The 72,089-nt window shown below is 37.8% G+C and overlaps 1 long non-coding RNA gene across 1 annotated transcript; it reads left to right on the forward strand.

Annotated features, from left to right (window-relative positions):
* Positions 1-28,673: 28,673 nt before the first annotated feature.
* On the forward strand, positions 28,674-58,415 carry LOC128133106 (uncharacterized). Its single transcript, XR_008231293.1, has 3 exons — positions 28,674-28,878; positions 51,793-52,162; positions 58,270-58,415. It is a non-coding gene; the product is annotated as an uncharacterized LOC128133106 (long non-coding RNA).
* Positions 58,416-72,089: the final 13,674 nt, after the last annotated feature.

The raw sequence follows: 72,089 nt of genomic DNA on the forward strand, positions 1-72,089 counted from the left end.
TAAGTGTAATTCTGAATTGATTGAAAAAGTTTAAATCAATAGCAGAATGAATAAAAAGAATCAAGTAGGCAGAAAGATAAAAGTTTCTCCATTCTAAGAAGAAGGGAGAGTACCTTTTATGGTTTATGATAGGTCTTAATGATTAAGAAACATATCTCAATTGATCATCTAAGTGACTCTTAGTACAATTGTATGTTTAAGAAGAGGAATCGAGGATTGAAGAAATGGTTAAATCAAGAAGTCAATCATACTTTGTTCCAAAACAAGTCTTAGAGTTAAGATTGTGACATTGAGTGAAAAAGTATTAAAAAGGTTTGTAACATTCATCAAATCTGGAAAGTTATGATGTCTTGGATAAGACAAAGACCAACTAGGACCAATTTATGAAGAGTTTTGATAAAAGCTACACTAACTCTTGAATATTTGTTTGTCAAGAAATGTTTTGACAAGAAAATATTATATGTCAAGGAGTAAGTGGGAGTCTTAATGGTCTTGAAAGGTTTCAAGAACAAATCAAATAAACCTTATCGATCATCACTAGCATACGAGTTGAGGTTTACAACCTATCATGTTGACATTATTTTGTGTCTGTGCTAATCCAATCGAGTTAATTATGCATGTGAGTCCTATGAGTTCTCATTTGAATGCATAAAAGGCAAGGACCTTGATCAATGGAAAGTACATTGATAAGAAAAGGTGAGCTGCTTAACTACTTGGAAGACATGGTGGGCAGCTGTGCTACCATAAAGGCAAGAAATCGAGATCAAGAAAGTTCGATCCATATGAGTTTGAATTTGTCATAAACTTTGGTTTTAAAAAATTCACATGGATAGGAACACATACACCATTTAAATCTAAGTGTCACAAGATTTCCTCCTTCATGAAAATGATTGTGAGGAAATGCTTTCACTAAGAAAGACTTTAAGAAGATAGTGATTGTAAAATTGCATTCTCGAATTCGATTATGGTTACGGTATCCCTTTCCATAATTTGAATTGTGAGGTTTGGCAATTGTTTAGACACATATGAACTATCTAAGGCAAAGGTGTATAAATTCAAGAAGCCTTGATAAAAGATTAACAAAGCACTAAGTATTAGAAACATGAACTTAAGAAATTCAATAAGTATTGTTTTTTCTGGAAGTTAAGCTGTTTCTGAATACATGTCGAAGCTAGTGGGAGCATAAGTGTTATGTTTATAACAATCATCATGATAGTGGGAGCATAAATGTTATGATTGTATGATTATTAAGGCACGTATTGCAAGTTGGAAATATTAATTATAGAAAACAAGAGTTATACCTTGCAAAGTCATAAGGTTTGTAAAGGTGTTTTGCTATAATTAAGGGAGAGAATATTATGCTTCATTTCAAATCTAAAGGATTAGGTTGAGAAATGTTAATAAATTTAGCCAAAGGTACAAAGTGTGTTCTTAAAATTTCGATTATGATTACGGCATTCCTCTTCACAATTCGAATTTTGAGAACATAGCAAATAAAACATTATGCGTCGTGTCCCATACGCTTCGGGTATAGGATCAATTGCAAATGCTTTAATGTTTGACCATTCTAAAATTTTCCAAATGTCGAGCGCATTTAGAGGGAAAAGGGACTAGAATTTGTTTTGACTAAAATAATTAAACAACTATCAAAGGACAATCCAAAGTTTGACGAGGATTGGTCGCTTGTGAGTAGTTGGAAGCATGGTATTGGATGGACCATATTGACATTATTATGAATAGAAAAGACTCTATTAAGAATGAGTTGTCATATGGAAATTGTGGAAATGTTTCATATTGGATGAACCATATCGACATCATTACGAATAGATAAGATTCTATTAAGAATGAGTTTTCATATGGAAAATATGGAAGCGTGTCCATATTGGGAATTGAATATTGAAAATCTATGTCTAGATTAGAAACTTTTATGCAAAAGGATGTTCAAAGGAATGTACTTTGAGTGAGAGACATCATATCTAAGGAATTGTCTTGTAACAATCTCCGATAGAGAACTTTGTAATATCATTGGCAATAGTCTTTGTGACTTTGGTGCAGTTACATTATGAAAGGATCATTGCATAGAATGTTAGAATCTAGCATATTCTATAAGTAGCAAGAATTTGATATTCTTTCACTTATGAAAAAGGATTTGGAGTTGTGAAATGAGAATGATTGGAAATGTGCTCAATTTGATCTATTTCACAAAGTAAGAACCATAGGTAAACATTGTGTGCATGCTAAGAGCATGGGAAAAGTGTAATAATTCAAGTAAGAAGTTGATTACCCGAAACGACAAATAATGAGTAATCGATATGGTGATAAATAAAAGGAGTTTTATTTATACTCAAAGGTTTGAGGCCATATGGGATTAGTATTATTCTTGTGTTTCACATTTGCATGTTTTGACTTCCTGAATAATTTAATTGGTTAACAACAGTTAAATTATTCAAACGGGCCATAGTCGTTCATATGTTGGAAGTAGGTATGAATGAAGACTGTCGTGAATTGGTGTGTGGATTGTCTAAAAGAGTATTAGACATAAGCAAATGTTTGCTACAACGTTCATGAGTGCTTATGAATATGATTTGAGCATTGGATTAAACCCACGCTCACTTGGATCACTCCATGAATTGTATCATGAGTGATTGGTGAGACGATAACATCTTATATTCTTGAAACCAAGATGTGTGAGTTGTATCTTGCAAATCGGTTGCACATTGATAATATGTAAACGCACTAGTAACTTGGTGTTATAAAACATATTGTTGTGTGTGATTTGATTAGTGAGTGCAAGCAAGCATTGTATCAAAGTTTATCCGTTCCTTTTATCCAAAGTAGGATAAAAGCGATATCTTTTGGGCCCCTCGATGATTTTGTGATGACAAACGTAAATGCTCGGCCAGGCTAGGGCTAATTTGATTTGTTCAATTAGTCAGTCGTCATAAATCAGGAATCGAGATATAGTACAAAGAGAATGATTTGAAATCATATCTTATATGATATCTAGAATGGAGGAATATATGATCCCTTATCTAAGGACACGCGTATCTGATATGATCAGAGTTGACAGCGGCTTTGGAAAGCTACGATTGCAGATCAGGATCTGAAGTCATACGCAGAATAGTTATTAGACTTATCCAAGTGGGAGACTGTTGGATTAGTGTCTCAGTCCATAACTATTTTGGTATGTACTTGACTCGATGGTGCATGGTCCTTTTGGGTTGCCTTCACCAAAGCAACTTGATAGGATGAATTATGGAGAGAAAGGATTAAATATGATTTATTAATATATTATGAGAATAATATATTAAAGGAGAAATCATATTGTTTAATTAATATTAGTCAATAATTAATTGATAATTAGTTTTGTGACTAAAAGAGATTAATTAAACTTAAGGGACTGGAATTGTAATTATAAGATAATTGCAATTTGGGCCATGGATTGCCTTTTATTATAAGGTGGACGAATTCTATGCGGGAAGCCCATATGAAACCATCCAAGGCCTTATGGAAAGGGCTCCATGGGTTGCTTAGGGATTAAGCATCCAAATTAGGGTTTCCAGGTTAGATAACCCTAATTGCCTCACTATATATAGATCCCTTAAGGACCAAAAACGTGTCTAAGCTTCTTGCTAGGGTTTTCACACGGTTTTGGTAGCCTCTATCCTCTCTCCTCTTCATCCTCTTGCTTATGGTGTTTGTGAGGCATTAGAGGAGTGACACTTGTGACTCTAAGCCTTCCAAAGTCAATTCAAGGAGGAATTGGGATTGTTATTACTACATAACAATCAAGGTAACATCTTAAACCTAATTATATGTTAATATCGATTTCCATATGCTAGAATTAGGGTTTATAGTCTTGGATAATTTGCATGTACAATAGAGAAACCTAGATCCAAGCATTAGGGTTTGTATGAGCACATAGGATGTTCTTAGGACCAAAACCCATCACTTCTAGGGTTCAATGTGCAACAAACTAAACCCTAAACCTAAAATGTGGTGTTTGGGTGTTCTAATCATAATGCATTCAAGAAACAACACTAGTGTTCTTGAGCCTTAAACACCCTAACAAGCTTCTATATTGTAAGTACTCTTACCTTAGCTTGTGTTAATGCTTGAACCACTTAGTTTACCCCTTGAATTCATCAAAAACTCAAGAACACATGGTGTTTACAGCCAAGGCAATCTCCTTGGGATGTAAACACTCATAAGTGGTGCATTTGTGCCACCACTCCTTCCTATGGCTTAGAACTGAACTTAGAACACTTCATTTTGACTTGTAAGACCTTGAAACACAAAATAGTACAAGTTACCATGAGTTTACGGCCGTAAACTCATTGGGCCATAAGCCCATGGGCCGTAAACTCATGTGGTAATTACCATGGGTCGCGAACTCCAAGGTGAAGCCCTACAACCCTTAGATGAAACCCTTTTGTACTTATAACACTTGAATCAAAGTGTGTTCCATGTCCTAGGGTGTCTTCACTTGCTTAATTAGTTGTTAAATCACTAATTAGATACATATATGTGCCATTATATGTTAAATAGGATCCGTGTGTGTGTGTGTGTGTTCAAGTCTTCACTTGGCACCTAGCATCCTATTCAGAAGTTTCATCCAAACCACTCACTATAGGTAAGTTCATACCCCTTAATCAACCTTTTAAATGTTTTTAAATGCTTTTATGGGGGAAATACAAGTTAAATCATAATAGTTATAATATCAATCACATGTGATTTATAACTATTAAACAAAGGGATTTACTATACTTTTAACTGTTTTGTCAACAAACTACTTCAAAATGATTATCAAACTCTTTTACATGTTAAACTATTTATAAAACTTGTTCTTAATTACCAAACCTTCACTTTCAATTCTTTAAACTTATATATTGACAAAAGTATGTCCAATACATATATAGTTATATAAGTAAGGTTTGAAGGACTTAGGACTGATAACTCGCTTTAATTCCTATTCCTTGTTTGGTTGTGGACTTAGAGTACTCTGTTGTTTGTCCGAGTGTCGTTTGATCCTTAGTTATATATTATGTATATATGTATGGATATAAAGCTTTTACTTCAGTTCCAACACCTTCGGGTAGCAAAGGTTTATAAACTTGCTAAGTCATTCAAACAACAGTTCTAGTAAACTATAATAGGTATAGTGAGTTATACTACTTACAAATTTCTAGTGCAATGAAACGTACAAAGAGTCACTTCATACATGAGTCAATACATACTATGATGAGAATCAGAGAGAACATACTATACACTATACAGAGAGAACATACACTAGTACATACAATACATACACACTATATACTATACAAAAGAACATACTATGATGAGGATCAAGGAGAACATACACTACACTAGTACATACAATACATACACACTATAACATAAATGTGAGGCACTACTTCGGGGCATGGCATCTCTGTCATGGCTCGTCTTGTAACCAGAGTCTTCTGAAGGGAGAGCGTGAATTCGTGTATCGATCTATACTGGACTGACCGTCCTACACCTTGCTACTAGCTACAGTGGGACCTGCAGGTCTTCAGGTGATGAATGTCATACCATCTCGACGTCTTCGAGCGTCGTGTTTTACTAGGTCGATCAAGTATGGTTACAATTATATCACATTATACCTTAATTAACAATTGGTTTAAGGTAGTTAGTATAGCAGTAGTTACTATAACATAAAACTACAGTATTTCAATATTTTCCTCATTACATTTACTTTGTGATCTTCACATAAATAATAATGTACAAACTATATTTGATTAATGATAGTCACCTTTGGGAGGAATACTCACTCTTACAATGAACAAACACACAACACACTTGATGCCTTGGTAGAAATCTACTTTTAGTAGAAAATATAGGATTTTCTAGGAGATACAAATAATTACTACACACATTTACAAACTCATACATGCAAACACTTACAAACATTCTCATACAAACAATGACACTAAAATGCTTATGGATTCACCAGCTTTAAAGCTGATAAACTCTTTCAAAATAACTTGTATTCTCAGGTCATCAGTAGACAGGTACCGAGGCCAGCTTTTGAGAAGATGGAGCACTTTCAAGACTCATCTTTTATTTTGATTCATATTTTGGTGTCTTATAAACTATACAGAACACACTTGTATTAAAATACCTTATTAATGCATTGGATGATGTCATTTGCTTGTTTACTATTATTCTGTGTTGTGATACATTACATGACGTCCCCCCCCCCCAGAACGTTTCCGCCGTTCCGGTTTTGGGGTGTGACACCTTTCAAATCAGATATGTATATAAAATCATTGATTAACAGCTTAAATACTATATTCACAATTTAATAAACTAATTAATTCACTTATTCAAAGTTTAAATCAAAAAAGTTATAAAAACTAATACATTCTTATATATTTATACAACACAAAAAATACATATATTCACAAAATTTATACATAAATCATTCATATTTTAACATAAAATTCATAAAAAAATTCACATCTTAATATAGTCAATTCATAATTCACTAATTCAGCATACAAAATTCACAGCTTAATATTACAAATTCATAGTTTAATGCACAAAAATTATATATTCACATATTCTTAACTTAAAACTTACATTTGTATTTTTAGATCTATATGGTAGTGTTTCTTTCAAATGAATTTACATAAATATTCACAATTTAAATTTTACATACTTTATTTAAAATTAGATAAAATCATATTTGTGTATAATATTTCTTTAATCTTATATTCCAGAAGCAAACAAAAAATTTATAAAAAAAAAAATCACAGCTTATTACTAGTCAATTCACAGCTTAATACAGTCAATTCACAGTTTAAACAGAAAACTCACATCTTGATGCAGTAAAAAAAATTATAAAAAAAAATGATAGGTTAATATCAACCAATTCACAGCTTAATACAGTTAACTCACAATTTAAAACAAAAAAATCACAACTTAATATAGACAATTCACAGTTTAAACAGAAAATTTACATCTTAATTTAGTCAATTCACATCTTAATAAAGTTAATTCACAATTTAATAAAAAAATCATAGCTTAATATAAGAAATTCATAGTTTAAACAGAAAATTTACATCTTAATGCAGTCAAGTCACTGTTTAAAACACAAAAATAACAACTTAATACATAAAATTTAAATTTTAATACATAAAAATATGCATTCACAGCTATATTATCATGTGGGGTTGTCAATAATATAATACAAGAAAAATATAATATTAGCTTCACCACGAAAGATCAAACATAATTAAAATAAATTAGTAAATTCTTTGTAATTATCTAAGAATAAGAGTTCTTATATTTTGAAAACATCTTTAAATACATAGTTATTGAACTAAATTAAATAACAAATAAATAATAGAGATAATTTTAAATTCTTTGATTATAAATATACTTATCAGATTGAGACAATTTTAAATATATATATATATATATATATATATATATATATATATATATATATATATATATGATTTCTACAACTAAGGTTATCTCTCCAATGCATTGAACTCTTAAGAGTTGAATGGATTGTCACATCAACATTCCATTAACTATACCTTTTTATCTATTAAGCTCTTAAGATTTCAATGGATTTCCACATCAGCATTTTATTATATTTTTTTTTTAAATAATATTAATAAATATGTCTAGAATTTTACATTAATTAGAAATTAAAAGATACAATTACAAAATATAAATTAAAGATTATAATTAGGAATTAAAAATTACGACTAATATATTAAATAAAAAGTAAATTATTGAATATAAAATAAAATAAATTATAAATCAGAAAAATTATGATATATAGTTTGTTTATGAAAAAAAATCAAATGTTAAGTTCTATATAAATTGTTATATATTAAAATACAATAAAAGAAAAAAAAAAGGAAAATCTCATTACACCGTTGAATGGGGATTAAACCCCCATTCATTAAACTCCTCCTACAATGCCAAATTTAACCATTGAACGCCACATCACCTTACTTTTGCTTATTAAACTCGTCATTGAGTTCCCATTAGGGATAGTCTAACAATAGTTGGTGAATTACATTTTCCTGTGTAAAAGTAATGATATATTACATCTACTTTTCAGACTAGACTAATAAGTTTCGACTTTATAATTATAATCTCTTTATTTTGAGTATTTGTACACACACCATGAACATCAAGAGAGAAATATATACCTTAAAGATAAAGAATATCAGTCACCGGTGAAAATAAAGAATGTTATGAAGTTATGATATTATTTTATTAGATTACAATAAAGTCATAATTTAATTAAAAAATATTCAACATCCACAACTTAACAATAGTTTAAACTAATATTAACAAAAGTAGACGACAAATGAGAGATTACAACATCAAATTCAAAGCTTAACACACACACACACACACACACACACAAAAAAAAAAAAAAAAAAAAAAAAAAAAAAAAACTGCATAAGAGATAATGATGCACAATCAATTCATAGAAATCACACACCTCAACACAATTAGAAAAAGGCTATTATTTACTAAAGGTATATACTGATATTTAAAACCACTGGTAAAGCAAAATCATAACTCTATGTTCAAAATCTACATCAGAACATAAAAATTTCAAGCACAAAAGCAAATATGAAGTCATATTACGTTGATTTGAGTGAAACTCCACTGGATTTACAAAATTCTCATCATGAAGGACATAATTTAAGATCTGGAGAAGTAGAGAGCATGAGCATTGATGAAGACAATAGGAAATGCATCGATCTGAGCATAAGTTGCGACGTATGAAGGCCCTTGGTCGTCGGAGAAGAACAAGATAGTTGGAGGTGGCCGAAGACAAAGGAGATCTGGAGGAATCCGAGACAAATCATATATAGAGGGAGGCGGTTTTGGTAAATCCTCATCGCTTGTCGAAGTTGTAGAGCTGGAAAAAGGAGGACGTTGATGTAAGAGCATCATAGAAGAAAAAGAATGATGAAAGACGACATTTTCTGGTGTTTTGGCTAGGTCCAAGGTCAAAAACAAAGTACACATCACAGATCTAAAGGAGTAGAAAGTCAGATTCGGTGTTTCGGTGGTGATAGTTGTTGTTCGAGGTATATAACAACAGTTGGCAACAATGGTTACAGATCTGGTGGTTGTTTGGTGTAGATTTGGACACGAACACTTCAGATCTGCAGTAGGAATCGTAGATCTAGAGGCAAATATTGTAGATCAGATCTGGAAATCACAGATCTGGTGGGAGGAGATGCCGACGGTAAACCGGAGATGCAACGAAGAAGAGGTAACGATGGTTCAAGATCTGAAATTTGTCGTCAACAGTGATAACGCTGGTGAGTTTGTTGTCGGCAATGGTGAGGTCGTCGTCGACGGTGGTGGCTGTAATGGTTTTCATCAGAGGAGGTTGAAGGAGATGAAAGAGTTTGTTTTTTGTTCTTAGCTATTATGAAAGAATGTTATCCGATCAAACTCAAAAGTAATAGAATAGATTTTACACAAAGACCATTATGTCCTTATTGTGTTTTTTTATTTATAAAAAACTTAAGAAAAATCAAAATATAAAAAAAACCCTTAATTATAAGTTAAAAATGAATGGTTCTTAGGTTTTTAACATTTATTGGTTCTCATTTGATCTTTGAGAGAGAGAGAGAGAGGAAAAAAGAAAAGCAAAATATATTACTCATTTCATATATGTATGTAAACAAGCAGACCAAGAAGCAGATTTGGAGACTGGAAAGGAAGAAGAGAGGAAGGTGTAGCTTCGTTGGAAGAGGAGTGGTGTTCACCGGAATGTTGATGGGGAAGATGATTCAGGATGTGAGGAATGTTAAAAGAGCAACCCATGGGCTTCTATGTTATTGTAACATTTGTTCCACTGTCCTCCGTGGTTTTGAGTTAGACTAAAAATCAATGTTTTAGTTTTAGTCAAAGTTCTATATTAACCTTGTTCTAATCATACCAAACGCCATCTGGAATACATTTGTTCATTTGTTTTCTTCAGTTCTTTCACGCTCGCCAAACGATGCCTTGCTAGGCCACGATCGAAGAGGCCAAGGTGTCAATGGTATAGTTTCATCCTTAGGTGTTGTGATGCTTAACTGTTACTCGACTTTATTGTTGCTACTGAGACTTAGCAATGGGTCGAATCAAAACCAAATATTAAACAATATCAAATATGTAATTATATATAGATATTGTCACACCCCAAAACCAAGAACGGCGAAAACGTTCTAGGGCGGAGGACGTCATGTACAGTATCACAACAATGAAAAGTAGTAAACAAGCAACAACATCATCCATTGCATTAATAATATAATTATTATACAATTGTGTTCTGTCAAATTTTGATAAACACTAAAGCAAAAATCAAAATGAAAGCAAGTATCAACTTTAAAGCTGGTGAGATCATAAGTATTTAGTGTCTTAATTTGTATGGAAGAATTTGTAAGTATTGAAAATGTATATGAACTGTAAGTATGAAAATGTTTGTAAAACAACTGTAAACGTTTGAAAAACTCTAGAAATCCCTATGATTCCTACTATTATATAAGGGTGTCTTCTACCAAGACCCAACTGTTCTCAATGTAGTCTTCTACCAAGACTTAACTGTTCTATATGTTCGTCTCTTGTAAAAGTGTGTAATTTTCCCAAGTGTAACTATCATTATCAAAATATAGTTTTTACATTTATAGTTTAAGTGAAAAGATCACTAAATATATGTACGGGGAAAATTAATGTAGTACTAAAACGTAGCGCTATAAGAACTACTGTTGTACTAACTACCTTAAACCGGATTTATATCAAGGCATCATGTGATTAAGTGTACCATACTATTGACTGGTAACAACGACATAAGAATGGTCGTAATAAGGTATGAGGTTTGGCACCCGCAGACCTGTAGGTCCCGCTGTAGCTAGCAGCAAGGTGTAGGATAGTCAATCCAGTATAGATCTATACGCAAACTCACGCTCTCCCTTCAAGAGACTCTGGCGACAACTCGGTCCATGACATTTAAGGCATGCTCCGATACAGTGGATCACAATTTTATGAACGTATTAATGTAAGTGTAATGTATGGAAATGTTCGACGTGTGCTAGCTGTAATGTGTGTTCTCTCTCTATCTAGCAAGTATAGTAATGTACTCGTTCTAGTATCGTTGTATATGTTCTCTTCCTAGTATAGTTGTATATGTACTCATAGTAATGAAATGTTCTGGCTGTAATGTATGTTCTCTCTATCTAGCAAGTATAGACTCATGAATGAACTGACTCATTGTATGATATCGTGTTCTAGTAATAGTTCTAGTATCTTCCTAAACTACCCATATGGTAGTTTACTAGTAATCTAACTGGTACGTATGGACATGGATGTATACCCTTGCTAACCCAGGGCATGGGATGAACTGGAAGGACCTTTTATGACTATATATGTACACATGATATATAACTAATATTTAAACTACCTTCGGACGAGTACCTGATATCCCACCAGACCACATCTCAAGCGCGAAAAGGAAATAGGGTGGATAGGCTTCCTAAGTCTTTTAAACATTTCTTATATAACTATACATATAGAGGCATGCAATTTATAATATAAAAGCATAAATAAGTTTTGTAAGATATTTGAAACATAATTATTATTTTAAGAAAAGATCGACTTGATGTCAACCAATAAAACAGTTTGAAGGCATAGGTTTGATAAAACAGTTTAAGTATAAGGAAACATTTGTTTGGAACACAATTGTAAATAAGTTTGAAATGTGATATACAGAGTAAAATGTACAGTGTAATAAGGAGTTTAAAACATATAAAATGTTTTATAAAAATCATTTGAAGGAAACTGTTTGGTAAAACGGCTAATGAGTAGCCAAATCATTTGAATGCTGTATATTAATCACATCTGATTGATATAATAACTAGCATAATTCTACTTATTAATCACATATGATTGATATAATAACTAGCATGATTCTACTTGTATCTCCCCCATAAAACATTTAAAAATAGTTTAAAACATTATTTAAGGGGTATGAACTCACCTGCAGTAGGTGACTGGAATTGAACGGACTATTATCGTAAGGAAGGATCGGACAAGTGCTTGGTGTCAAGTGAAGACTTTAGACACACACAATGATCCTAATTACTGATGGGTTTTAGGCACAAGAACAATCCTATGTGCTCATACAAACCCTAATGCTTGGATCTAGGTTTCTCTATTGTACATGCTTTGAATCCAAGACTAATAAACTTAGATCTAACATATTATAAACTGAATTAGGGTTTATAGAATTACCTTTGATTGTTATATAGCAATAACAATCAATTCCTTGCTTGGATTGGCCTTGGAAAGCTTAGTGCCTCAAGTGTTACACCTCTAATGGAGTCACAAACACCTTATGCAACTTGGATGAAGAGGAGAAGAAAGGAGGCTGCCAAAAATGACTAGAAACCCTAGAGAATCAGTTCCACACGTTTTTGGGGCCTAAGGGGTCCTTTATATACTTGTGAGGGCTGCTAGGGTTTCAGTCAAAATCCCTAATGGACAGCTTAAACTCTAAGCAGCCCATGGAACCTTCTAGATAAGGCCATGGACGAAAATATGATTGGCTTCCATCATAATTTCGTTCACCCCTTATTCCTTTAGCATTCCTTAGCCCAATAACTCAATTATCCAATAATTGCAGTCCAGTCCCCTAAATTTAATTAATCTCTTTTAGCTACAAAATTAATTATCAATTAATTCTTGACTAATATTAACTAAACAATATGATTTCTCCTTTAATATATTATTCTCATAATATATTAATAAATCATATTTAAACCTTTCTCTCCTTAAATCATCCTACATATTGCTATGGTGAAGGCAACCCAAAAGGACCATGCTCATAATCGGGTCAAGTACATACCAAAATAGTTATGGACTTAGACACTAATCCAACAGTCTCTCACTTGGATAAGTCTAATAACTATTTTCCGTATGACTTCAGAACCTGATCAGCAATTGTAGCTTTCAAAAGCCGCTGTCAACTCTGATCTTATCAGATAGCATGTCCTTTAGATAAGGGATTATATATTCCTCCATTCTCAAGATATCGTATAGACAAAAGACATGAATTTTAATCATTCTCTCTATACTGTTTCCCGACTTCCGATTTATGACGACTGACAACAGACTACAATTGAACACATCAACTTAGTCCCGGCTTGGCCAAGCGCTTAGGTGTCATCACTAAATCATCGAGAGGCCCACATATATCGCTTTTATCCCACTTTGGGTAAAAGGAATGGATGAACTTCGACTCAAATGCTCGCTTGCATTTACTGATCGAATCACACACAACAATAAGTTTTATAACACCAAGTTACTGGTGCGTTTACTTATTATCAATGTGCAACCGACCAACAAATAACAACTCACACGTCTCGGTTTCAAGAATATAAAATATTATCGTCTCACTAATCACTCGTGATAAATCTATGAAGTGATCCAAGTGAGCGTGGGTTTAATCCAATACTCTAATCTTATCAAAGCACTCATGAACTCTGCAGCAAACTTGTGCTATGTCTAAACACTTCAGACAATCTACAGACAGATTCATGACAGTCTTTATTCATACCTACTCCCAACGTATGACTGACTGTGGATGTTTGAATAACCTAGTTATTCTGGAAGTCAAAACATGCAAATTGAAACATAACAATAATACTTAATCCTATATGGCCTCAAACTTGTGAGAGTAAATAAAACACTTCTATTTAACCACCATATTGATTACTCATTATTATCGTTTACTATTTCAGAAAATCAACTTATTACTCGAATTACAATAATAGCTATCCCATGCGTAAAGCATGCACACTATGTTTCCTATGGTCCTTACTTTGTGAAATAGATCAATTGAAAACTTTTCCAGTGATTCTCATTTCTCAATTCCTTAATCCAAACTGTTAGTGTAAGAACACAAGTTCTTGCCACTACTAGAATATGCTAGATTCTAACATTTTATGCAACGATCCTTTTGCAAAATCATAGCACAAAAGTCACCAAGACTTGGCCAATGAAATTACAAAGTACTCTATCGCAAATTGTTACAAGACAATTCTATAGACGTGAAGTCTCACATTCAAAGTATATTTCTTTAAACATCCTTCTTGCATAAAAGTTTCTAATCTAGACATAGATTCTTAATATGCAACTCCCAATATGGAAACATTTCCACATTTTCCATATGACAACTCATTCTTAATAGAATCTTATCTATTTCATAACAATGTCGATATGTTCCATCCAATATCATACTTCCAACTACTTACAAGCGACCAATCCTCAGCGAACTTTGGATCGTCCTTTGATAGTTGTTCAATTATTTTTTAGTCAAAACCAATTCTAGTCCTTTTTCCCTCTTAATGCGCTAGACATTTGGAAAATTTTAGAATGGTAAAATATTATAGCATTTGCAATCGATCCTACACCCGAAGCGTATGGGATATGATGCATAATGTCTTACATAAAGATATGATACTTTACTAATCTTTTGCCATAATATTTTATGTGTCATGTTTTCACAATTCGAACTATGAAGAGGGATGCCGTAATCATAATCGAAATTTGAGAACACACAATGTATCAATTGACTGAAGATATTAAAATTTTTCAATCTAAGCTTTAGATTTTGAAACAAAGTATAATATTCTCTCCCTTAATTATATTAAAACAACTTTTCAACCCATGCAACTTTGCAAATTGAATCTTTGTTTTTCTATAATTAATATTGCTAACTTGCTATACTCGCCATAATAATCATACAAGCATAACACTTATGCTCCCACTATCATGATGATTATTATCATATAAGCATAACACTTATGCTCCCAATAGCTTTGACATGTATTCAGAAAACAAATGAACTTTCAGAAAACAATGCCTATTGAAGTTCTGAAATTCATATTTCTAATACCAGATGCTTTGATAAGCCTTTATCTAGGCTTCTTAACCTTATACACCTTTGTCTTAGATAGCTCATATGTGTGTTTAAACAATTCAGAACTTATGTTACTAAGTTCCAAATGTTGAAACTAATTGCCAAATCTCATAATTCGAACTATGGAAAGGGATGTCGTAACCATAATTGAATTTTGAGAATACAATTTTCACAATCGCTATCTTCTTAAATCTCTTTTAGTGAAAGCATTTCCTCACAGTCATTTTCATGAACGAGGGAATCTTATGACACTTAGATTTTATGGTGTATGAGTTCCTATCCATGTGAATTTGCCAAAACCAAGGTTTGCAACAAATCCAAACTCATATGGACTGAACTTTCTAAATCTTGATTTCTTGCCTTATGGTAACACGAGTGCCCACCATGTCTTCCAAGTAGTTTAGTAACTTGTCCTTTCATATCAATGTACTTTCCATCGACTAAGGCGCTAGTATGCATTCAAATGAGAACTCATAGAACTCATATATACAATTAACTCAATTGGAATGGCACAGAAACAAAATAATGTCAGCACGATAGGTTGCAAACCTTAAGTCGTGTGCTAGTGATGATCGATAAGGTATATTCTTGATTTGTTCTTGAAACCTTTCAAGACCATTAAGACTCCCACTGACTCCTTGACATATAACATTCTCTTGTCAAGAAACATTTCTTGACAAAACAAATATTCAAGAGTTAGTGTAGTTCTTATCAAGACAAAACACTTCACAAATTGGTCCTAGTTGGTCTTTGTCTTATCCAAGACATCACAACTTACCAATTTCTAATGTGCAAGAATAAGAAAACTTTTCCAAATTCCACATTTGATGAGTGTTATAAACCTACTTAAGACTTGTCACTCAATGTCACAATCTTAGAGTATGACTCTAAGACTTGATATTGGAACGAAGTATGATTGACACTTTGATTTAACCATTTCTACAATTCTCGATTCCTCTTCTTAGACATGCAAATACACTAAGACTCACTTAGAGGATCAATTGAGATATGGTTCTTAATCATTAAGACTTCATCATAAAACACAATAAAAGGTACTCTCCCTTCTTCTTAGAATGGAGAAACTTTTATCTTTCTGCATTCTTGATTCTTCTTATTCGTTCTACTATTGATTGAAACTATTTCAGTTAACTCAGAATTATACTCAATCTTATAAGTATAACCATATTTACTAAAATTTAGTAAATCATGACGAATATCTTTGTCACTCTTGTGGTAGACTTGATCAACGTATGACCTAGTGTACTCGATCTCCTAGTCCTTCAATTGACACTTTGTCAAATAATTAGTCTAAATTTCCCAAATGTGAAAGTTTTTCATTCATCACACAATACACGTTGCATGATTCCAAATTTCTGTCCAATTGAAACTTGGGTGATGAGAAACTCTCCCTATTTTGTAAACTTTTGATATGTCCACAAATAACATAATTAAGAATCAAATCCATTGTTGCTAATAATAGAAACATTCAAACATCAATTTTTTCATACATGCCATCGCAAGGATAAATAAATAAGATAAAATCAAAATTCATTTTATTGCGGAAAAAAATTTGTCCTTACAATGCAATTCAATTGAAAAACTATGTTATTACATATTTCTTAACAATCTATTCTAACTCCAAGTAATAGCTCAAGAATCCATTCTTCAAGTAATGCGATCGAAATCCATTTCTTCATGATTAGATTCAGCTCACTTCTTCCCTCAAGCTTCCTCTCTTTTCTTCGATCCTACAAAACATCAAAATGTAATCTTATCACATCATGTATTAAGAATCTAGAATAGGAACTCAAAAGAGTTAGATAATGGATTTTACCTGAAGAAGAGCCATACGTCTTGATTCTCCCATCTCTTAGATCTCTCAGGTAGTTAGGGCAGCTTCGTCTCCAATGCCCCTTCTCTTGGAAATAAAAGCAAATGGACTCCTTTGGCACAGCACATCGGACAATCACAGACTTAGTTCTTTCTACACTTCCAATGTTGCAAGTGTCCATTGAAGTTTGGGAGTTTGATTCACCAGACAAGTTTGCTTGACCAGCACGCCAAATCATTGCTGATTCAGCAGCTATAAGCAAATAGGTGAGATTAATGAGGGTCACATCGTGATCCATCATATAGTACTCTCTAACGAACTCACTATATGATTCAGGAAGTGACTGAAAAACCCAGTCAGCAGCCAACTCGCTTGAAATCTCGACACCCAACATGCTTAACCTATCAATGTGTGACTTCATCTCTAAGACGTGTGCACACACAGGTTTCCCATCTTCGTGTTTACTTGCCAAAAGGGCTTGAGTGAGCTTGAACTTTTGAAGCCTTTGAACTTGTGGGTCAGGGAGAACGATTGGAGGAGGTTGAGGAAGTGAAGCATGACTCTCATTTCCTTGATCGTATCTCGGAACGTCATCTTCATTTGGAAAGTTTGTTCCAAAGGATTTGGGAAGACCATTGTAAGATTCATTCATCTACAAAACGGGAGAAAATTCAAGTTATGTTGATTAGAATTCTTGATGTAACACCCAAATGAAACATCAAGCTAGGATCCAACACAATACTTTACAACCTAGAAGAGGGATGCCGTAATCTAGTTGCAGAATATTTGAAGGTAGGTAAATGACGATTTACCAATTTCCACCATGAAAAACGAAAAGGAAGATTAAGTTTTAAATGAATTGAAACTCCTAGATCTTTTGAGATTCATTGAACTTTTCAATGGCATGTTTAATCTCGATTATGCCCTACTATTTGTGACTGGGATGCCGAGGATCACAAACAAGGTGTGAATAACCATACGAATCACGTGGTGCACCCAATGCTACTATCACCTAATCAATGTGCCGGTTAGCCACACACGCTCCATTGATCTATGACAAACAACGAGTCACCCTTCGCTACCAATGTCATCCCCAAATTAGTGTGCCGGTTAACCACACACGCTCCACTAACGTTTGACAGGGGTACGAAGTGTAATTCTATGGATTAGCATACAATTTCACATTTTTCCTAAAGTAACTATGATTTGGGAATTTGAAAAAGCATTTAGTTACTTTGTACTTCATTATACTTATAATGGAAGGTTTCTGTCCTATCCTACCCGTTCGGCTAACGACCCTCCACTAGTCAAGAGTTCAATGGGTAAGAGTGGATACCCATTCAATCGCCATTTTATAGGCAATTTCCTTAAACACCCCTTATAGACCAGCTTCGTGAATGAGGCCTACTAACGGTAAGACTGATTGTTTACTCATACATATATAATACTAGACTTTTAATGTTATATATAGTATAGGGTGTATTTTACACTTTTAAAATACTAGGTGGTTTAACTTAGTAAATTATACTTTTAATTTAATTAAATGTAAACCAAAAACTTTATGGGTTTATTAAATCACTTTTAATTATACACTTTAATTAATTAATAAAACCATAAGGGGGGGGGGGGGGGGGGGGGGATTTGAACCTTTTCAAATTATTAGGGTTTCAGAATTTAACATTTCAAAATTAAACTTTTAATCAACTTTTAAATCCCAAAACTTGAGGGCAAGTTTTGAGACATTTCAAAACATAAGGGATCAAATAACAAATAACATAAATTAAACAATTAATTTCATAATTATCTATATTTGACCTAATCTTATTTTAGTCATTAGATAATTACCAAATAACTTTAAATAATCTATATTTATCACATAAACAACCAATATTTAAAAGATTTGAAATTATCTATTGTTTTGGCAAGGATAATCACTAATTTAAGATAAAAATCGGATTTTAACTTTAAAAAACGAATTAGGCATCAAATCCAAGTCAAAACAGCAGTTAAATCCCGAAATTCCCTCTGTCTGACCTCTGGACTTGCCGAGTCAGGGACTGGACTCGCCGAGTCAGACAGACTCGCCGAGTTCATCCACTGACTCGCCGAGTCAGGTCGGGCAGAGGCCAAAAAATCGTTTTTCAGTAAATAACTCAACATAGCATCACATACAACTAAAACCAATCAAGGCTCTGATACCACTGATGGGTTTTAGGCATAAGAACAATCCTATGTGCTCATACAAACCCTAATGCTTGGATCTAGGTTTCTCTATTGTACATGCTTTGAATCCAAGACTAATAAACTTAGATCTAACATATTATAAACTGAATTAGGGTTTATAGAATTACCTTTGATTGTTATATAGCAATAACAATCAATTCCTTGCTTGGATTGGCCTTGGAAAGCTTAGTGCCTCAAGTGCTGCACCTCTAATGGAGTCACAAACACCTTATGCAACTTGGATGAAGAGGAGAAGAAAGGAGGCTGCCAAAAACGACTAGAAACCCTAGAGAATCAGTTCCACACGTTTTTGGGGCCTAAGGGGTCCTTTATTAACTTGTGAGGGTTGCTAGGGTTTCAGTCAAAAACCCTAATGGACAACTTAAACTCTAAGCAGCCCATGGAACCTTCTGGATAAGGCCATGGACGAAAATATGATGGGCTTCCATCATAATTTCGTTCACCCCTTATTCCTTTAGCATTCCTTAGCCCAATAACTCAATTATCCAATAATTGCAGTCCAGTCCCCTAAATTTAATTAATCTCTTTTAGCCACAAAATTAATTATCAATTAATTCTTAACTAATATTAATTAAACAATATGATTTCTCCTTTAATATATTATTCTCATAATATATTAATAAATCATATTTAAACCTTTCTCTCCTTAAATCATCCTACATATTGTTATGGTGAAGGCAACCCAAAAGGACCATGCTCATAATCGGGTCAAGTACATACCAAAATAGTTATGGACTTCGACACTAATCCAACAATTACATATGAAGACATATGTATATAAATAATTAGTGATTAAAACACTAATTATACAAGTATGAACATTTAAACGCGAGGAAAACACTTTTGGTTAAGTGCTAGGAGGCTAATAGGTTGCAACAAAGGAGTGCAATGCCCCTAATGGGAGTTTATGGTCTAATGGCCATATGTTTTGGAGTTTACGGCCCAGGGGAGTAAACTCCTGGCCGTAAACTCTCAACCAAGTCTCTAAATGAAGCTTAGAATTATTACAACTCTAGTGGTGAATTGTTTCAAGGCTAAATCAAGTGTTTGGGCTTCCTATTAACTCCTTTGAGGACTTTACGGCCCTGGGACCATATTCCCTTGGAGTTTACGGCCGTAAACTCCCTTGGGAGGGTGTTTATGGTGTTTTTAAGTCTCAAACATTTCAAGGTTATGATCTATGTTGGGTTCTAGGCATAAGGAAGGAGTTAGGGTGTCATTTGACCCCTTTATAGGTGATTACGGCCCAAGAACTTGTATTGGCCGTAAACTCCTTAATACATGTGATTCCTTATGTTTTCTAGGCTATAAACACTTTAGAGTACTTGTGTAACGCCCGCAAATCCGGGCTAGTCAATTTAGAGGAAATAGGGGTTGAAAAAGACTTTTCGACAAAAGATTATTTAGAATAAATAATCTTAACCAAGTTGTAGAATATGTCTCAAGGTTTCCGTACATATAAAGAACGCCGAAATCCGAGTGATAACGAAGAAGTTATGGCCCGTCGAAGTTTTACGTCAGAACCGGCATAGTACCGGGAAGCGTAAATAGTAAATTTATGATAGAGCGAGATTTAGCCTTAGCAATCTAAACGGAAGTTGTAGAATATGTTAAACTAAGAGCGTCGATAAAAAGAACGCCCAAATCTGACTTCGTATGAAGAAGTTCTGATTTTTCGAAGTTTCGGATTAGCAGTGTACATCCCGAAATTCGAATTTTAGATCGAGTGATTTTTAGCCGAAACAACCTGAACGAGAATCGAAGATCTCGTTAAGGGTAGCGTAACGAGAAAAAGATGGGGAAAACGGATGTCGGATGAAGAAATTATGAGAATTTAACGGACCAATCCTGTCCCGGCCTGTTAATAATATAAATTTTAAAATCGAGTCAAAATTAGCCGACGGAGTCTAAACGAAAGTTGTAGAGTATATTACCACCTTCGCATGGATATAAAGAACGTCGAAAATGGAGCTCGTATGTGAAAGTTATGATTTTTAGAAGTTGAGAGTGCAATTTGCGAAGCTGGTGATGATGTGGCACGATCCTAGCCTTCCCTTGCTCCCCACGGTCTCGCATCCGATGACCGACGCGTCACCCTCGCTTTACGCCTCGCGTCCGAGGTGAGTACGCCCCGCGTACCCTCGTGTCTTATCCATCCGAAGAAGGTACGAGCCAGCTGTGCGAAGCTGGCAATCCTATCCGAGACTACGCCCAGCGTAGCCAAGGACTACGCCCAGCGTAATCCAAGGCCTCGCTGGGTATAAAAGGAGGACAAGGGTTCCGCATTTTCCACACCTTTCTTCACTCTCTCTCTAACTTCTTTCTCTCTCTAAGTGTTCTAAACACTCCTAAACCCTAGGGAACCTCCCTAGCACCCAAGGGAAGCCCCGAGGCTCCCGGAGTCCCGAGAAAAAAGTGTCTTTCGGTTTCGAAACGCTGCTCCAAATAAGTTCCGGTTTTCGATAAAATTCGCTGTAAGTGTGTTGCGCTTACGCAATTTTTAATATAGCTTTCAAATAATTATAGGAATGTTATTAGGTCCTTAAAATAATTATTTGGGCTATTATTATGAGTTATATTGAGTGTTATTAGCGCTTAATAATAGTCAGACTAATTAATTTGTCGCGGTTATCGTTAGACTAAACCCTAGTGGTATTGGTACTAGGTTTTATCGAAAGAAAATCGTTTTGAGAGTATCGAAGCGCTGTCCGGGTGCTGAGTCATCACCTTTCAGGTGAGTGCATAGTCCCTTTCATCTTACACATAGATATGAAGTATTTTATGTAAACTACGTGCTATGTGTGCATATTATCTGAATACTTGTTGTCTATGCTGGATGAACGTTTTATACATGTTTTAAAGGATTTAAACTATATACGTATTTTATATATACAAATATGTTGGGTATGAGATGGGTAGATGAATGATGAGAGATAGAAGATGATGTGAGTATACATTGGCAGCTATAGACTTAGTGCCTATGAGACGAACACCGGTAGCTATGGACTTAGTACCTGTTAGACGTTGGTAGCTATGGATTTAGTACCTGTTAGGAAATGGGTAGCTATGAACTTAGTACTTATTAGTTAGACGCTGGTAGCTATGGATTTAGTACCTGTTAGGAATTGGTAGCTATGGACTTAGTATCTATTAGATGAACACTGGTAGCTATGGATTTAGTACCCGATGAGTAGACTATAGCAGCTATGGAATTAGTGCTTTACGAACAAACATTGGCAGCTATGGATTTAGTGCCAGTCCTATAACCCTAGAAGTAAGGGACATCAGAATAAACGAATGCAGGATAGATGACTCTTAGGTTAAATCCTTAAGAGTAAAGAAGATAATGGGGATGGGTAATTGGGTTGATTGTTTGTGTGTTTAAACATAATAATTATATTATTGTGGGTTGAAAACCCTATGTACTCACCAGGTTTCCCAACCTGACCCACTCAGTTTATTTATATCACAGGTATTGATACGAAGTCACATTACACTGAGAGATTAAAGGGATGTAGATCACTAGTGTAAATAAATGTAAGTTCTGTTTATGCTTATGTTTCTGTATTAACGATGACATCCCAAACGTTTTAAAATGAATAAAATATGTTTCTTCGAAAATGTTTTAAATAACGTATTTATCATGTTTTTCTGGGAACAAATTCCGCAACATTTTTATGACAAGAAGTACTCTGATTTTTATAAAGCATAAACAAAATCGGTCTTTTCTGTCCGTGAAAATGGAGATGTCACAACTTGTCCTAATTTAAGCCTAAGCCTTAGGAAGTGTTTCAAAGCATTTTGGCACCTAAACATGGAGTTCACGGCCCAAGAAGCTCCTTGGCCATGAACTCACTTTCATCATTGTTTCTAATTGATTTTGGTGTCCTAAATATGAAATGAAGGCTTCTAGTTCGAGTTCTAAAGCTTTGAGGGTCATTGGAACCCTTTAGGACCTTAAAATGGAGTTTACTCCCCAAGTGTTCTTGGGCGGTAAACTCCCAAATCTTGGGGTCTTAATCTGATTTTTGATGTTTTCTAGTCATATACACACTAGCATACAAGTCTAAGGTAGTTACAAATCACGGGGGACAATCTAAGCTTGGTTTCGGGAGTTTACCGCCCAAGAACACCTTGGGGAGTAAACTCCTAAATCGGATGATTTAGCTATGTAATCTATGTTATGAACACATTTAAAGCTTTCTAACACTACTAGAAAGAGTTACTCACAATTTGGGATAAAAACCCGAAGATCCGTGAGAGAGAATTTTGACTTTTCTCTAAATGGAATTCAACAAATGAACCAATTTGGTTCAGAATTCTATTTATAGTCCTGAGATATTTTTGGCAGAAAATATTTTTATTCCTGGAACGAACTCTAATGTCCTAGAGTATTGGAATAACAGTGTTGCACAAAACCCTAGTGCATCCACTCTCCTAATATCTCCTTAAGTGTAAAATCCTGAAAACTGCCAAACTTATACTCGAAATCTAAGTTTTTACTGTAACTGTTCTACTTCTATTGGCTTCAAATGGTTTGTTCAGAATGAAAATTTCGGGTTGTCACAGATATGGATGTATTATAAACATTTATACGAAATCAATAAAACCCTTTTAATTTATGTGTAGATATATCATGATTACTAACCACGTCTTTCTTAATTGATCATTTACTATTTAATTATGTGTTTGTGGTTCGAAAATCTAACATTTCACTCAAAGCCCATCATCTAGTCCTAGATAGAGCAGGCTAACACGTAAGTCGTTTAATTTTACGCTAGGCCCATTCATCCATGTTCTAGTTGGGTGATAATGGTTGTGGTATGCGACTGATACTTGTATCTATTAAAAATGCTCAATGCAACTTTAATTTGTAAGCTATATATTTTCTTAAATATAATGATAAACGTTGTCAATTTCTGTAATGATTTGTAAAAAGCCAAAAGTATCACTAATTCCTAAAAATCGCTACCAATTTCATAATCAATTTCATAATGACAGATGCGAAATACAACTGTTTGCTTTGAAATTAGTCTCTCAAATTTAAGGCATATATATATATATATATATATATATATATATATATATATATATATATATATATATATATATATATATATATATATATATATATATATATATATATATATATATATATATATATATATATGATTAGGTTCATGTGAGACGGCCAAATTTTGTGAGATCGTGAGACGCATTTTTTTTAATTTTTTTTTTATTTTTTTAAATTTTTTTTTAGTTAATTCAAGTTCCGAAAATAAAATTTAAAAAAAGAATTTTTGGATTTTTCCATTTATTTGCATTTTAAAATTATTTTTTAGAATATGTACAGTATAATATTCTATTAGAATATTTCACGTATTTTTAAAAAAAATTAAATTTTTTTTTATTTTTTTTTTAGTTAATTCAAGTTCCGAAAATAATATTTAAAAAAAGAATTTTTAGATTTTTCCATTTATTTTGTATTTTAAAATTATTTTTAGAATGTGTCAGTATAATATTCTATTAGAATATTTTACGTATTTTTCAAAAATAACGAAATTCTTTTTTATATTTTATTTTTATTTATTTTAGTTAATTCAAGTTCCGAAAATACTATTTAAAAAAAGAATTTTTGGATTTTTCCATTTATTTTGCATTTTAAAATTATTTTTATATTTGGTCTCACGGTCTCACAAAATTATAATGGTCTCAAATGAACCTGAACATATATATATATATATATATATATATATATATATATATATATATATATATAATATATATATATATATATATATATATATATATATATATATATATATATATAGGAACAAATGAACCAATTCAAAACGTCAAAATTTAAAGCGATCAACGACAAAAGGAAAGGTTGTAGACTTTTACAATGGATGCATATACACCGGATTATAAAAAACTCACTTCTTTTTTTTCGTTTAAAATTTTTTTAGGTCATGTTTTTTATCGAAAAAAAAAACAAGTATACCGTTGTTCACGATTTTTCGTCCTCTTTCCAAAGAGATCTATGATGATATATAAAAAACAAATTTTTTTTTTCGAAAAAAAAACAATTTATTTTCTTTGTTCAAAAATTAATGTCTATTTTTTATAGAAAAAATTAATAAATACATCAAAATTCATGTTTTTTTTGTACTTTTTAACATACATTCATCTTCATCTACTCTAATAAATGAAGTTTTTTTTTGTCACATGTCATCTTCTCCTTCATTTGGACACATGACATTTTCTAAAATTTTTGAATTTTCTATTTTCGACTTCTCATTTTATTGTATTTTTCATTTTATTAAATTAAAATTCACACTTAATATGTAAGGTAATATATATGTAAGGTATTAATTAGAAATGATTTATATATGTAATGTATTCAATACATTAAAACCTCAATAATTTTAATAATTAAAAAAATTTCTCATTTTTTATATAAATTCAAACTTTTCAAATTGTTAAAATTTCATATTTAATTTTTTTTAAAATAAACTCATGTAATACTTGAGTCTCACACCTAGTATTCATTAAAAAAACGATATTTCAGTTCAGATTCACATTGTGAACCTGTTCAGATTCATATTCTAAACTTGTTTAGATTCACATTGTGAACATTCTCAGATTCATAGCATGCATAAGAGTAAGTCAGATTCACAATGTGAATCTGAACTGATCGAGCTTTTTCACATTGTGAATGTTAAAAATTGAAATATTTATAGTTTAGATACACAATGTGAATCTACACTGATCAAGGTTTTTTTTTTCAGTGAACCCTTTTAGATTTATAGTATGCATAATAGCAAGTCACATTCACAATGTGAACCTAAACTGATCGAGCTTTTTCACATTGAAAATGTTAAAAATTGAAATATTTATAGTTTAGATTCACAGTGTAAATATACACTGATCGAGGTTTTTTTTTTCTAGTTGATGTTGATGTTTAGTAATAGATTATAGAAAATTAATATGTTTTAGTATAATTAGCTTTTTTTTTATAAAAATAAACTTAAATATTGAAAAAGCTAACAAAATGAAATAGGTTTTTTTCGAAAAAAAAGTTCGTTTTTTATATAGCATCATGAATCTCTATGGAAAGATGACGAAAAATCGAGAACAGTATATTCGGTTTTTTTTTTTCAATATAAAATATGGCCTAAAAAAATTTAAAACGAAAAAAATAAGTGGGTTTTTAGGTAAGAAAGTGAATTTTTCGTTATAATCTGGTGTGTGTGCGTCAAATGTACAAGTATACATTTATTTCTTTGGCCGTTGATCATTATGATTTCCGACACTCACGGTTGGTTCATTTGTTTCTTATTAATTATGGTTCTCTATTGAACCTCACCCTATATATATATATATATATATATATATATATATATATATATATATATATAATATATATATATATATATATATATATATATATATATATAAAAGGGTTCCATTAAAAAAAAAGTTAAGAATGAGAGAATAAATTTAAACTATTTATTTTGAATATGCCGTTTAAACGCTCCAGAGTGTCAGAACGACGAAACAGATCATATTCATATATGAATACGTATATATATATATATATATATATATATATATATATATATATATATATATATATATATATATATATATATATATATATATATATATATATATATATATATATGAAGAATTTTTCATCTCATTACATTTATTTGAAACTTCTATAACTTTTTAATTTTTTTTAATAATAATTATAAATTAATTAATAATATTAAATAGATATATATAATCATTTTTTTTCATATAAAATATTAATAATTTTGCCGTACCATTACGGAATATAAAATTTGCGGTACTAAAGAAATTAACTAATTCATCAATAATGGCACTTTCGCAATGAATGATGCATTTTGCAGTGGTCCATTTCGTAATTTATGCCTATTTATTATGGTTAAATTGGCAAACTATTTCATAATATTTTTTGTAGAATGTAACCTTTCCATAACTTTTTATTTTTGTCACATCAGTTTTTACTAAACTTTTATATGAAAAAAAAAATTATATGATTAGCTTCTCTAAAAGTTAATATTCTCAAAAGTTTTATTTTCTAATTTTAATTAATTTATCATTTTAAATATTTTATTAAACTCTCATATAATTTATCATTTTACTAAATGATGATAAAAAAATTATATTGTAGTTAAAATAAAGGAGGATAAATTTTTAATATTTTAGTTAAAAATAACAAAAAAAAGTGGATAAAAGATTATGTAATTATAATATTTGATATTTTTTGATTTTGAAAGTTTGACAACTTTTTTTAAACTATATAATTTTTTAATAAAATAAAGTAATTTTTATTGTGTAGTTAAATCAATTATTTAACTAATATAAAACCAAAAACAAATTTAATATATATATATATATATATATATATATATATATATATATATATATATATATATATATATATATATATATATAATAGTAAACTTGTATGTTTTTTGTCAATTCTGTTCGTTATTTTTTAGCCATTTTGACATTTTTGGTCATTTCAATCAAAATTTTTATATTTTTTGGGAACCTTTTAATATTCAAATTTTGGCCACAAAACTGTAAGGAATTGACAACTTTGGTCCATTTTCTAAAAACTTGTTAATTCCAACCCATTTAATTATTTAGCCATTTTGACACTTTTGGTCATTACAATCAAAATTTTACATTTTTAATATAAAACACAAAAAACGGTCCGAGATGATTCCCGAGTCTTTCCACTAGTTAGGAGTAAAATAAAATGTTAGTTATCAAATTTGACAAAGCCTAAAAGAAATTAAAAGATTAATAAAGAATAAGTGTTTGGAATGACCCATCGAATTAGTTTTTGTCTCTAATAGTAAAAAATTTCCAAATTTATTTTTTAAATAATAAAAAGTAGGGGTGACAATCGTGTTGAATTCGAGTTGATAGGTCGCTGGCTGACGGGTCAAAATATATCAACTTGTATACGACTCATATAATTATTCGTGTCACGGGTTAGCAGGTTGGAAGCGTCAACACGGACACAAACCGTCTAACATGTTTATATATATTGGTTCGTAGGTTCATGGGTCATATTTAGGTTGGTGGGTTGACCCATGAACCAATATATTATTTGTGTGATAGTGATGATTGGTTTAATTTAGAACACGCAACATACATAGACCGATAAACATAGTCACATAACTTAAGATTGATATATTATAAGGTTCAAATATTCACAGGCAATGGCGGATCCTTTATAGGGGTAGGGGGGACATCCCCCTCCCCCCCCCCCCCCCCCCCCCCCCCCCCTTCCCGATTTTTGAACTTATAATACCTAGAGTTTATGTATAATACTGGTTTTATATTTTCAATATTATTCTGCCCCCCTCGTTTATTCATTATAAGTAAACAAGAATATTATAAAGGTAATTAAAAAATTAGGAAACTAGATAACTTATTAACAAAAAACACCGAAATACTGGAAAAAAATCGAAATTTATCATATTAGGTTACCAACTGATTTGGAAATAAAACCTCTTTAAAGAACTGTTCAACGGAAAAAAAGATAGTCACCCCTTAAACTAAAGAGTACGAATCAGTCTCTCTAGTCTCCTTTCTGTTGTTCGCCGACTGTTGCTTGTCGTTCGCTGGTGCTTCCTCTTCACCGTTTGATACTCCGACTGTCGTTATCCGGTGCTTCCTCTATAGCCGGACTTGTGATGACCTCTGTTTGTTCTTATATTGTCTTTGCACTCCAATTAAAGTCCTCTTCGTCGGAGTTGTAAGTTTGTATTTCTTTCTATCTCTAATTTATTTGTTTTTCTTTCACTACAATATGAGATATTATATTTAAAAGTTGAAAGACATATCAAGACTAGGACTACAGGACGTAGGTACTTGTTTACCTGAAACAAAACTTTATTATTTTTTTATTGTTTTGTACTTTATAGATTATTATATTGCTAAACAGATAAAGTTATAGCAAAAATAAATCTTACAAAAATTCAATTAGAAATTAGGATATGTTGGTTTGTTAAAGACGTATATATTATTTGTTAGTTTTTTATATTTACTAATTATTAGTTAATTTTATATTTTCACTAAAATATAATTATAATTGCTGTAAAAGAATTACGGTCGAAAATTAAAAATAATAAGTATGACAAATACAATTGTTAATTATTCTTTCATTTGGTTTTTTTTAATTGTTAGTTAATTATGTTTTTTAATGTACATTAATTAAAATAAAATCAAGTATTAACATGTTTTCTAAAAAAACATGGAAGTTTTTCATAATATTCCAAACAATTATGGTCAATTGTTTTGGATGCAAATACAGCTACGGCTAATTTTTCATGTAATGGAGAACCAATATCAAATCAAAATTATTTATATGTGAAGTTTTGATTTCTACCCCTCCAACTATAATCTTTGTGCTCCGCCCAGGCTCATTTCATGTTTTCACCAAATAGGGAAACACCTTGGCAGCCTGATTTAAAGTGGTAATACCCTTTACAACTTAAAGTGGAAATAAAATTAAAAAATTAAATAAAATAAACGGGTTGAACCATGAACCAAATAACTAAACCGAACAAGACCCGTTTATTTGACGGGTTGACAGGTTGATGGGTCATAAATCTCAAACTAAATCCATTTATTGCGGTATCGGGTTAGTATCATGACGAAAATTCTCACCCTTGATAAAAAGAACTTTATAATTAAAGATGCACTTATAGAGTTTTTCTGAGGCCAACATCCACAATGAATCAACTCATATTGTATAGCTATATATAAGAACTTGACTTTTATTAGTAAGTGATTAAAAAACGTAACTACACTTCTTCGTTAATGAAACAGGAATAACACCCATCTTATCCATGATCCATGATTTGGTTCAAGATAGATTGGGCCAATACAGTGTTGGGTTAGTTTGTTTAGCCTTCAATGTTTATTTTCATTGAGATCCGTCTTTGAAGTTTGTAGTCATGTACCACCAAATTAAAGATAAGGTTAATACCAAAAGTAGAAATAAAATATATATGGGATTTTTTTTAATAAGTTTTCATTTTGGGTTGGTTTCTAGTTTAATTTTAAATATTTTTTTTTTATAAAAACTGACAGAATCCTAGGTAAAACTTTTGAATAGCCATTTTTGCAAATTTTGTAGATTTAGCTAGTATTTTATCTTAATTTTTGTTCAATCGGTCAAAAGTTATGAAGATTACGTTGTTTTTAACCAATAACCAAAATAATGAGATTTTTCTAAAAAAAAAAAATACATTTGTTGTTAATTTTTATGAATGAAAAGGTGGACTAAATATCATCCATATTGCTTGTTGATAACTTCAAACTCTCAACGTTTTCTTTATTCATCGTTGTGAGTATCATAGTGACATACACCATGTAAGTGTCTCTCTTATGTTTTTTTTAACATAATTGCCAACATCCATACCTTAACTGTTATGCTAGGTTGACTTTTCAATCTTAGTGGTTGTGTGTTATCTAGTGGTTGTTATCATGTAAGGTATGTACGTTAGTTGATAGTTGTGGTTAAGAACATAAGAGGAACATACACAAAGTGTTTCTCATCATGATACCAACAACGATGTAAAAGAGGAATGTAGACAATTTGAAATTGTCAACAACCAATATTGAGAAGGGGGGGGGGGGGGGGGGTTACTTTGTCCACATTTTCATTCCAAACTTTATTTCTTTTGTTTATAATTAAAAAGATCTATAATACTTATAAATGATTTGTTAATAACAATATACATTACTTCAAATGTAATCTTCGAGAAAAGTCTCGATATTTTGGTTATTAATTAAAAATAATGAAATCTTCATAAAAGTCCAATATTTTGATCAAATTAAAGAAAAATACATAATACTGGCTAAATCTACAAAACCAAGCAAAATGGTTATTTTGAAGTTAAGTTAGTATTCTGCCATTTTTTGTAAACAAATTTAATTTGGAATTATACTGTAGATATTATGACTTTATCGGAGATTTTCCCAAAATATATTAGGAAGGTATATTATAAATGATCATTACCTAGTTTTAGTAATAGGATGATAAAATTATTCCATGAAATATTCTTTTTACCAAACTTGCTTTATCATAAGGATGAAGTACAAACCATAAAATCTAGTCCAGAGTCAGAACTGAACAAAGATCGGACTTCTTAGAACCGATATAAGTTAAAGTGCTACGTGTAACGGGTAACGAGTATAGTGGGTTCGGGTAAAATGGGTAAAGAGAACTCGACTCGAGAAGACTGAAAAGCTAAAAAACTTTCAAATTTTATTGTAACATCTCAAAAACCACGGTAAAAGATTTTATTTTTAAGAAGGAATAAAAGCCATTTTCATAAAATCAAACACCACCAGAATAACTGTTTCACAAGTACAGAACCAAAATCAGAGTATCAAAATGTAGCATCACCGAAAATCATGAAGAATGTTAGATAATGCGTACAGTCACGCCTTCGCTTTGCCCCGATCCTCAGAAGTACCTGAAACATATAAACCCACAATTGTAAGCCAAAACTTAGTGAGTTCCTCAAAACATCACATACATCACACATAACCATTCATAATAACAACGGGTCTGTAACGTCCCATTTTCAAAATAAAAAATTTTCATTTTTCTTAAGGTAAAACTCCACATTATAAAACCTGTATTAAGAAAACCATTTGTTCCAGATTACATTCATTAAATTCAGAGTAATATAATAACGCGAAATATTCATTCCTGCTGATGGACGTGTACTGTCACGCATTTGCCTTCCCATGATAACATACATAACATATACATATCACATAGAAACATATATCACATACTCGTTATAGCACATAAGACGTTCCGGTCACACATAATTACCATTCAAGGTAAGGTATAGTGAGAAGACTCACCTCGTATGAAACCTTTGGTATAGGTTCAAATCCTATTGGACGCAATTTTTTTCCAGATATTTTTTTAGATTTAGATATCAAAAAATAAATTTTGAATGATTTGACTCCGAAACGCTTGAGTGCCCTTTTTATTTTATTTAAAAAATTATTGAAAAAGGTGATCAATTTGTTTAGGCTGCTTGTTCCTGAAGTATAAAACGTTCCCTCTGTTCCTTAATAGCTTCTTTCAAAATGGCTTCTGCTTCCTCGGTGAATGTCTTGGTAGAAGATATTATTTCTTGAAACTGCGGTTTATTGGTTTTTAAGTAAGTACGTAACTCAACAAGAAATTTCCTTACCTGTCCAATTTCTAATGAATCAAGATAACCATTTGTTCCGGTATATGATGTCTAGTCACTCACGTGCTCGATCTCCCCGTACTCGAAACAATGACCTAGCCCCCGTCTAATTACATAAACTAATTATCACAAATCAATAACGGCTCTCAAGGCTAGACCAATCCCTTCCTATGTTCTTTCAAAAGGCTAAAAGACCATTTTATCCCTCTAATGGTCCAAAAGTCCACATGTTGACCAAACCTTAAAAGTCAACAAAAGTCAACTGCAGGGAGTTACGTTGTGCGTACTAGCTCTGCATGTGGGGCATACTCCGTGGTCATCCAGAATCGGGGTACCCGACCCTTACGCGACGCGTACTGGGTTTACGCCCAGTGTAATGCCCAGTTTCATACTTTCATGATTTTTGGTCTGAATAGATTAAGACATAAGCTCATATCATAGATCCAAGCAGTCTACTGTCTCTTAAGCCATAAAGTCGAAACCTTTAAGCCTTTGCATGGCTGTAAAGGTCACCAATCACTTCAAACACATTTCCTCTTTCCCTATTAAGCCTTAATCTCATGCATGACTTAATCTTAACGTCCAAGATTGGATTTTTATGGATCTACAACATAAAATACACTGAGATAGGGTAGATCAAGGCTTATGGAGACCATTTACTCAAAAAGTTTCCACCTTTGGGACTTAAACCCTAAAAATGCTCCTATATGAAGTTCATAACCAAAGAGTGGTAAAGTTTGAAGCTTTTTACCTTTGTGAGAAGCTCCCCACTCAGTTAAGCTCAGATCTAGAAGCTTGGACTCCAATCCTTCCTCTTTAAGGCCCTTTCTTCTTCTTCACAAGCACACAAAGACACTTTCAAGCTTCAAAAACACACAACCACACAAGTTTAGAACGAAGGTTTAGCTCCTTTAGGGTTTCACTCACTGGAATGGTGGCTGGGATGGAGGCCATAGCATTCCTTTTATAGTGCACAAGTCTCATTTAGGGTTTCATGACTGAGCCCAGTATGCCCAACATACACTATGGTACGCCCAGCATACTTGGAAGCATCTGCGTCAAGATCACGCCCATGAGTACGCGCAACGTACTCTTCAGTGCGCCCAGCGTACTCATTTGCTACAAAATCCCTTCCATGGGCTAGCTTTGACAACTTGGAAAAGAAGAGGGATTAAATAGTTATACCTGATTTCTTGATGTTACAATTCTCCCCTACTAGAATCAGACTTCGCCCTTGAAGTCTCACTCTGCAAATAACTCTGGATGCTGCTCCCACATATCCGACTCCGGCTCCCAAGTAAGCTCGGACCCTCTCCGATGCTGCCACTGGACCTGAACCAGAGGCATCTCCTTGTTCCTCAGAACCTTGATCTTCTGATCCAAGATCGTGATCGGCCTCTAAATGTAATTCAGGCTCGCATCCACCTGAATATCCTTTAGAGGCACTACCTCTGTCTCATCGGTTATACACTTCCTCAACTGGGATACGTGGAAGGTATCATGGATCTGAATCAACTCCTCGTGTAACTTTAAACGGTATGCTACATTGCCCATTCTAGCGATCACCCTGAAAGGACCAATGTATCGGGACCCCAGCTTGACTCTCTTCCTGAATCGGATCAATCCTTTCCAAGGAGATACCTTCAGGAGTACAAAGTCTCCAACCTGGAACTCGAGCTCGGATCGTCGCCTATCCGCATAAATCTTCTGGCGACTCTGGGCCGTCAGTAACCTCTGTCTGACCTGCTGAATCTGCTCCATTGTCTTAAGCACTATCTCAGTGGTACCCATCACTCGTTGTCGTACCTCTCCCCAACAGATGGGGGTCCGACACCTCCTCCCATATAAAAGCTCAAAGGGAGGCATACCAATACTTGAATGGTGGTTGTTGTTGTAAGAAAACTCAGCCAAGGGTAGGTATGTATCCCAACTTTCACCGAAGTCCATGACACATGCTCGAAGCATGTCCTCAAGCATTTGAATCGTCTGTTCACTCTGCCCGTCCGTCTGTGGATGATAAGCAGTACTGAAATGCAATCTCGTACCCAACTACTCATGAAAATTCTTCCAGAACCTGGAAGTGAAACGTACATCTCGGCCTGACACAATCGAGATCGGCACTCCATGCCGCGACACCATCTCTCTCACATATATCTCTTCTAGCCTCTCCACAAAAGAGCTCTCACTGATAGCAAGGAAGTGAACGCTCTTCGTTAACCGATCCACAATCACCCAAATTGCATCAACACCCCTCGCGATCCTCGGCAATTTTGTCACACCCCGAACCAGACGGCGGAAACGTTCGGGAGCTGTCGTGACTCAATTGAATACCATAACATTGAATATATATGAAACGTAACAACATTCGTCACCATGCATTAATATAGTACAACCAGTAAAGTTTACATGAAGTACATTGTTTAAACATTACATTCCCAAAAATAAATTTGTTCGATTCGTTAATAAGTAAACTGCAAGCCATCACTAAGTACATTTCCCTTTGATTCACTGGTTCCCTGAGAATACAAGTATTTTGAAAAACGTCAACATGTGAAATGTTGGTGAGTTCATAAGCGGTATTCATAAAACAATGTTTCGTATCGTTTGAAAACCACCAGAAAATCCAATATTTTCTGAAAAGAAAAGCTTTTGAAAACGTTTGTGAAGATCCATAGGTATGCTTGTTTGTTTCTATACTTACAAAAATTGTTCATAAAACTTGTATACATTTCGAATCCGTATGTATTGAAAAACTCTAGGAAAACCCGATGTTTTCCTAATTCTTTGATTTCCATGAAATTGAAATGAAACCATTGTAACGCGTGAAGTTATCAAACCCAGGCGACGTTGGATTATTTTTGAGCATGATTAATTGCTACAAACCCGCGTTACACAAACGACCAGTTTATAGCTATACCAACGATCCCGTAGGCGTTGTCGTACTAATCACGTTATCCAACCGCCCTGACTTCCCCACATCCGAAGAGAAAGAGGACACGAAGGCCCCGATGACTCCATTAACCGGTAGGGGATAAAAAAAAGGTACGAGGGGTCCCTGACCCGCCTCGCATGAAACGTCGACTTTACTAGCAATACCAAAGGACCCTTGGGGACCAATAGTATACAAGCCATTGAAAGTCCTTTTACGTTGTGTTAGATCGGTAAAACCCAACACCTCGTAAGGTAGAAGTCTTCGGGCCTTAAGATCAGGTCATTGGGCTAGCTAGGCCCAACAAACAAGATTTTACACTTTTGGGGCCCAAAGATGGTGCGTAGACGTCTGTGCACACTCGCATGTATATTGAATTCCCAAATGTTACTTGTATGAATCGAGGTATCGTCGTGTTAGTAGTTTCGGATTTTTATTGGTTCGAGACCGAACCAATTCGTTTAACAACGACTTTTTGGTATTTGTGGTGTATTGTATTTCGTCGATAGTTGCGATGCCATTACTTGATCAAATTGCGTGTATTGAACTAGCCTTGAAATTTTTCCGATTTCACTCCCTCATTGTTTGTAAAAATTACCTTTTCAACCCTTTAATTAAATAACTTTCCGGTTTGGTCCTTAAATCATTTTTCTTGACATTTTAACACCAAAAATTATTGAAATTAATATTTTTCAGCATATTTTTCATAGAAAACAGTTTAAGTCCCTAAAAATGCAGTTTTCTCGGTTATAACCCCTCTTTTTCGCAGTTTTGACAATTTTGGCCCAATTTGGAAATTTTTTGCAACTTTGGTCCTTTTTAAATTTAAAAAGCATTTTAAACCTTTGAAAAGGACTTGGAACACTAATAGTCCACTGTTTTACAGAAAAACGCAGTTTTGGCCCTCCAAAACAGAAAAGTTCGCATAATGGGCCTTATTGGGCCGAAAATGTCATTTTTAGCCCATTAAGCTTAAAATTTATGTTTTTAATCCTCCAACAAGTATATTTTCAGAAAATACATTATGGAAACTGTTTTGACTCATCTCACCCATCAGATTTCGAAAGATTTCAATTTGGGCCCTTTAACTTTATATTTTTAGCATTTTATGTCCAAAAATTGAGTTTTTAGCCCAATGAGAATGTTATTAAGCCATTTAGCTATTTTTCTTGGAACACTTTGTATGTAGAAATATACTTGATGCTAGTATCATTTAACATAAGATATATCTCGGTTTTGAGGGGTTTTATGGCTAGATCCAACATTATAACACACAAAAACACACATATAAGCATAAAAATCATACAAGGCATACAAAACACATATAGATCTACACTTTCACTTGTATCCCCCCCCCACAAAACTCATAAAAACAGAAAATAGGGGGTATGAAGCTCACCTCGTTTGAAGCTTTTGGTTTTTGAAGAAAAGATGGAAGAAAACTTGGTGATTTTTGGCTTTAGCACCCTTTTCTTGAAGATCTCGAGTTTGGTATGCTTCTAAGAGGTAAGATCACGATTTTGGCATGGATTAGGAAAAGATTTTGATGACAAAAAGAATCTAAGTCATAGATCCACACATAATCTTACCTTAGATGAAGAATTTGTGGAAATTTCCTCTTGAATGCCTCCTAAATTTCGAGATCTTTAAGTGGAGAGGGAGGAGTGTTCTTGAGAGAGTTTGAGAGATTTTTGTGAGTGTGTGTGTGTTTGAGATGGCCGAGAGTGAAGGAGAGGAGAGAAGAGAAGTGATCTTTGATGAGATAGGTGCTTGGAAGTATGAGTTCCATGCATGGAAGTCCTTTGGTTAATAGTGAGGTGGCAAGCAAATAGTCAACTCTTCCATTTCTTCTTGGACTTGGGCCTTGGGCCGAGAATTTGGAAGGGAAAAGGAAAAATTTGGGCTTTTTCCATTAAGCCCAAAATTTGAGTTAGTTTGGGTATGTTTTAAACCTAAAAGAATGTGGTAGGATTTTTACATTTTTGTTGGACTAGTTTAGGTTATTCATGGATCAAAGCTTTTAATTCATTTCATTCTAGGCCCAACATAGCCCAAAATGTTGAAATAAATTAATGTGGGTCCAATTAGAGCCCAATTAGGGTTCTAAGCTCATGATAGTCAAATTGGAAGCTTATTGGTCCATTTGGATCCAATAAGGGAGTTCTAGTCCAAAGTGGACCTAAACAAGAACTTCTAGGGTTTCCAATTGTTTGATGACTATTTGTAGTACTTGTATGATGTATTTGATTGAAGTTTTTGATGTCATAACAATAGGTATCACACATGCTCTTAAGTTTTTGATTCACATTAACCTGAGTGTATAGATTACATGACACAAAATTTCCAGTTGTGACAAATTTGGTGATGAAATCCATAGAATTATGTTCCCACTTCCACTGGGGAACCTCTAGCGGCTGCAACTTGCCATGCGGATGCTGGTGCTCGGCCTTAACCCGACGACAGGTCAAGCACCTCTCTACAACCCATGCAACATCCCTCTTCATACAGGGCCAACAATAATCTCTCTTCAGGTCCAAATACATCTTAGTGGCCCCGGGATGGATCGAGAATCTCGATATGTACGCCTCCTCCATCAATATGCTACGTGCTCCACCCATAAACGGCACCCAAATCCAACTGTGAAAGGTCATAAGCCCTCAGTTATCAGTAACAAACTTGGACACCTGCCCAATCACCCTGTCTCTCTTGCAGTTCTGCAGTCTCACAGCCTCTGCCTGGGCCTCTCGGATGGTATCCAATACTGGAGTCATCACCGTCATCCTCATACATATATCTTGTATCGAGGCATTCTACACCCTGCGGCTCAGAGCATCGGCTACTACGTTAGCCTTGCCCGGGTGGTACAGGATCTCACAGTCATAATCCTTTACCACGTCCAACCATCTCCTCTGGCGCATGTTTAGGTTAGGTTGATCCATCAGATACTTCAAACTCTTGTGGTTCGTGTATATAGTACACTGAACCCCATACAAATAATGGCGCCATATCTTGAGGGCGAACACCACTGCCCCTAACTCTAAATCGTGGGTAGGATACCTCGTCTCATGGGGCTTCAGCTGCCTCGATGTGTATGCTATCACATGACGTCTCTGAATAAGCACCGCACCCAACCCCGATATAGACGCGTCACAGTACACCACAAAATCCTCCATTCCCTTCGGAAGGGCTGACACCGGGGTTTTGCATAATCTCTGGCGAAGAGTCTCAAACGAGGTCTGCTGCTCGGGACCCCAAGTAAAAGCAGCGCCCTTCTGGGTCAATCTGGTGAGGGGAACGACAATCTTGGAGAAATCCCTGATAAATCTCCGATAGTAGTCGGGTAACCCCAGAAAACTCCTGATCCCGATGGGGGATCTCGACACCTCCCATCTCATAACAGCCTCAATCTTGGCCGGATCGACCAATATCCCATTCTGATTAACGAGATGTCCCAAGAACTGAACCTACCGTAACCAGAAATCACACTTGGAGAATTTGGCATAAAGCCTCTCCGATCTCAATACTCTAAGAATTACCTTCAGATGCTCCTCATGTTGCTCTCTGGATCTCGATTACACTAGAATATTGTCAATGAACACAATAACCGATCGATCCAAAATCGCCCTGCATACTCGGTTCATGAGATCCATGAACGCTGCTGGTGCATTGCTGAGACCAAAAGGCATCACCACAAACTCGTAATGACCATAACGAGTCCTAAACGTCGTCTTCTGGATATCCTCATCTCGCACTCTCATCTGGTGATATCCAGACCTCAAGTCTATCTTGGAGAACCAAGAAGCTCCCTGCAACTTCGAACAGATCATCGATCCTCGGTAACAGATAACGGTTCTTGACCGTCAACTTGTTCAACTCCCGGTAATCGATGCACATCCGGTGTGAACCATCCTTTTTCTTGACAAAAAGGATCGACGCTCCCCACGACGAGCTACTCGGTCGGATGAATCCCTTCCCCAACATCTCCTGAAGCTGTGAGGATAACTCCTGCATCTCTAATGGTGCAAGGCGATAGGGTGCCTTGGCAATAGGTTCCGCCCCTGGAACCAATTTGATGCGAAACTCCACCTGCCTCTCGGAGGGCACACCCAACAACTCCTCGGGGAAAACATCCAGAAACTCTCGTACTATCGGAACCTCACCGAAAAAACTCGGCATCTCTGCGGCAACTTGCGTATCAATTACAAAGGCTACAGACCCTCTACAACCCTGCTGTAGACTCTGCCTCGCTCAGGAAGCTGAGAAAAATGTTGACCCACATCGGGTACCCTCTCCATATACTGTCAACACTCCCCCACTAAGGTCTCGTATCGTCACCATCTGACGCTCGCAATCTATAACAGCTCCAAATCGGCTCAACCAATCCATGCCCAAAATGACGCAAACGTCCCCCATCGCAATCGGGACCAGCTCTACCGGGAACTCAACACCAAAGATCTCGAGTACACATCCTTGAATCTCATCAGTAGCAAAAACCGCTCACGCGTCAGCTATAGAAACTCGCAGAGGTCGACTCAACACCTCTCATCGGATACTGATGTGCTGACTAAACGCTAATGACACGAAAGATCGACTCGCACCCGAGTCAAATAACACCAAAGCAGGTACAAAATTCACAAGAAAAGTACCTAAACATATCACATATAAGCACCATATATATAAACAAAAGAATAAGCAAAAGATCACATACCAGCCACAACATCAGGTGCTACGTGGACCTCCTCCGCGGTCAACTACATGGCTCTGCCGCGAGCCTTCGACGCCTCGACCTTCATAGGCCAACTCTACGTAGCTCGAGTGGAAGAAGGCGCAGATCCCTACGCTGATCCCTGAATCATCTGCGGGCACTCGGCCTTCTTATGGCCAGTCTGGTTGCAATGAAAGCAAACCATGAATCCCTTGGGGCAATCCTTGGCTATATGCCCCTCCTTGCCACAGTTATAGCAAGCACTTGCTTGACAAACTCCATCATGTCCCTTACCGCACTTCCCACAAGTGCGGCCCTTCTGGCCTCCATATCTCGTATCGGCGGGCTTTGCCCACTTGGCTGCCGGCTGAGACTGCACCGGCCGCCTGTCCCTCATCTGAGACTCGGCCTCCTCCCGGGCCTGAGTCTCTAGCTCAATCTCCCTCTTCCGAGCATTTTCTTGGAGCTCGGAAAATGTTCGGTACGTCGAGTTCGCCACGAACTCCCGAATGTCCCTCCTCAGTATGCTCAAATATCGACTCATGCGCGCCTTCTCGGTAGACACGTGCTCGGGGAAAAAACAACGCCCTCTCATGAAACATCCGCGTGATCACCGTCACAGACTCCGTCCCCTGCTTGAGGGACAGGAACTCCTGGGCCAAACGTTCCCTCTCCATCGGGGGAACATAATCATCTATGAATATAGTGGTGAACCTCTCCCAGGTCACCGCGGTAAGCTCTGCAGGAGTAAAATCTGCCGTCACAAACTTCCACCAGTCCTTCGCTCCCAAGCGAAGCTGGTTCAGCGCGAACCGTACTCTCAAATGTTCCGGACAGGAACAAGTGTAGATACATCCCTCAACGTCAGAGATCCACCTCATCGTGGCTATCGGATCCTGTGTCCCATCAAACTCTGGTGGCTTCGTGTTGTTGGACTCTCAGTACAACAATGAGTCACCCCCTTGCGGCCTAGCAGCGACGACAACTGTAGTGGCTGCAGAAGCAGCAACCTCGGTCAAAGCAGCATATCAATCGTCGAATGTCTCAATCAGCGTGGTCTTGATAGACCCAAACATCTCTGAAATCTCTGCCTGAATGGTTGCGTCGACCTTCTCATGGATCATCCTACGGATCTCCTCATCGCTAGTATCACTGGTACCACTGCCTCCTGGGTTGTGGGGCGTTCCCACCATGATGCCTCTGAAATATGACATAAAATAATCAGAGACTCGACCGAGATTACTCACCCGATCAACCGTTCCTACTTGCTCCTTAGCACCCTAAGGATTCTTACTTGGAATGTTTACCGATCTGGTGCTTTTAGTAGTACGGGCCCAATACTACCTTCCACACAGTATCCATATCCACACCAAGTCCTCCTCCTAGGATCCCAATTTGCAAGTACTCTATACCCTCTAAATTCAGCCTACTCTCAAGAAGACTTCTCACAAGCTACTCTCTGCTACATACATGTACTTAAAGTATCTCACAGCAGCATAAACTCCTAGCCTAAGGCATCACATATCAGGCCACCCTAGTCCTAAGATATGATGTACCTAGACTACTCTAGCATGCGTACCCCATCACATAATATCTCATAACACATAATGTAAGGGTATTTTTGGAAATCACCGTTCGGGCGCTGGCTGATTGTACACACTGCTCCTTTTTTCTTTTTCTAAACATCTTTTACTCTTCTTAGAAAAAAATTTGTTTCTTTTATGAAAAATTCTCTCAAATCCTCAGTTTGAGTTCAGATACGCCCGAAGGTGCATCCGAATCCCTCAAACCAAGGCTTTGATACCAACTTGTAACGACGTGAAAATTTAAAACAATTTTTTTTTTTCATTTTCAACCATAACATATCATATAACTCATTTCAAAACACAAGTGTATCAAATGTTATCACGATAAAACATATCCCAGAATCTGAAGTACAAAATCCTCTGTCAGTGTGTACAAATCATGTCGGCGCCATCTCGCGCATATCACATAACACGGTAAGCATAAATGCTTAGTGAGTTCCCCAAAATACTACATACATCACATAAGCCACTCGAGGCTATATCTCTACGAGACCTTTTGGTCAATGTGTCTCCGGGGCCTTCTGGTCCCACAATCTGAGTAGACCTTCTAGTCCTACTCTGTCGACCTTCCGGTCCATACCATATTGACCTTCCGGTCCATCCACTGCTGACCATCATGTCCATACCCTGCTGACCTTCCGGTCCATACCATACTACTTATAACATACATAAAATATACATATCACATAGAAACATATATCACATACTCGTCATATCACATAAGACCTTCCAGTCACACATAATTACCATTCAAGGTAAGGTATAGTGAGAAGACTCACCTCGTATGATGTCTAGTCACTCATGTGCTCGATCTCCCCGTACTCGAAACGATGACCTAGCCCCCGCCTAATTACATAAAGTAATTATCACAAATCAATAACGAATCTCAAGGCTAGACTAATCCCTTCCTATGTTATTTCAGAAGGCTAAAAGACCATTTTACCCCTCTAATGGTCCAAAAGTCCACATGTTGACCAAACCTTAAAAGTCAATGAAAGTCAACTGCAGGGAGTTACGCTGTGCGTACTAGCTCTGTACGCAGGGCGTACTCCGTGGTCATCCAGAATCGGGATACTCGACCCCCTACACGGCGAGTACTGGGATTACACCCAGTGTAATGCCCAGTTTCATACTTTCATGATTTTTGGTCTGAATAGATTAAGACATAAGCTCATATCATAGATCCAGGTAGTCTACTGTCTCTTAAGCCATAAAGTCGAAACCTTTAAGCCTTTGCATGGCTGTAAGGGTCACCAATCACTTCAAACACATTTCCTCTTTCCCCATTAAGCCCTAATCTCATGCATGACTTAATCTTAACGTCCAAGATTGGATTTGTATGGATCTACAGATTAAAATACACTGAAATAGGGTAGATCAAGGCTTATGGAGACCATTTACTCAAAAAGTCTCCACCTTTTGGACTTAAACCCTAAAAATGCTCCTATATGAAGTTCATAACCAAAGAGTGGTAAAGTTTGAAGCTTTTTACCTTTGTGAGAAGCTCCCTACTCAGTTAAGCTCACATCTAGAAGCTTGGACTCCAATCCTTCCTCTTCAAGGCCCTTTCTTCTTCTTCATAAGTATACAAAGACACTTTCAAGCTTCAAAAACACACACCCACACAAGTTTAGAACGAAGGTTTAGCTCCTTTAGGGTTTCACTCACTGGAATGGTGGCTAGGATGGAGGCCATATCATTCCTTTTATAGTGCACAAGTCTCATTTAGGGTTTCATGACTGAGCCCAGTACACCCAGCGTACACTATGGTACGCCTAGCATACTGGGAAGCATCCTCGTCAAGATCACACCCATGAGTATGTGCAACATACTCTTCAATACGCCCAACGTACTCATTTGCTACAAAATCCCTTCCATGGGATAGCTTTGACAACTTGGAAAAGAAGAGGGATTAAATAGTTACACCTGATTTCTGGATGTTACAGATTGGATTACCCCGGGTATGTTGGCTTGCCGTTATAGTGTGTTAGAATTGATTACAAACACAAACGATTAAGACATTCATAAATGTAAATGAACACAAGTTGTAATTAATGTATGTTTGGCTCAATTAGTATGAATAAGTACAAAAGAGAAAATAGTACAAGTGAATTCTGTAAGTGTTCAAAAAATTACTCTACTCTATGCATGTATCTTAGTTATAGGATACACCAGACTTAAAAAAAAATTAGAAGGACTAGACATTCACGTATTGAAATAACAATGCCTTGTAAAATAGATAAAGTGTCGAAGTCAGGCTGGTTTCGACACTTTACAGACTCAGACCAATTCAACTCCTCACTATATAAATCTGACCCCTACAATCTCCCCCTTAGTGAGAGAAGTCGAAATTATGCAATCAACTTCATTGTCAGTAAAATCTCTATTCTGATCTCCATATACCATAAAATGTTTTTTCAAGTCTCAGCTTTGTCTTCACTGTCATTCTTCTTGCACCTATTGATTCGAATCAGGAAATTTGTAAAGTGAGAGTTTGTGTACCTCTCAATATCACAAACTTGGAACAAAAACTTAGTCATTTGCCCTTTCTTGTTCTTTCCAAGAAATACAACACCCAATGTGTAACGACCCAAAAATCAAGGGTAAAAATTTTAATTTTATTTTAGTCAAAACATAGATATCATTTAAATCCACACATTCCAAAAACATTGCTAATTAAAAACATTTATCAAAGTTCATCCTAAAATCGCATATTGCGGAAACACGGGTGTGTGCGCTGCTATCAAGTCGGTCCATTCCTTTCCAAACCAATGATACTTGAAACCATAAACAAAACTGTAAGAACGAAGCTTAGTGAGTTCCCCAGAGCATACCCCCACATAATCCACATAATCACATAAACCATATCAATAACATAAGCCATGCATATAAACATACAAGGAAGTCATGGAAATCCTCCAAGGTCTTACGTTGGGTGCCATAGGAACCCCCTCATGGTCTTAGCCCACTGCCATGGGAACCCCCACATGGTATTCACCAACTACCATATAAACCATACATACAAAAATATAAGGATGCCTTGGAAACCCTCCAAGGTCTTCAACTGGGTGCCATGGGAACCCCCACATGGTCTTAGCCCACTGCCATGGGAACCCCTACATGGTCTTAGCCTACTACCATGGGAACCCCCACATGGTCTTATATCCAACTGCCTCGGGAACCCCCAAGGTCTTCCATGCAACTATCACAAAGACAACTAGCATACCACATACCACATAACCAACTAACATACCACATATAACTAATTGTCATGGGAACCCCCACATGGTCTTTACATAATACATAATATATCGATAACACATTCGCAATAATCATCACAACTAGATAAATGGGCCGGCCTTGGTGCCTTCGACCCATTGGTATGGTGAAGAGACTCACCTCACACTGCCGAAGTCCCGCAGATAAAACTCTAGTTGCTGGTTGACAGACTCCCGAGCTGTCCATATCAAAACAACACCCAATTAACTATTTAGGTTTCAGTGCATAACCATAAATCCACACTTGGGGTAAAAGGGCCATTTTACCCCTAACCTAGCTTGGTTCAAAACCAAGGCCCAAACTCACACTCTGAAGGCCCAAAAGCCAAATAATCAACAAGGCCCAACATATGGCCCAATTTTCCAAATTGGGCCCAAACCTCTACATGGTCTTACCTTAAGGCCCAAACATTTCTTCTAGTCCAAACACTTGGCATTCCGATGGTCCAATATCTCATAATCATCAAGGCCCAATTATGACCTAATTTTCCAAATTGGGCCCAAGCCTTTCCAATGGGCCTTATCCTAAAGCCCAATAATTTTGTTAATACATGACCTGTTCCCAATTGCCCCACGAAGGCCCACAACAACTTAGTCTAAGAAATGGCCGACCCAAACTCGATTAGGGGTTTTCACATAAAATGACGATTAGGGTTAAGTGTTCTTACTTAACCCTTTAAGGACTTAATCCATTAAGTCCATAACCCCACTAGGTCAAACATACAATGTAATCGGGCATCAGTCATAACATCAATCCAATGGTCCAAAATACAGGTCCAGACAATTCCAAACTAACATATCCAAAATTAGGGTTTTCTAAACCCTAATTAGGGCTTCCAACCCAATCGTGTGCCAATTAGTCCATTGGTTAAATTTTTAGGTCAAATTTGTGTTAAATAAGTCGAGCACCACCCACTACCACATCGGGTTATGATGGTCAACGGCGGATCACGACGGCGGCCACCAACTCGTAGCGGTGGTGGTTGTGATTCTAGGCCCAAACATGTCCAAGCATCTCAAATAGAAATCTAATCACACACAAATGCACATCGCCACCCAACACAATGGATGGTGGCGGCAGCCACTACCTCACGGTGGTGGTGGTGGTGGGTTTTTCTTGATTAATCCAACCAAAGCAATACAATTTTACACCATATTATCCAAAAGGAACATACACACACACAAACAACCACCCTTGTGGCGGCAGGTGGTGGTCAGGGTTGATAGTCACCACCTCACGGTAATGGTGATGGCTCTCTTGTGATGTTTGGTCAAGCAAAACACACAACATGCACAGTAGTAGCAGAAGCACACACACACACCTTGGCTTGGAATATGGTGGTGTACGACGACGACAGAGGGTGGAACAGTCGTTGGAGTGGCGGCGGTGATGCAACAATGTGCTACCAGAACGAGATGGAGGAGAGAAAAAGGTGGTTGGTCCCCCATCGGAAATAGCAGCAACGACACTCGTAGATGGCTTCTTCCGATCGACTGCTGCCATAACGCCCCATGTCAGTGTTCGTCTTCAACTGCGCGGAGGAAATGGTGGTCGCGCCTCCACCGGAAAATGACCACAGTGGCAATGACTCCTGGTTCATCCGATCTTCACGATGTTTGCAGCTCAGTTCTCTAATTCACCAACGACAGAAGCGACGACGGTGGTGCTCAGCTGTCCATGCGAGGCTAGGTGATCGTAGCGAGCTCAGCTGCGACAATGACGGTTGGAGAGAAGGTGGCGGCTACCAAAGTTTAGGGTTAGGATTTGAGAGTTATAAGGTGAGGGTTATAAGCTTCAATCCAATTTCAACATTTGACCATATTAATGTTTTCAGTCCCTCATCCTTTTATTCTTTTCAAATAAAGTCCTTAAATTACCATTCAGCCCTCAGCACTCTAAAATCCTTTCAATTTAAGTCCAATATTTACCAAAAACCCCCTGCCTTCTGAAAATCTCTACAAAACCAATCCAAAACTTACACTTTTAACCCCCAAAATCCAAAAATATGACATTTAACTCCTCGAAGCCAACACCTTGCTAAATTATTATTGATTTTAACTACATTAATATAAAACAATAATAAAAATTTACATCTCGTGGTTTTTAGTGTTTATTATTTATTTAATTTCAAATGGAATGTTACATAATGGTTAATGTATTATTTCTCTATCTTCGAACTCATTGATATTTAGTTTTCTTTTTAACAAAGACTGAGGAACTTTCAGTGTCTTGTTTACAGCAATTGCAAGTTCGATATTAGTTACTGACAAGTAGTCATAATAGCTATCAAGGAAGGCTTTGATGTGAGCAAACCCAATGACAAAATCATCTTTGTTGGTCTCTGTAATCTTCGACCATTAACCACACTCAGAATCTTCGCGATCGAGATTAAGTCATTCAAGTTCATCTAAGGAAAACCTGTTATTGTGAACTCATAAACAACGTTATTTGCCCTTACGATAACATAACGAAAGTTTTGTAGCAGGCCTTCGCATAAGCTATCATGAATGATAGTCATCATTTTAACTATCTTCACTATAGACCACACTTCCTCTTCATTTTTCTCCAAGATTGTATGAAAGTGAATCTTCAACCTTTTAAAATCTTCTTTGTGACATCTCCAATTTTACGTCCACAAAAGACCGATTTGTTTATGCTTTATTTGAAAATCATAGTAACTTTTTAAAGAAACTGTTGTAGAAATTGTTCCCAAAAATATGATAAAAATTTTATCAAAGCATTTCCGAAGAAATGTATTTCATTATATTAAAACCTCAGGATGTCATTGTCAATACACACCAAAAGCATAAACCGAAACAACATAGGCCTTACAACATTTATTTATATCTACTAGCCTATAATCCATAAACTCTCACCCGATCATCACATTTATGCTCTTGTGCCACTACCTGTAATACAAGAAATTGAGTGGGTTAGGCTTGAGAGCCTGGTGAGCACATAGGGTTTTTAACCCACAATAATTAAGTTTATTAGTTTCGACTTGTGCTAAATTAAGATATGGTGTTGCGAGGCTATTGTAAGACGAGAGACTCACGACAAGCTTGAACCTTGTAGTGAGCAATGTATTTTCATCGGCTACCCATAGAAATCTTTTGGATATCTTTTCTACAGACCTAGTGACAACGTGGTCTTCGTAGCAAGGATAGGGGTTTTCGGCGAAAGAGAACTCATATGCCAAGAGGACAATGGGGGGAAAATTAATCTTGAAGAGATTCAAGAATCAAGCGATGAAGGAACCTCTAACACTAGCGCTCAACTTGAGGAAGAGGTTCCTGTTGAACTAATTGACGAATCATTACTTCTAAGATGTTCCTATCGAGTTAGGATGGCACCGGAGTTTTATGGTTTTCATATTACTATGGAAGGTGATACGTTTATCAATGATAGTACAATCGTAAATTTGGATGAGCCTACTAACTACAAGGAAGCCATGGCGGGCCCCGAGTTTGCAAAATAGAAAGAAGTAATGGACAGCGAGATCCAGTCCATGTATGACAATCAAGTTTGGAACTTGGTTGACAATGTACCAGGTCGAAAGACAGTTGGATGCAAATGGATATTCAAGAAGAAGACTGACATGGAACGAAAGGTGCATACATTCAAGGCACGACTGGTTGCGAAGGGCTTTACTCAAACCCCAGGGGTTGACTATGATGAGACCTTCTCACCAGTGGCTAAGATCAAGTCTCTAAGGGTTATATTGGCCATAGCTGCGTTTCATGATTATGAAATATGGCAGATGGATGTCAAAACTGCTTTCCTTAATGGGAAGTTGGCTGAAGATGCTTACATGTGTCAGCCAGAGGGTTTTGTAGACGCAAAGTATCCTAATATAGTGTGCAAGCTTAAGATATCCATCTATGGATTAAAGAAAGCGTCTCGTAGATGTAATCTTTGTTTCGATGAGAAAGTCAAAGAGTTTGGATTTTTGAGAAGTGAAGATGAGTCATGTGTGTATGTCAAGGCTAGTTAGAGTATAGTTAGCTTTCTAGTTTTGTATGTTGATGACATACTGCTCATAGGAAACGACATCCCGACCTTGCAGGAGGTTAAGTCATGGCTTGGGAAGTGTTTCGCTATGAAGGATCTATGGGAAGCTGCTTACATTCTAGGGATTAGGATTTTTAGAAATAGAAGTAGAAGGCTAATAGGACTTAGTCAAAGTACTTAATTTGGACAAGGTGCTGAAATGTTTTAGCATGGAGAATTCCAAGAAAGGGGAACTACCAATCCAAAGCAATACCGAGTTGAGTAAGGCTCGGAGTCTGAGTACCGATACCGAGATAGCGGAAATGAGTCGAGTGCCATATGCTTCCGCCGTTGGCTTGATCATGTATGCTATGACATGTACTCACCCTGATGTGGCTTTTGCATTGAGCAAGGTTAGTCGATATCAAGGGAACCCGGGTAGAGCTCATTGGACAATAGTTAAGAACATTCTTAAGTACCTACGAAGGACTAAGGACTGGGTCCTTACACTTGGTGGGAGTGATGACTTGAGAGTGACAGGGTATAGTGACGTCAGCTTTCAGACTGACAGAGATAACTTCCATTGTCAGTCAGGCTAGTTATTTACCCAAAATAGAGGAGCAGTTACTTGGAAAAGTTCCAAGAGGGAGACCGTGGATGATTCAACGTGCGAATCAGAGTACATAATAGCGAGTGAAGTTTCGAAGGAGGAATATGGTTGAAGGACTTCATTGGAGACCTTGGAGTTGTACTAGCCATAAAGGAGCCTATGGAGATTTTCTGTGATAACGAAGGAGCGGTTACCATAACCGAGGAACCAAGGGATCATGGTAGATCTAGACACATCGACAAAAAATACCACTTCATCAGACATCGAGTAGAAGAGGGACTCCTTGTAGTCAAGAGGGTATCGTCAGAGGAGAATCCAACAGATCCCCTCACAAAGGGTCTGAGCAGGGTTAAGCACTTACAACATGCGAGAAGCATTGGTCTGAAGGACGATATTAGTTTTAGTGATTAGATAGAAGTTTAGAAACTTGTAATAGATAAATGTAACTGACATTTGATGATTAAGTAACGGAGTTTTATTTATGAGTAAAGTTTAGTATCTTATGTCAATTATTTACTATTGTTTCACTTTTGCATGTTTTACTTCCTAAATAATAGGATTATTTGAATTATCCACTGTCGATCATACTTTGGAAGTAAGTTATGAGGTTAGACTATCATGAACTGGTTTGTAGATTGTCTAAGTGCTTAGACATAAAGGCTTGCTGTAACGTTAATGAGTACTTATGATGTAACATCCGGATATCCAGGCATTGAAATTTGAGTATTTTATATTGGAATATGAAGAGACTCGGCGAGTTGATGCCTCAACTCGTCGAGTAGGATCGCGGCTTGGTGATCTGTTTAATGAAGGGACTCGACGAGTCGGGTATCTGGACTCGCTGAGTCAGTGCTGTTAAGGAAAACCCTAATTGCCCGGGTTTGAGACCTATTTAAAGGACCTTATAGCCCTCTTGTGCGGCTACCAGTCTAGAGAGAGGTACCCTAGAGAGATGGAGCGAAGAGTGAGAGAGATAAAGTCATTCTAATCATTTCTTGGTGTGATTTTGTAAGGGATAAGTCATTTCCAGCAAGGGGAGGTCAAGGGAGTTGTTGATTTAGAGTTCCTGAGATTATATCTTCATTGTAGAGGTATCAAATCGTTTTCCCTTTCCTATTTTGGGGTGAGATTGGTGATTCTAAGGTTTTTACACCTTCCTATGGCTTGTAGTGATGAGTATAGGGTCCCTTTGTGTGAGAGATCCCAGATCTGGACCCATAGAGGTCCATAGGGCCTTATTTTATATGCTTGTTGTTGATTCATGGAGAGAATGAGACTTTGATGGCATTCTTGGAGCCATTTCTCCAAGGAAAGCCTTGTGAGCTTTGCATGTATGATAAGTCTCGACCTTTATGTGGTTATTGGTCGTAGGGAAGCCATATATATGGATTAGAGGAACAAATCTGACCTCAGAAGGTTAGATGAGGGTTGACATGGGAGCAACTCGCCAAGTCCATGTGGAGACTCGACGAGTTGAGTCGGGTTGCCCGCGATTCGAATCCAGTGGAACCCGTCGAGTGGAAGGTTCACTCGTCGAGTCGAGTGAGGCCGTGGAAGAGTCAAAAGACATGCATGGACTCGCCGAGTCACCCTTGTGTACTCGACGAGTCTGGTCAGTGTTGACCGTTGACTTGAGTTGACTTTTGTTGACATTTAGGGTTTGGTCAACAATTGGTCATGTGGACCATTTGAAGGGTAAAATGGTCTTTTATCCTTCTTAGAAGACATGGAAGGGATTAGTCTAGCCTGGAGAGCCGTTATTGATTGAGATAATTGTTTATATATTTAGGCAGAGGCTAGATCAGTGTATCCGTGTGCGAGATTACCAGAGACATCCGAGGTGTGTCTTATCACTATACTTTACCTAGAGTGGTAACAGAGTTATGTGATAGAGATATTATATGCTATCTATGTGATGTGTGGCACTGCATTATTTCTATGTGATTTATGATGTGTGTATATCAGAGTTAGGACCGGAAGGTCCACAAAGCTAGGACCAGAGGGTCCGCAGAGTTAGGGCCCAAGGGCCCACAGAGTTATAGCCTCGAGTGGCTAATATATGTTATATGTGGTATTTTTAGAATTATGTGCTAGTGTATTTGTATGCTATTTATGTGTTGAGATTTATTGTGATATGTGATTCAGAGTTCTCAGAGTTAGGACCTTTGGGTCCATAGAGTTAGGGCCAGAAGGCCCACCGAGAGTTGGGACTAGAGGATCCCACTGAGACACACTGACCAGAAGGTCAACAGAGTTATAGCCTTGAGTGGCTAATATGTGTTAGAGTGGTATTTTGGGTAACTCCCTAAGCTTCGTGCTTACAGTGTTTTGTGTTATGTGTTTCAGGTTTCCTCAGAATCATGGGACGACACCGGCTCGATTATACACACCAGAAGAAGCGTTTGTTTCGGAGGATCCTGGTTTATTAATTGATTGAACAAAAGAGTCATGATTTGTAATTTAAATAAAAATGAGATTTTTATGAAATGTGTTAAAGAAATAAGCGAATATAAATGAATTTTTTTTTTTGAAAATTTCGGTGTTACAAGTTGGTATCAGAGACTTGGTTTGAGGGATTCGGATGCACCTTCGGGTAAATATAGACTCAAACTGAGGAAGTAAGAAAAGTTTTCAAAGAAATGATTTATAAAAGTGAATAAGAGTTCAAAGAGAAAGAGAGAAAGAGCAGTGTGTACAATCAGCCAAAGCCCGAACGGTGATTTCCCAAAATACCCTTACTTTGTTATGAGATATTTATGATACATTTTATGAGATATTATGCATGCTAGAGACAGGCTAGGTATTTCATATCTTAGGACTAGAGTGGGCTGATTTGTGATGCCTTAGCCTAGGAGTTGCTGTTGTATGTGATGTGCTTTTGAGTATGAGATAAGTGAGAGTATTCAGCAGGAATCCTTTAGGGGATTCGAGTAGAGGAGTAATCTAAGAGAGGTATCTATATGAGCATATGAGGAGTCTGCCGAGAGGGTAGCCAGAGGCCATGTGGGGCGAAGATGTTAGAGTTCGGTGATATCCTTCGAGTATGAGGAAAGCAAGTGTATAATAACCTTGGGAGGTTTTACGTGCTGAAGGAGATGCTTCGATGCCCGAATGCTGCTTGCTTCGTGCTTTGTGGAGCTCTCGATGATGGGAGTCAGCTACTAAGTGAATATGAAGATATTCAGGAAGTAGATGGCTGGCATCATTAGGAGCTCTTCAGCAGCTGATGGCAGAGAAGTGGTAGAACCAGGAAAGAGCCTAGGTAGTAACCTTGGCCAGATGAGTGCGCTGGCAGAGTATAGCATTTCGCTGAGGAGCGAGCACGCGTGACGAAATTGGTGAACGAGAAGGTTGAGCAGCTACTTAGGAGCTTTGGGATGGTCCGTGTGGAAAGTATGGGTAGATGTGGCAGGTAGTATAGGCCCGTACTACCGAAAGAAGAGGACCCATACTTGATACAGGGAGTATTCTGAAGGTTCTAAGTAGCAGATTGAGGAGTGATGTTATGGTTCGAGTGCCATACATCGGAGCAGATTGAGGAGTGATGTTATGGTTCGAGTGCCATACATCGGAGCAGATTGAGGAGTGATGTTATGGTTCGAGTACCATACCTCGGAGCAGATTCGGAAGTGATGTTATGGTTCAAGTACCATACATCGGAGTAGATTGGGAAGTGATGCCACGGTTCGAGTACCATGCATCTTAGCAGATTAAGGGGTGATGTTATAGATTCGAGTGCCATGCATTGTAGCAGATTGAGAAGAGATGTTAGTGGCTGAGTATCATGGTTCTTAGCATAGGATGCTTGTGATTCTCCGGTTGTCCGATCAGGATTGAGTGGTGGAGTTGGACGCGATGGGGTTTAAGGCCTGAGGGCCATGATTGAGTTCGAAAAGGCATCCCTTGAGGGGGAGGTCTAGAGCATTTCAGGGTACCTTGGTAAGATGTCAGATGTAGTCGCAAGACTCAGGGATTAGTAGAGGAGGCTTTTATGAGGGATTGCGGTCTGAGTGACCAATCAGCTGATGGAAGAGATGTCACCTTCTGTGACTTGTGGGGTGCTATTTATGTTTCCTATGGGAAGTAGGAGAGGCATGAGATTTCAGTTTTCGGTTTAGGAGTAAACCCTACGGGTTGACATTGATGTCGATTTTTCCACCGGAGTATTAGGCAGCATGTTTTCCGTGAGGAAATGATCTACCATGAGCAGGTAGTCAGTGGGGACTGAGATGGTCAAGGACCACATTACACCCTAATTGAGTATAGTAGGGCGTGTGGTAGCGGTATCAGCGGGTAATCCAGTCAAGTATATTAGAGCGGTGGCTCTTCTGTCTATGATGGACATTGAGTATGGTAGTGGAGTCCCTATTCTCGTGATGATCCACGTGTTGGAACGGGGGTTGAGAAGTTGAGGAGGAGGAGTATGATGATTTATTGTTTCAGTCTAAGAGTCAGTGATAGTACTGAACAGTTGGGATGTTCAGTATTGGGATGGTATGAGACTTCAAATGGCTAGAGACAGTCGTGATGAGAAGTCCCTGAGGATTTCTTTGGAGATTTAGGGTATTTGAGGTTTCTTGATCTCTACGTGGGGAGATCATTGGGCGTTGTGTGGCACCTTCCAAGCGTAGGTGCGATGTTTCTGGAGGAAATTGTATGTGAGGTAGAGTATTGATGCGTCAACTGGTGATGGTTCGAACCCTAAGTGGAGGAGAACCAGGTATTTTATTTGAGGGAACCAGAGATTTGTACAAGAGCGGTTAGGGGTTGGATACAAAAACCTGCGGCTCGAATTCATGAGACCAGGGTCATTGGTGATCAAGGAAAGGTGCAGAGAGAGTTAATGCATGTGGTATGTGTCTGAGAAAGGAGGGGTGTCTCCACGGCAGGTGGCCAATGGTCATGAATCTGGTGGTGGTCAAGGCCGTTTCAAGTGGAAGACTCGTAATGATGGTATGGATAGAAGATTATCGAGTAGCCAACTCCCGGGCCGGTATGTGTATTCTTGCTTGGATTTTGAGCAATAGGGGAAAGGGTTTCGGAGGATCATCAGCATGTTCTGAAGCGTTAGCGCTTTCTTTGTATTCCAATTGAGTGTTTGGATACACTGAAGTTGCGCATTGGGTAAAATGAAGAATTATTTATAGGGTTCAGAGTAAATGTATTGTTTTATCTGTATGGTGCTGGGAGTAGGAGATCAGTGGTTGGGAGAGGACATCGTGATGTTCTGTAATGGTGTTATGTGGTACCCGGGTATAATGTCCCGATTTCGGAGTTATTTAGAAACTTGAGTTTGAGACGACTAGTGGTGTATCATGTATCTACGGTTCCAGTGGGAGCCCTTCGGGTATTGACATCAAGAGGGATTATTTAAGAAAGTGGATCTCCGCAGAGGTAGGTATTTTTGTTATAGCGGTTGCCGCCAGAGTCTGTGATGCATATGTGGGACAAGTGTGTGTAGCTATCTATGATAGTCTATGGAGCATGAGTTAGTGGATGTAATGTGGTGTTGTGATGCGAATGAGAGTAAAGGGTGAAGCTATGGGGAGCCGTAGTATTCACTAGTCAAAGGGTGTTGTTATGCTACGGGGAGCCGTTATACTCACAAGTCAGAGAGAGGGAGTCATGGTACTACGGGGAACCGTAGTACTCACTAAACAGTTGGTGTTATGGTGCTATGGGGAGCCGTAGTACTCACTAGTCAGAGACTTTCATGATGTTGCAGGGAGCCTTGGTACTCACTAGACGGCAAGAGAGTGTGATGTTGGAGTGTTCTCTGATCAGTGTATGATGCAGAAGAGTTTTAGGCTTGAGTAGCCTTAGCATTGAGTTTTTGGAGCCTGGTGGTTGAACCAGGGGCGAGACTGGGGTCTCCGTCTCTGTCAAGGCTAAGTCGATTTTCGGTTGGATTGTAGTTTTCATTTGAGAATTTTGTGACTTGTGTGTCACAGGGCCAAGATAGTTGATGCGAGGGGGAAGTCGCAGATGATTCAGATGCTCAAGGACATGCTTCAGGCATGTGTATTGGATTTTGGAGGGAGTTGGGACATGTACTTACCCTTGGCTGAGTTTTCCTATACAACAGCCATCATTCGAGCATTGGTATGCCCCCCTTTGAGCTGTTGTATGGGAGGAGGTGTCGGACTCCCATTTGCTGGGGAGAGGTAGGGCAGCGTGTGATGGGTAGTACAGAGATGGTGCTTCAGACGACCGGGCAGTTTCAGCAGGTCAGACAGAGGTTGCTGACAGCCCAGAGCCGTTAGAAGAGTTATGTGGATAGACGACGGCCAAACTCGTGTGGTGTTAAAAAGGGATATGGAATTTGGAGTTGAAATTTATGAATGGGATGTTTCAGGACACTTCTGAGCGAGCATGGTTATGCTTTTGTGTCTGAGGGCAGAGTGTTGGGATTCTTTTTTCGGTTGGTTTCTGATAGCAGTTTAATAGATGTGCCCCGGTGGAGTGTGAACCCTTTTAGTTGTGGGGCGTGATTCGTATGATTTAGCATGATTGGTTTGGAGGAGCGATAGTCGGTGGTTGGATGTGGTCTTATGAGAATCAGAGAGCCAGTGAGTAGCGGGGTTGATATTCAAGGAGCGAATATCATAGTGATCTCTCGAGTAGGCGGTCGGGCGGCGGGTCAAGTCACTAGAGTTTTTGGGTGTCGGGAAGGAGTATTTTAGCGATGAAAGAGTGGGTTTAAATTTTGGTTGGGAAGTTTTATGTGGTTTCGCGTGTCCATAGAGAAAGATATCGGTGTAGTATGAAGATCTTTTCAATAGTGCCTTTCGGGTTGCTAGTTTCAATCTACGAGTGGTTAAGGAGTGATTTCGAGGGCGAAATCTAATTCAAGTGGGGGAGAATTGTAACATCCGGATATCCATGCATGGAAATTTGAGTATTTTATATTGGAATATGAAGAGACTCGGCGAGTTGATGCCTCAACTCGTCGAGTAGGATCGCGGCTTGGTGATCTGTTTAATGAAGGGAATCGACGAGTCGGGTATCTGGACTCGCCGAGTCAGTGTTGTTAAGGAAAACCCTAATTGCCCGGGTTTGAGACCTATTTAAAGGACCTTATAGCCCTCTTGTGTGGCTACCAGTCCAAAGAGAGGTACCCTAGAGAGTTGGAGCGAAGAGTCAGAGAGATAAAGCCATTCTAATCATTTCTTGGTGTGATTTTGTAAGGGAGAAGTCATTTCCAGCAAGGGGAGGTCAAGGGAGTTGTTGATTCAGAGTTCCTGAGCTTATATCTTCATTGTAGAGGTATGAAATCGTTTTCGCTTTCCTGTTTTGGGGTGAGATTGGTGATTCTAGGGTTTTTACACCTTCCTAGGGCTTGTAGTGATGAGTATAGGGTCCCTTTGTGTGAGAGATCCCAGATCTGGACCCATAGAGGTCCATAGGGCCTTATTTTATATGCTTGTTGTTGATTCATGGAGAGAATGAGACTTTGATGGCATTCTTGGAGCCATTTCTCCAAGGAAAGCCTTGTGAGCTTTGCATGTATGACAAGCCTCGACCTTTATGTGGTTATTGGTCGTAGAGAAGCCAGATCTATGGATTAGAGGAACATATCTGACCTCAGAAGGTCAGATGAGTGTTGGCATGGGAGCAACTTGCCGAGTCCATGGGGAGACTCGACGAGTCGAGTCGGGTTGCCCGCGATTCGAATCAAGTGGAAACCCGTCAAATGGAAGGTTCACTCGACGAGTCGAGTGAGGCCATGGAAGAGTCAAAAGACACGCATGGACTCGCCGAGTCACCCTTGTGTACTCGACGAGTCTGGTCAGTGTTGACCGTTGACTCGCCGACTTTGGTTATACACGTACATTACTAGTAACTATAATAGGTATAGTTAGGAGATACTACTTACTATTCCTAGTACAAGGAATCACACAAGAGTCAGTTCATTCACAAGTCTATACAAATATACTATTACATACTATATGAAGAGATACTATTGCATACTAGACAGAGAATACTAGACAGAGAATACTATACAAAGAGTACTACAACAGAGAATACTATACAAAGAATAATATACCGAGAATACTATAATAGAGAATACTATACAAAGAATACTATACAGAGAGTACTATATACAGAGATTACTATACATAGAATACTATTACTATAACAAGTATCCTATAACAAGTATACTATAACAAGATTCAGAGATAACATAATGTGAGATACTACTTCATGACACATCGACCATTTCGTTATGTCATGGTTTGTAACCAGAATCTCCTGGAGGGAGAGCGTGAGTTTGCATATAGATCTATACTGGATTGACTATCCTACACCTTTGCTGTTTGCTACAGTGGGACTTGCAAATCTATGGGTGCCAAATGTCATTTCTTCCGACGTCTTTCATCGTCGTGTTTTAGTCAGATTAGTATGGTAACAATCACATCACATTTTGCCTTAAACCATTGGTTTTAAGGTAGTTATTACTTCAGTGATTAATACCAATAATACTGTAGTACACATATACATTTTCCCATTATTTTCAAATTGTGATCTTCTCATATAAAGGGTAATATAAGGCTATATTTTGATAATAATAGTTCTAGATGGGAAAAACCTTCATTTTTACAGAGAGGTAAACCTTCAAAATAGTCGGGTCTTGGTAGAAGACTACTTTTTATACTAATAGGAAATATAGGATTTTCTAAGGTTTTCCTACTTATACGAACTTTTTCACTAAACATTTACTACTCTTTTCTTTACAGTTTTACAAAGCAATGACAATAAAATACTTATGAATTCACTAGCTTAAATGTTGATCTACGCTTTCAAAATAACTTGTATTCTCAGGTCACCAGTAGGCAGGTACGATGACCAGGTTTTGAGAAGACGGAGCAGTCAAGAATCATCTTTTGTTTTGATTTCTTATCATGTCTTATTCTATAAAAGAACACTCATGTATTAAAATTTTACTATTAATGCAATGGATGATGTTGTTGCTTGTTTACTACTTTGCACTGTTGTGATACTTTACATGACGTCCTCCGCCCCAGAACGTTTCCGCCGTTCTTGGTTTTGGGGTGTGACAAAATAGTACATGCATATAAGTCAGAGTTTATGTGTTCCTTTTATCCTAAGAGGGTAAAAGCGATATATTGGCCCCCTCGATGATTTTGTGTCGACTTATGTGACGGGCCCGATCGGGACTGAATTGATGTGTTCAATTAAGTTCTATGTCAAACAAATCAGAATTCAGGAAACAAACTGTTGGACATTTAGAATAATTATGTTCCATGTCTTTTTCCACACGATATTTTGTAGAACGGAGGATTATATGATCCCTTATCTAAAGGACACGTCATTGACTAGGTCAGAGTTCAACAATGGCTTTTGAGAGCTACGATTACTAATCAAATTTTGAAGTCATATTTGTAATTATAGTTATTAGACTTAGCCAAGTGGGATACTGTTGGATTAGATGTCTAAGCCCATAACTATAAATGGTATGTACTTGATCCAATAGTAGCATGGTCCTTTTGGGTTGCCTTCACTATAGCAATTTTATAAGATGAATTATGGAGAAAGAGGTTGATAAATGATTTATTAATAAATTATAAGAATAATATATTAATTGAGAAATCATATTATTTAATTAGTATTGATTAGAAATTGATTTGGAATTAACTTAGTGATCAAAAGAGACTTATTAAAATAAATGGGACTGATATTGCAAATCATTGATAGTTGCAAGTTGGGCTGATGGACTCCTAAAGAAGGATTGGACGAAATCTATGGGAAGCCCATAGAGATTTCGTCCAAGGGGCCTTCTAGAAGTTGTCCATGGATTGCTTAAGGCTTAAGTAGAGAATTAGGGTTTCCACCTAACACCCTAGCAGCTCAACTATATAAGAAACACTTGGCTTAACGTTTTCGGACCCTATGCTTTCTTAGAGAACATCACCTCTCTCTTATTCATTATTTGATAAGTGGTGTTTGTGACTCTATTAGAGGTGCAACACTTGACGCAGTAAGCTCATGAAGGTCAATATCAATCTACTAACAAGAAATGTATTCTTCTAAACCCTAATATGATTAGATTTCGTTTTTCTTGTATGCTAGATTAGGGTTTTGCTTTGGAAAATTAATTTGCATGTATAACTTGAGAAAAACCTAGATCCAAAGAAAATAGGGTTACATATGCACATAGGAATGTTGTAATGCTCAAAACTCATCACGATTCACCTCCAATTTCTGGCAGAAGTTCCACGAGGAACGGGGCACGCGACTGCATTTCAGTACAACTTATCATCCACAGAGAGACGACCAGAGTGAGTGGACCATACAGACCCTTGAGGATATGTTGCAGGCCTGCATTATTGAGTTTGGTGGGAGCTGGGACTCCAACCTACCTCTTGCAGAGTTCTCCTACAACAACAACTTTCATTCCAGCATTGGTGCTCCGCCTTTTGAGCTGTTGTATGGACAGAGATGTCGTACCCCAATCTGTTGGGGCAAGGTTGGGCATATGGTGATGGGTTGGACCGAAGTGGTTATGCTGACTACTGAGAAGATTCAGCAGATCGGGCAGCGGATGCAAACTACTCAGAGTCGGCAGAAGAGTTACGCCGACTGGCGCCGATCTGAGTTGGAGTTTCAGGTTGGTGACATGGTACTACTGAAGGTGTCGCCATGGAAGGGTGTGATTCGTTTTAGGAAGAGGTAGAAGTTGGGACCTCGATACATTGGACCCTTTTGGGTTATTTCCAGGGTTGACAAGGTGGCGTATAGACTGGATCTCCCAGAGGAGCTCAGTCAGATCCATAGCACATTCCATGTTTCGTAGTTGTGGAAGTGCATATTGGATGAGGATGCAGTGATATCATTGGATGATATTCAGATCGATGAGCGCCTGAATTACGTGGAGAGGCAAGTGGCGATTCTGGAAAGAAAAGTGAATGTTCTACATAACAAGGAGCTACATTTGGTAAAGGTACAATGGGAGCATCGGAGGGGATCCAAGTGGACTTGGGAGCCGGAGGCCGAGATGCGGGAGCATTATCTGAAGTTGTTCAGTATAGTAGACTTCGAGGACGAAGTCTAGTTCAAGTGGGGGAGAATTGTAACATCCTGACTCCCATGTATGAATTTCAAGAATTTTTATACATCACTTAATACCTACACGATGAGTTGGAGGCCCCAACTCGTCGTGTAGAAACTACTCAGGCCGCGTGGTTTATGGAACCTACTCGACGAGTTGGAGAACCCCAACTCGACGAGTTGAGTCTATGCATGAAAACCCTAATTTTTAGGGTTTGCACCCTATTTAAAGGACCTTAAGTCCCCTCACCAACCTCCCTTACCACATTATTGTCCAGTGAAACCGTAGCTTGAGCCTTATACCTTCTTGTGTGTGTGTGTGAGTCTTGGAGAGTGATTTTGGTGTGGTTGTGAAGGAACTTGGAGCTTGAAGAGGTCGAAGTGAAGGAAGAAGCTGTAGATACGACATTTATACTGTGTTAGCAACCATTTGGAGGTAAAAAGTATTTACCTTGGCTTTCCATTTCTTAGATCTTCTTCTATGAAAGTTTAGTGTCTTTTAGCCCATTTTGGATCCACTTTTGGAAGATGAGCATGATTCGAAGTTGTAAATTCAGATCTGGACACCTCCAGGCCCCTTAGGTCTAAAGAGTCAAGCATTATCAAGCTTTGGCCATCCTCCATACCCTAAACCTCTTATTAAGCTTAGTTTTAGTGTTTCAACCCTTTGAAGCCTTGCATGCATGTAAAGTTAGCAAATTTATGCAGTATCTCAGTCCTAAGAGGCTAGATCTGTAGTTTGGGGCCTTGGATTCGACTGGAAAGGGCTGAACACGTTAAGATAGGAAGGAATCGACGAGTTGCATAGCCAAGTCGACGAGTTGGATAAGGTTTCCCGCTTTCTGGTTACTGAGTGAACTCGATGAGGGGGTGAGATGAATCGGTGAGTTGATTAGGGTTTTCTCACTCTTCTAACATTGAAGAACTCGAGAAGTTACTCGGGTAACTCAGTGAGTTGTCTCGAGTTTTTCATGACCTTCTAATATATGAAGGAACTCGACGAGTCAGTAGATGAACTCGACGAGTTGGGTCAACGTGGGATGTTGACATTGACCGTTGACTTTGACTTTGATCATGGTTGAACAAGTTTGACTTCTAAGGTTATTTTGGTAATTTGGAATTCTAATGGAATCAGTCATATGGTGGTTACAGGCAGTTGAGTTTGGAGCTGTGAGTTAGGATTCGATTTATAGGTTCAGCACTACTTGTGAGGTGAGTTTTCCTCACTATACTAACAGGGTTGAAGGCACCAATGCCGACCCTTTTTGATCTGTATCATGGTATATAGGATGATGTTATGCCTAGTGACCTGTTAGGTCAATATCCTGGTATATAGGATGATGCTATGATTAGTGATCTGTTAGATCGGTCTGACGGTTTGTACATGCTAGCTAGCATGTGTGGGGGTGGTTTGAGGCAGTCTTGCTTCGTGCTCTAGGCCAACATACCCAGGGCATCCCAGATAGACTGAAGACCCAATGAGGCGTACCAGTCAGGCCGAAGGCCCGAAGATCGGTACGGACAGGCTGAAAGCCCGGTAGGGTGGACTAGACATGCTGAAGGTTCTGAGAGTGGGCCAGACAGACTGAAGTCCCGGTGAGGGCGGTGCAGTCACAATGCAGACTCTATATGCATGTTGTTTGTTATGATATTGTTCCGGTTTGTATGGAATTGGTGTTTTGGGGGAACTCACTAAGCTTTGGGCTTACAATTTTGGATTTTGTTTCAGGTACTTCGGATGGCACGGGAAGGCGAAGGCTTGATCGTGCACCTCCTCACATTTTATGAATTTGATTTCTGGGATTCTTTGATATGAAAGTATTTTGAAAACATTTTCTGATAAATAATGGATTATAGATGTTTGAAAAAGTTTTAAATTTTTATGAATTTTATGGATGTTACAATCATGCATTCATCATACCTACATATAGTTCCCCGACCAATTTATGCCAAAAGAATGCTCAAAACATCCCGATCACGATTTTCTACAAATCCCGAATCCGGAGGTTGTGCCCAACAACCTTAAATATATGCTTGACGTCCTGACAAGTTATCACCAACCCACTACCCCTACGAGCATAATGAAGGGTCGTCCAACAATTTCGCGTTGCATCAAAATTCCTCCTCAGCCCAGGTGTACATCCACTTGACACACTATACATTTACGATGAACTTCATGACTCGAGACTTCAGTACCGATACCCCACATTAATAACCAAACTTCTAATATTATTCCTTAAGCAAACAGGGTCAATATGAAAACATTCCGCAAGAGACTTCCAATGCACCATTAATACTCCCAACCACTTTTACTGACCAAATGATTCAAACGAACTGGTCACTTAGTCTCCCGACTTCCAACAATGCACTAACACCCAGCCTGTCAATAAGAATAACGATCCGAGACCTAAGAGTCTCAATCATATGACTACCGGATCCCACACGTATGAGTCATACAACCACTGGTTCACGATATGTTATGACACCCTCTAATCACTAAAGTGGTAAGCTTACGATCCCATGCTGATCTTGCCGTCATTCCATTACTATCCTGAAGACTCACGACCAACACCACATGGCCCAAAAGTACTCAACCATCAACCCCAACGACTTGCAACAACCCAAGAAATATCTTCCTCGACACTAACCAATCATAACCCGAGCTATACCCTTCTATAACGTACAATTCCTTTAATAGAACAGGCTGATACCAATGCAAAATTCAGATGAAAACATGGTCACATATAACCCAAGAATGAGATAGGTTGTTGTACTATTTTTCCAATTCAAAGGTTATAAACCAAATAAGAACCCTACCAATAATTCAAACTAAGTGCTCCTTTGCTATCTTGTTCGGTCTACATACACCCATCACGGCAATTTCTAATGAACTTACCATAAATACACATCCTTAGGAGAACCCATAACCAACCTTGTATCTATGGAATTTCTTTTTTTTTTCTTTCTTCTCATCACCTTACCCAAAAAGGTGAAGTACCAATAGATCTCACAAAATGATGAACCTCAATCATTAACACAACATCCTCATGAATGACTGAGCAAGCTCCCACACCTTGATTGCAACTGAACAGATGTCACACCCCCAAACCTGAACGGCGGAAACGTTCGGGGGCGGATGACTTCATGTGGTAACGTAACAAATGAATACATAGTAAAGAAAGCAATACAACCATCATATATATAATTGAAAGTTTACATTTGTCAAAAGTTACATGTTCCAAAACCAATTACAATATGATGTCAAAATACGAGATTAAATTGGCGCCGCAACATCCCTTCATCAAAAGCGAAATGAATACCTGAAATTACTGATTTCCTGGGACATACAAGTAATTTTGAAAGAGTAGATCAGCATTTAAGATGGTGAATTTCATAAGTATTTAAGTGACAATGTTTGAATGAAATGAAATGTTTTATCTTTGTTTGTTTGTGTTTAGAAAATCCTATATTTTCTACTAGTATAAAAGTAGCCTTCACTCAAGACCAATGTTTGTTTCCAAAATGTATGTAAATGTAAAATAACCAATGAGTTTGAAAACCTTGTAAATCAATGCATTTTTAATACCCCTTGTGAGTTTTATAACCATACTATTGACTCTGAATGCCTATACACAACGTTCTTCAGGCGTTGAAATGTTATGACGTTTGTCACCCCAAACAGTGGACTGCAGCTAACAGTCAGGGCGCGGGTTGTCAAGCCCGTATAGATCTATACACAAACACCATGCTCCCTCTCCAAGGGATTCTGGTATATAATACAGGACTTGAAATGTGTACTCGAACGTACATGAAGTTAGTGTCTCACAAAACCGTGGTATAAAAATAGATCTACTTGTTAAAATGTTACGTTTGTTCTGGTATACGAAAGTAAACTTCTTGAAATATATGTTTCTAGTACATAAGTGTTAGAAATCTGTTCGTAAAACTATACCTATTATAGTTTTCAAAAAGTGTGCCTTGATTGTTTAGAAATACCTAGAAAAAGAATCACTTGTTTATGAAAGCATAGATTTTTGGTGTAGAGTCTAAGATAGAAAAGAATAATCTAAGAACAGTTTAGTTTATACATGCATTACAACAACTTTATAGTTTAAAAGTTAAAATGCTATTGTAACATATGTTATATATATATAAAAGTTCCTTAAAGATTTATAAATCGCATGAGATTTGAATATATAACAGTATAAAAGAGTTTCTTTATGTAACACACGATAATACTCGTGTGTTTTACTTGTAATCCCCCCTTGAAAGCATATAAAAGTATTTAGAATAATTAAAAAGGTTGATTAAGGGGTATGAAACTCACTTGAAAGTTTTGGAGATAGCGAGATGGAAAACCGGGCAGAGTTTCGTCTCGGGAAACGGATTTTCCTCGGGATTCTCGGGAATCTCGGGAGTATAATCGACCTTCGGGACTTGAGCCAAAAAGACCAGAGCTTTGGGTTTGAACGGACACGGAAAACGAGGCAAAGTTGAGAGAGAGAGAAGAGAAATGAGCCCTTTCTTTGGAAACCCTGGCATCCTATTTATAGTAAGGCTGGTCTGCCTCGGTACGCGGGGCGTACGCTCGTACTCAGCGCGTACGCGTACGTCATGCATGACCGAAGCCTCGACTGCCTCGGTTCGGATGGGACGGGTTGCTGGGTACGCGGGTCGGATGGGACGGCGGGTCGGATGGGACGTCGGGTCGGACGGGTCGGACGGGTCGGTTTCTTCGGATAGCGCGACGTGGACGATCAGAGGCCAATCCTCTCGGTTACGCGGGGCGTACAGGGGTACGCAGCGCGTACCTCGGATGAGGACGCTGACTCCCCTTCGGATAATATCCGAATTTTGAATAAAATAAATAATTAATTTATTTAATAAACTTCAAAAATTCATATCTTCTTCATACGAACTCCGTTTTCGATGGTCTTTATATCCTCGCGTAGGTGGGACTACGCTCTACAACTTTCATTTAGACTCCGTCGGCAAATTCCGAAATTATTTTTTTATTATTTATTAAAAATCCATCGTGTTTAAGGAATTTCTTAGAAAATTCATAACTTCTTTATTTGATGTCGGTTTTTGCCAGACTTTTTACCGCTAGAATACCATTGTCGAGACCTTCGATTCTCGTTTAGGTCATTCCGGCCAAAAGTCGCTCGATTTCCGATTCGAGTTTTTAGCTGTCTGTTGCTAAGCCGAACTTGGAAAAATCATAACTTCGCTATATGAAGTCGGATTTGGGCGTTCTTTTCACGTACGATCATGGTTCAAAGACATTTAATCATAGAAGGAAATTAAGTAGAACTTATTTATACATTTTATTATGAAAGTTACTTTTATTACTCAGAAGTGGTTACAATACTTGACCCATTTTGGTCGTTACAAAGAGTTGAAATATCGGGTTGTCACATCATCCCCCCGTTAGAGAGAATTTCGTCCCGAAATTTAAAGTAGTAAAGATACTAGTGAACATGAAAGAGATGAGGGTACTTTTGTTTCATCTGATCTTCGCGTTACCATGTGAATTCGGGTCCCCGCTTGGCGTTCCAGCGAACCTTCACGATGGGTATGCGACTTTGTTTTGTTTGTTTGACCTCTCGGTCCATGATTTCTACTGGTTCTTCCACAAAGTTGAGGCTCTCGTTGATCTCGATCTCGTCGAGTGGAATAACAAGAGTCTCGTCGGACAGACACTTTTTCAAGTTTGAGACGTGGAAGGTTGGATGGATGTTACTAAGTTCGCGCGGTAGGTTAAGCTTGTAAGCCACAGGGCCGATTCTGGCAAGAATCTCGAAAGGCCCTATGTATCCTGGATTTAGTTTCCCACGCTTTCCAAATCGTATTAAACCCTTCCACGGTGAGACCTTTAATAAGACGTGGTCTCCTACCTGGAATTCCAAAGGTTTCCTCCTTTGGTCAGCGTAGCTTTTCTATCGGTCTCTTGAGGCTTTCAATCGTTCACGAATCTGAACGATCTTCTCTGTTGCTTCACGTATGATCTCCGGACCTGTGAGAGTGCTTTCAGGAACTCTTTCTCTAGCTAACTGGGTATCGCCAACTTCAGTCCAGCACAGAGGGGATCTGCACTTTCGACCATAGAGGGCTTCAAACGGAGCAGCCTTTATGCTTGTATGATAACTATTGTTGTATGAAAATTCGACAAGGGGTAAATGAATATCCCATGCCTTTCCAAAGTCAATCACGCAGGCTTTCAGCATGTCTTCTAAAGTTTGTATTGTTCTCTCACTTTGTCCGTCTGTTTGTGGGTGGTAGGCTGTACTCATGTCTAGCCTAGTTCCCAGGGAACTTTGTAGTGACTGCCAGAATCTTGAAGTGAATCTACTATCTCGATCGGAGATAATGGATATCAGAACACCATGTAGTCGCACTACTTCCCTTAAGTAAGTTCTTGTAAGCTTCTCCATTTTGTCAGTCTCCTTGATGGGTAGGAAATGTGCGGATTTGGTCAATCTGTCGACAATGACCCATATGGTATCGAGTCCACTTGTCATCTTGGGTAACTTGGTTATGAAGTCCATAGTAATCCGCTCCCATTTCCATTCCGGTATCTCTGGTTGTTGTAGTAGTCCTGACGGTTTCTGATACTCGACCTTAACCTTAGCGCAAGTAAGACATTTACTCACGAAGGTAGCAATTTCTGCTTTCATGTTAGGCCACCAGTACAGTTTCTTAAGATCCAGATACATTTTATCTGAACCCGGGTGAACGGAATATCTTGAGTTGTGAGCCTCAGTCATGACTACATTTCTGAAACCACCATGTTTTGGGGTCCAGATTCGGTCCATGAGATAGCAGGCTCCGCCACCCTTGACTTCTAAATTCTTCTCCATTCCTCACAGGGATTCACCCGCCACATTTTCAGGTTGCAAGGCTTCCATTTGTGCTTCCTTAATTTGTGTGGATAAGTGGGAATGGATAGTCATGGTCAGAGATTTGACCCTCCGACCAGTGTATTCCTTTCGACTGAGGGCATCGGCTACTACGTTGGCCTTGCCAGGATGATAACGAATTTCGCATTCGTAGTCATTCAGTAACTCGACCCATCGTCGTTGGCGCATGTTGAGTTCCTTCTGATCGAAAATGTGTTGAAGGCTCTTGTGATCGGTGAAAATAGTACTCTTTGTTCCGTATAAGTAGTGCCTCCAGATCTTCAGAGCAAATACCACTGCTCCTAATTCGAGATCGTGTGTCGTATAGTTCACTTCGTGTGTCTTAAGCTGTCGGGAGACATAAGCGATAACCTTCCCTCTCTGCATAAGAACACAACCAAGTCCTTGATTTGAAGCATCGCAATACACTACGAAGTCTTCTATCCCTTCGGGGAGGGATAGTATCGGTGCGGTGCACAAGGCCTGCTTTAGTGTCTGGAATGCTTTCTCTTGTTTCGCTTCCCAGTCAAAGGCCACACCTTTCTGGGTTAATGAAGTAAGAGGTTTCGCAATGCTCGAAAAGTTCTTTATGAATCTGCGATAGTAGCCAGCTAGACCTAGAAATTGACGAATTTCTGTAGGTGTCTTTGGTGCCGACCAGTTCTCAATAGCCTTAATTTTGGAGGGTTCCACGTGTATACCTTTTTCGCTAACAACGTGACCTAAAAATTCGACTCTTCGAATCCAAAATTCGCATTTAGAGAACTTCGCATAGAGTTTCTCCGTTCGCAGTGTTTCTAGGACCTTTCGTAGGTGTTGACTATGCTCTTCCTCACTTCGAGAGTAGATAAGTATATCATCGATAAAGACGATGACGAACTGATCCAAGTAAGGGCGGCATACCCTATTCATTAGGTCCATAAATACTGCTGGTGCATTGGTTAATCCGAACGGCATCACCACGAATTCATAGTGTCCATAACGAGTTCGGAAGGCTGTCTTTGGAATGTCCCCCTCTAGAACTCGTAATTGGTGATATCCGGATCGCAGGTCTATTTTGGAGAAGTAGTTCGCCCCTTGAAGCTGATCGAATAGGTCGTCAATACGGGGTAGAGGATAGCGGTTCTTGATAGTAAGTTTGTTCAGCTCTCTGTAGTCGATGCACATGAGGAACGATCCATCTTTCTTCTTTCCAAACAAGACCGGTGCTCCCCAAGGTGAGAAACTTGGTCTTATGAATCCTTTGTGAAGGAGTTCATTAAGTTGACTGGAAAGTTCCTGCATCTCTGCTGGTGCAAGACGATAAGGCGACTTCGCTACTGGGGTACCTCCTGGAATTAAGTCGATTCTGAACTCGACTTGGCGTTGCGGTGGTAATCCTGGTAGTTCTTCTGGAAAGATATCGGGAAAGTCGCGTACTACCGAGATGCTCTTGATGTCCTTCAGTTCTTGACTTGTATCGACGATGTGCGCTAGGAATGCTCGACAATCCTTCTGCAAGCACTTTCGAGCTTGGATGCACGAAATGATGCGAAGGTTTGCACTAGATTTGTCGCCGTAGATAACTAATGTTTCGTTGTTAGGGAGGTTAAGACGGACTGCTTTCTCAAAGCACATGATGTCGGCGCGAAGAAGACTCAACCAATCCATGCCGACTATGACGTCGAAACTTTTAATTTGAACCGGCATGAGATTGATTGGGAAAGAATGGCCGTCTAATGTGAACGTACAGCCCATGTATATGCAATTTGTGTTTTCGGTTTTTCCATTGGCCATCTCTACAGTGAATGATTTTTCTAACTTGCTAGGTTTAGGTTTAAGTAAATGAATAAAGTTTTGACTCACGAAGCTTCTCTCCGCTCCACTATCGAATAATATGCATGCGTATGAATTATCGAGAAGGAACGTACCAGCAACTATAGTTGGGTCATCTACAGCTTCGTCGTGGCCTATTGCCAAAACTCGTCCCACACCTCCGGTGCCTGCTGCCTTAGGACAGTTTCTCTTGTAGTGGTCCACCTCGCCACAACCGTAGCAAGCCTGCCCTACGCCCGCACCGGGAACTTGAGTGATCGGCTTTGCGGTTTCCTTGCAGAAACGGGCGGTGTGTCCTTTCCTGCTGCAGTTGGCGCACTGCATATCTCGACAAGGTCCATGGTGGTGGTAATTGCATTTGGTGCATTTTGGGAGGTTGCCTATATAGGGCTTTGTTGGGTAGGTATTTGTAGGGGCTGTAGCAGGTACAATGGCAGCATTTACTGACACCAGTTGTTTCTTTGCGGATTCTTGGGAAGACCCACCCTTCCCTTTAATCCACGCTCTCTTCTTGCCATTGTTGTTGTTGTTGTTGCTGTTGTTGTTGTAGTTGTTGTTGTTGTTGTTGTTTCCTTTCTGTGGTGCTGGTGCAGAAGTGGTTGAGTTCTGATGACCTTCGTAGTCGATCAGAGATTGTGCCAGTTCCTTAGCACTTTCAAAGGTGTCAGGTTTAGAAGCTAACACGCTTGATCGCATTTGGGGCGTCAATCCCCAGATGTACCTTTCTATCTTCTTGCTTTCGGGAGCAATCATATCTGGACAAAGGATTGCCAGTTCGCAGAATCTGTTGGTATAAGTAGCGATGTCGGTACCCACCATTCCGAGAGTCCATAGCTCGTGTTCAAGCTTTTGAATTTCTCCCCGTGGGCAGTATTCTCTCATCATCATGGCCTTCAAGCTCTCCCAGCTTATGGAGTTCGCCACGATTAGGGTAAGTACTTTAACGTGGCCATTCCACCAAGTTAAAGCTTTATCGAGAAGGGTGAAAGTTGCAAATTTGACCTTGCTGTGCTCGGGGCAGGAGCAGATTTCAAAGACTGCCTCCGTCCTTTCAATCCACTGCCTCATGGCCATCACACCACCAGTACCATAAAACATCCGGGGCTTGGCATTAGTGAAGTCCTTATAGGTGCATTCTCGAGGTGGTCCATGACTCTCGCCATGGTTGGATGGGTGTGTGCCAGATCCCGAGCCATTAGCACTTGAGTTATTGATATGTGACATGGCAGCTGCCACCGCTGCGGTGACTGCTGCTTGAAACATTACAGCATCAAATTGGGGTGGTGGAGGTGGTGGTATAGGTGCTTCCTCACCGTTGTTTCGCCTCGGATTCCTACGCGGAGGCATCCTTCAACTATATATTGAAAAGACAAGGATAAGAATTTCATAGAATGGAAAATGTATGTGTCTCATGAACTAAATCGCTATAGTTCAACAACAGATGATAGTATGAGTCTTAAAATAGAAGAATGAAAGTTATTTGTAAGACTGAAGGTATGAAACAAGTATTTGGGTTCACAAAGACCATTCAAGGTTCGAACGAAATACTCAACATAGTAGTAATAGTGCCACTTATATTAATATAAAAGTTGTTACAACGATCATGAAAATTTGACCCCTATAAGGGTCTCCGATTACAAAGTTCGAGAAATTTAAAGACTTTTAGCCGAGGTCCTAAGCTATAACAAAATTTGAGTCCTTGACAAGCACTACTTGCGTCGAAGGTTGCGCTTGGAGCTTGACTCCGTATCTGATTGCTTTGACTCCATTAGACGCCTATCGAAAGCGGCTTGTTGTTCCCTTAGTTCGGCGAGGGCTGCAATCATTTGCGCTTGAAACGCTTCGGTTTGGAATTGAGCGTTGTCTTGCATCGTGTCCAGCCTACGGATGTCAGAAGTGTGAACCTGCACTTCCACGTTGATATCCCGGAGTCGACTAGCTTGTACTCCAGACTGCTAGGACTGATTGGCTAACTTACCCACCATTACCGGGAGTGCTCGATCAGCCGAACCTCCGCCACGGACATCATAGAAGTCCCGGCACATGCCGTAGGGAGGGCGTAGGTTTTGCTGTTGGCTCCAATGGTGGAGGTGACTTCCCCAGACGGGAGTCGGTCCTTGAAAGTTCCTTACGAAGACGGGAGGTTGAATGGGTGGTGGATCGATAACTTCCGGCTCTGAGTCGGTACCGGAGTCATCACCCACTTCTATGGGTTCCTCGTCCTCTTCGGGATCATCTTCGATCCATCCTCCATTGCCTTTGTTGGGAAAGTAGGGGTCGCCAGGGTGGTGAAATCCAGCCATTTGACTGTACGAGAAATAGGGTTATAAGGATTGAATAAAGTCGGAACATGTAAAACATGTAAGTTAAACTAGTTTAGATAGCAAATACTCCTATAGTATTTAAGTTCTTGTGTTTGATTCTTGTAATGGTTTGGTAAGGTTTGACTTGTTGCTTACTACGATCATTCCTCGATATACGTTGGTCCAATCTTGGGCAAATATAGTTGATCACGCTATATTTGTCCAAAATCTGATTACATATATCGAGTCTCAATCGTAGTGTCAACTTGTCTAAATACTTGTATAGTTGTATAACATGAAAATAGTTTGTGGTATGCATGTAATTGTACTTAAATGAACTATCAATTTAAGTTGAACGAAATGCTGCTTAAGTGTAAAAAGAAAATTTGTTTAGTCAGAGAGTATTAGTCCCTTAAGCATTTATAGTTTGTATATCTTATGTGGTTCGATATACTTAGTTCACTATAAACATTGCTCTGATACCAATCTGTCACACCCCCAAACCTGAACGGCGGAAACGTTCGGGGGCGGATGACTTCATGTGGTAACGTAACAA

Source organism: Lactuca sativa, chromosome 3, assembly GCF_002870075.4.
Source record: "Lactuca sativa cultivar Salinas chromosome 3, Lsat_Salinas_v11, whole genome shotgun sequence".
In the NCBI taxonomy this organism is placed as follows: domain Eukaryota; kingdom Viridiplantae; phylum Streptophyta; class Magnoliopsida; order Asterales; family Asteraceae; genus Lactuca; species Lactuca sativa.